Consider the following 65,117-nt stretch of genomic DNA (forward strand, 5'->3'; position numbering starts at 1 on the left):
GGATCCATCGTTAAAGGAATAGTTTGACATTTTGGGAAATATGCTCTTGGCCTTCAGCAACTGGTTTGCTTAGCTTAGCTGGAAACAGGGGGAAAGACTTTTACATTTTTTTTTGTACAAATTAAACAAAACGAACACATTTTATGAAACAAATGAGATACAATATACTGAAGTCAAAGTATATTGTGTTCATGTGTGAGCTTCAGAAGTGCTACTAGGTGGATTTTGTTGGCAAGAGCCCGGCTAGCTCTATTTCCCTCTGTTCCCAGCAAACCAGCAGCTTCTGGTAGCATCATATGAAAGTGGTAACAATCCTATCATCTTACTCTTGGCGGAAAAAAAAAAAAAAAAACATTAAATCATATATCCCAAAAATGCCGAACAATTCCTTTAACTATAGCATGATATAATGTGACCATCCTGCTTAAAATGCTGCATGATGAATCCCCGCATCCCTGCATTCATTTTCACCCTGCATGTTCTCATCTCCCTCTCCTTCTCCTTGCACTCTTCCTCCCTGCACCTCCCCACCTCGCCCTCCCTCTTCTTTCCCTCCTGCCCTTTTCCTCCGTTAACAGTGGCAGTAATGAGACTTCGATCTGACCTGTTAGGAAAACCCAGACCAGCCTGCCCTTGTGAGAGGAGGAGCCCAAAAACCTGAGTAGAAGAAGGAGAGCCGAGAGTAGAGGAATCCAATGAAAGGAAGTTGAAGATGGAGGGGCACTGAAGATCGGGCGAAGGGGAGGAAGAAGAAGTCTCTCTGCCGGATTTGTCCGTCCATCCCTCCTCTCATGTTTCCTCTCCCTGGAGAGCAGTATTAATTGCAGACTTTAGGACTGCCGGAGACAAGACAATAAGCAGAGACGATGGAAAGATATGAGGAAATAATAAAGGGAATGCTGTGTTGGACTGTACCAAGAAATGGCGCAGTGGAGCCATGTGTGCCAAAACCTCGAAAGGAAATGGGGGCCGAAGAGTCAGAAGATGAAGAATGCCCCCAGGAGTGATGCTCCTCTCTGGTGGTTGTGAGAAGCCTGAATCGGGTTCATTATGTCGACAAGAGAAAAACAGATGTTTAATCACTGTGCATGAACCAGCTGGTACAGTCACACGTGTAGTCCAAAAGGATTTCAAGGACTACAGGTCCCACAAGCATCAGACACAGACTGTTCTCAGTGACTTTTGAACACTTCAGACTTACTGGACGGCGCTATCACACACCGAGTGCTCTTTCTTTTTTCTTCTTCTTTTTTTTTTTTTTAAACTCAAAGAAAGGCTTCCACGGCTTCTCAGTGCAGTGTATTTAGAGTGTAATTAATGTGTAGATAATTTTAAAGCTGAAGAAGAAATGCTCTATTTTCTTGTAGCAAGGACGAGTTTTTAAACTTAAAATAATGTGCCTGCATTACGCTGGGAACGCAATTGTGAAAAATCACTTCCTGTGCTGGTTTAATAGACAGAGAACAAAAGTCTGTGTGCCTTCATCCTGGACCGAAGCCTTACACACACGCACACGCACACGCACACGCACACACACACATACCGTTTATTCTATGACTGTTGCTGTCGTGTGTGTGTGTGCGTGTGTGTGTGTGTGTGTGTGTGTGCATGTAGAACAGTAGAGCTTAAATGAACATTAATTATGTGGAACAGAGAGAATTTTCCTTTCTGCTGTAAACAATTCGAGCACTATGAACCTGAGGCCTTCTTTTCCAGTGTCCGTCCTGCCTGTCTGTCCGATGCAACACACCTGGTTACCAAAGTCGTGAGATCCAGTAAATGAGCAGATTAGGGTTGGGGTCAGTTCAGTTTTATTCCAAAATTGGTGGAGAAAAAGACATTTTTGTAATCTTTTTTTTTTTTTTAGCATAAAAGTAAGGCAAAGAATGACGCATCACTGATGGATCTCATGTTTTTTTCATGTATTTAGATTTTTAATGATTGCTCTTTTTTTTTTAAATTTCTGAATCCGAGTTCAAAGTCAAAATGACAGCAACTCTAATATTTTTGCAGCTAGTTTATGGCAACTGACAACGGACAGCACGTTTACCACTCACTAAATGCCTTTGTACGTTACATACTGTACACCCCCAGTGTTTTGCCCTCATGTAATCAATGCTGTTGATAAATGTCCTTGTTTTTTTTTTTTGTATGATCCGAGACACTGGAAATGTTTTGTAACATAATGTATATTTATTTTTTATGGTTTTAAGACACTGGAAAGAAGAGATGATTGCGACTGTAAAATAAAAAATGACATGATGAATTTTTAACCGTCCTGTGCCTTCACATGTCTGTCAGGTGGAAAGAAATAAGGCTGGTTGAAACTTGAACACTGCTCAAGGAAAATTTGGTAACTTCACCTTTTCGAGGTCCAAAAAAGGATGAACAGAAATTGACAGTCACTAAATTATAGTTTTACACTGTAGAGGGGAATATTTGCTCTTTAATCAACATTATCCAACAAAAGTACAAACATTAGGAAGGTCTTCCTTATATATATGGTGCAAATAGAGGGAGATTTCATATACAAGCAGCCACTTCAATTCAAAAATGTAGTTTAAAACCCATGGAAACCTACTTTTCTAATCAGCGTCACAAGAAATGGGATCAGACATTAATACGCAAAATGTTAAATAGGTATGGTTGTTTCAAATCAGGGATTTCAGGGTTATTGTTTTTTAGTTTTTTAAGTCCGTGCTCTTTTTACTGGTTTGAAATGGGCAGGGCTCAGCTGGAATAAGATGATGCCATGTACCTCCTGTGCACCAATCAGAATTCACCAATGACATTTAGATTATATATACATACATATTATAATATTATTTATTATTATTTTGGTAATTATTGACAATAATATCGGCAAAAATAATGTTATTACATCTTTAGTCATTTAATCTTAACATTTAAGTAAAACTTAATATTTGAAAGTTAAGCTTTTAGGAACTTTAATGATGTTAATTATACATGTGAATATAGTTTTATGTTTGCAGCAGATTAAGAATAACACTGTAAAGGGCAGATGGACAGAGGGATGGAATAATTCCAACAAACACCCTCAATTCAAACAGGGGTGCAGACTGTAGGTCTGTGTATGCTATAGAGACGATGTCCATACAAGGTAATGTCGTTGCAGTGCTAATGTCTCCATCTGCGTTATGCACAGTGGCCGACTATGAGTACGAAGTGCAGTTGTGCACCACCTCATTTTTTGGCTCCTTACATAACCATGTTTATTTTACAAGGTAGTATCTCATGACTTTTTCTGTATCTACTTCTCTGTCTTAAAGGGAAATGCAGAAGATGGATGAAACTTTTCATCTGCATTTTGGCTGTAAAGCAAAGAAGTGCTGTTCCCTTAAATTGTCATCATCAAAAGATTATTATTACTGAACCTAAATTTGCTTTCGCCATTAATGAGAAGTTACTTCTTACATGTAAATTATTTCTGCAGTGTGCTACACAAATCTTCTGCAAACTGTCTTCTGAAGCCACTTTGTTGTTCTTGATCAAAGATAAAAGACTGAAATCACTGCAAAGCCCTGCTCTAACCCCCTCCCCCCCTCCCACACACACACACACACACACATTATTAAAAACAAATTTCCACAGCTCAGTCCAGTTAAGGACCTGGCACTTTATTGCTCTGGTATTCCAAGGTAAGCCAGCTCTGTAAAGCCCCTCACTTTAATGTTTGCCTGCGGTAATTTTTCTATAATATGTACCAGATTAGGGGAGACAGACTTACTGTAGAAGGCGGTGGATCAAAGAAGTGGGTGAGATAGGACCATGAATGATCCTTTTGCTTAAACTTAGAGGAACAGTCGGTGAATTATAAAAACAAGGTGCGAAATCCCTTTTTTTTTTTCTTCCCACATTTTAGAACGGTTAACCTAAAGGTGGACTCAGGTCGCGGGTATAACAGGATTCTTCGGAGGGTCAGATGCATTGTTGGGGCCTGGAAAAGACAACTGTGCCAAATCCATTACGCTGACACATTCAGGTGCTGCCACTGGGTATTGCCAAGTAAATTATTGTGAGCAAGCAGAGTGAAAGGTTAGATGGCGGAATCAGGTTTCACAAGCCTATTGGGCAGTTAGTTGTTATGGCAACTGGAGCCCGCTCTACCCTCAGGACACTGAGATAAGCGAAGAAACAGAGGTAGCCTGTCAAAATATGACTTGTTGTGGGATTAGTTCTCTCAGTCATCGGGCCTGTATGTAGAACGTCTACGGTTGGTACACTTTGCCTGTATTTCTGTATCATCTTTATTAAATTACATGAACTTTCTTATCAGTGATAACTGTCAAAACATTTGTCAGGTGGCCTATATTTTGCCTTGGAATAAAACCTTCAATTTAAAACCCGAGGAGCTGAGTAGGCGCTGGTAACTAGTCTCAGAACTATATCAGTGACCATCTAACCTCTTCTTTATCTCTGTCCCATCACAGCGTAGGCACTCTAAATAATTCAGATCTATGAGAGCCACTGTTGGCATCCTGCAGGAGCCACTGTGCTGAACCCAACCAGGCAGGATGAGAGTGGATGACTGCTACAACTCTGCCATCTACTGGTGGACACATGTAAGGTCACATGTACAGGTTGAGTGGGTTCTGTACTTCTCTACTTGTGAGGACTATTTTTGAAAGGATCAAGGGCTGAGGGAAATCCCTTGAAGTGAGACTGTATAACTTTAAAAAAAAAGAAGAAAGACCTCGTTCCTATTTTAACAAAGAAAAAGTGAAATTCACAAGCGATAATACTTTCTCTTATTTAATTTAAAGCAACTAGGAATTAACCCACTATAACCTCACTCGGTCTGGTTATAACTAGTAGCTTATGTTGGCTAATGCCAGCCAATGTGAGCTAACTTAAGACAGACAGTGCTGTCTGATTGACATTACTGAGGGTTTTCTACTTGTACTACTTTAATAATACTGTATATTTTGTTATGTTGTACTTGCTACAAAATGTACATATTTCTGCTTAAAATGCACCAAAAAACTGGTCACAAAACTCAAGCAATTCTCCAAAACCTTAACTAGTAATGACTAAATTTGTTTATTACAAATTAAAAGTGCAGGAACAATATTATTATTGTGAACATTATCTGCTTAGAGTTGGACTCTCCAAAACTGAGCTATGCTTTGTGACAGTTGTGTAGAATATTCTTTAAAACGACTGAGAAAAGCAAAGACAGCAAACAGAAAATTGGAAAATAACCAAATGCGGCTTTAAAACACCACCTTTATTCATCCTCTAGCTGTGTGATTTAGAAAGAATTTTAGTGTAAAAACTCAGTTTACGTAGAAAAATCTGCAGAATAGCATAGTTGTTCAATGGTCATATGGTAATACATGGTGGAAGTTTAATAAATCACTTATTTAAAATAATAAAAACAAATTTATTGTTCATTAGATTGACTGAAGCCTGGATTAGCTCACTGTCACTCTCTGTTTGGGTTCAGCAGTGCTGTGCTTAGACACACCCTGCAGGTATTTTGACTTGCAAAGTGTCACCTGCAGCAGAAAATAATTACCACCACCAAGTTATTTCGGATGATCCTTTATTTTAGACACGTGTATTTAAAAAGAAAACAATGGCTTAAACGATATGTTCTCCATTTTTAACAACCGCCTTGTAAAATAGATTAGATTAGATTAGATTAGATTAGATTAGATTAGATTAGATTTTATTAATTCCACACTGGGGAAATTTGGTCATCACAGCAGCAAAGAAAACCAAAAAGTGCGCACAATATGAAAATTTTTTACAAATACGTTTAAGATATAAGAAATAAGATAGATAAAAAGTTATTATTGAAGAATAAATAAGGGTAATGGTAAGAGTTTCATTTCAAGTTTGCGGTTAAGGACAATTACAAATAACTTTAGGCAGCAAGAAGTTTTGGTTTTAGTTTAAATTAGGGGTTGAGTGTATTGAGTGGAAGGTCCTCAGAAATATAGTAACACAAACAGTACCAAAGCTCACCAAAAAAATAGGGATTAGACAAACAATTCTGTCAAATCAGCTGGGAATTTACTTCATATATCTTATTACGTTTACATTGAAAAAGACCTCCTTGTGAAATTGTTTCTTTTTATTTGTTGAGACAAGTCCAAAAGTAAAACATGTCAGTATTTGATCAACTGTCTTATCTAAATGTGCTTTGCATCAGCAGCCTCGTCATCCGTCCTCTCCTTTCTCCCAACTGTTCTATAATTGACTCGGAATGCTCCGACAGTTGCATAAGACGCGTGGTTGTGCAATCCTCCAGAAAATGCTGATTTGGGATTAAGAGGTTTATTACAGGGTTTCTAAATAAGGGCAGAGGGAGGATTTAGGAAATCTCAACAGCAGTACTTTTACTAGAAGACATCTGAAGAGGATCACAGGCCTCAAATCCATTGTGTGTGTGTGTGTGTGTGTGTGTGCGTAAAGGGGAATTCCATCTAAAAGCATTAGTCCCCTTGTTTGCTGCACAATATGTGATGACTACACAAAGTTGTGAGTGGTTTCCCCTTAAAGCTTACAGTATTTACAGATCAAGTTTTGGAAGGTCATTTTTAATGATACAGCAGCTGCAGCTTAAATAACCAGTGAGAGATAAGAGGACTAAAGCATAAATATAGACAATGGAAATAGACAGATTTCAGTTATGTTCAAGCAAACAGACATGTTGAATGATTGGTATTTATTATGCAATAGGGATTAATAGGGAGCTATTGATTGATTCCACAGTGAATTAAATATTCCTATGTTAAACTGGTTGCCTGTGAAAAAATATTCCCCATAATCTTAACCACGCTCGGGAAAAGGCAGTAGCATTGTGCTGTCTTAATATTTTATTGTAAACTTATCCAGTAAGAACAGGTAGTTTGATGGAAACATATACTTTGTGTAAGACTGTTCATGCTAACGTACAATTTTGACTTAGATTTATATATGACAGTTGTGATCACTGAAGTAGAGAGGCGTTTGTGGATTGACAAAAGATTAGAAACACCATTTAACTGAATGTAGTTTACCACAACATTACCACTTACTGCAGCCTAAAACGGTTGTCTTTGACACCATGTTACCGCAATATATTAATTATATTGCACATCTAATTTATTGAAGAGCTTTTCATTTTTCAAGTGCACCTCTTAAAAGAGTCTAAATCCCCATGCCACTCTCTGAAATCTGTAGTAACTGATTTTGTGCCACTTGGGGGTAGCAGAAACAAGCTCAAAAGACAACATGGAAGGTTCCTACCATTATCATAAAAGTGCATATTGTGATTGTTGGCAAGCAGTTGCTATTTTTCACACATCCAGCAGATATTCATTTGGAATGATGTGTCTGTCCCCCTGATAAAATTTTTGATCCAGTGTTTAAACTCCTTTTACCTCTGTTTTGGTCTCCACCATGCGTGTAGTGCTATTTGTTTAAGTACCAGAGCACATGGGTAAGTTGTGGTTTGCTTCTACGGTTGTTTAACCACCGATCCCATCCTATTGTCACTAGTCAATAATGTATATTTCTGTCGCATTGATTTCAATCAACAATATAATCCTGCTATTTACAACGTGTTGTTTTTTTTTCTGGATTACTCATCTGAAGTGACAGTTGACAGTGTTACTAGTGACTGTGTCCAATTTCAGTCACAACATTTTACAACAAATGTAACAAATGAAACCCCAGTGAAACCACAGAGAGCAGACTCAAGTAATAAAGTTGTGAATGTTTTTTTTTTTTTACAGATGACAGTATGATGTTGTCTGGGAAAAAAAATAGCACAGGACTTTGTATTTTTTTTAATTTTGTGATGAAATAAAAGCAATCCTCTGGAAAGGCTCTAAATATCCCTTTAAAGGAAGGTCTGCACAAAGTACTCATGGAGCAGGTAGGAAAAACATGCTTTCTTAGTGCCTCAAATTTGCCTATACAAATGTGAAGTTAATCTAAACTTGCACTCTCTCTGAATTGAAGCCACACACACATGTTTCGTCGTCGGACACTGCACCTGAAAGATGGTAAGACACAGCTAGGATTTTTTTTCTGCCTGTTTCAGTTTTAAAAGAAAGAAAAACAGTCTTGATTTGTGTGGAGAAAATGCTAAAAAAAAAAAAAAAGTGTGATCCACCTTCATGCTCGTGTGCTGAGTTCTTATGCACGCTTTGGATAGACAGCATGTTTGTGGTGTTAGAAGGTGGCAGCACAGCAGTGAGGTCGGTGAAGACAGCACTATAGTGATCCCAAGTGGCCTCATTGTTAGTCCGACAGCAGACGTAGAAAGTACTTGTGATTACTTCCCTGTAATCTATGGTCTCATCTCAGGGGTCAGGAGTCAGTTGACTCCCGTTTCTCTCTCACTTTCAACCCATTTCACTCTTCGCTCCTTCTAACTCCTCTTCTTCTTTGCTCATTTGAACGCAAACAGCGACAAGAGGATTGTCAGAGCAATCTGTCAGCTCAAGAGCACTTTGTTACTTACAAAAACCCCTGTCGGAACAGTGGGATAACTTCGACGAAGACGCCCAACCTGGATGCTGTTGCTTGCAGAAGACGAGGAGCATCTGACGCTCTGACATAACAAACATGCACAGGTTAGTGTTTGTTGTTTTGTGGGTCTAAATTTTATTTTTCAGATCTTTGAGCAGTACTTTATTTATTTACTTGAACACATCCTGAAGCTACCAAGGAGAGATGATAGAGGAGAGTACATTTATATTTGACAAATACATTTTGTATATTTAATATATATTTTCATTTTCATACGTTTTTTTCTTTTTGAGTTCGGCCAGGGTTATAGGTTGAAGGCAGGTCAGACATTGATGAAACTAAGGTAATTCAGGAAGCATTTTACACAGGACATTTTGGTGTGTGTGTGTGTGTGTGTGTGTGTGTGTGTGTGTGTGTGTGTGTGTGTGTGGCAATCTGCAGGCTGTTAATATTCAACAGTTAAAAACATTCAAACTTTTAGTGTTTTTGTGTCCATAATATGTGGCCAAACTGGAACAGTGGCCAGCCCTAAAATCAGGGATGTCTGTCACTGATGCAGTGATTCAGGGAGGAAGTCACATCATTGGTCAGCTGAATGTCACATGACTGAGTTACCAAATTAAAAGGCCTCGTTTCAAATTAAAAGCCATTTAGTACACAATTCTGTCTTGGTTTTCACCTCCTCTTGGCCCACTAAATTTCAGCAGCTAGCTTTCTTCATCAGAATTTTATTTCTGGCAGAGTGCCAGCATTTTGGCCTTGGAAAGCAGGGTCCGTAATATCCTTTGGATTTCCGAGTGAGTTTCCTTAAAGGAACTTTGCAATTTGGTGAAGAAAAGACAGATTTTAGTTAGTTATTTCTGTGAATATTAAGGAGAATATATGTAAAAGAAGTGCATTTGAATTTAACATGAAGTTAAAAAAAAAAAAAAAAAGATTAAAAGGGATTTTTCACATTCAAGCATTTTTTTTTTAAATTTTTTAAATATGCTTGAATTAAAAAAACAAAACAAAAAAACAACAACAACAACAACTGTGACCACAACACTGTAGGAATAGTTGGCTGCAGTAAATATCATGGCACATCCTCACGGTGATTTACTGTAACGTTCAATTCCATTGTAATGAGGTCATTGTTTACCCACCTGTTTCATAATTGATCGCTACACGGTCAGCGGCAGCCACGGGGCGGTGGTAAGGAGAAGGTGGCCGTGTTGGTTTCTCGCGTCCCCTTATCTATAGCACGACTCACCCACCGGCGGCCCCTTTAAGAAAGCTGCGCCGCACACTGACGACATTTCCTCGGCCCTTGCTCGCGCCCCCCTGCCCGTTTCTGCGAAATCAACAAGAGGCGAGCGGAGAGGGCAAGGCGACTCATCCAACCTCCTTATCTGACGGCGCTGGTCAAGTCAAGGCAGTTCTCTCCAGGGAGGAGGGGACGCAACTGGTATTTTTTTTTTTTTTTTTTTTTTTTTTTTTTTTGGGTCGAGGAGTGTGTGTGTGTGTGTGGGGGGGGGGGGTCGGTGTCTGCCTGCCTGCCTGCCTGCCTGCCTGCCTTGCCTAACCGCTAAACCCTCAGCACGAGACGGCGTCCAGTCGGCGGTTCAGAAACAAGCGGATATTGTCGGGACGGACGGATAAATGGAGAAGGTTTCGCCGCGAGACTTGCGCTAATTCGGCCGTCCCGAGCAGCAGCAGGTGTACCGACGGATAAAGCAGACTAAAGGCAATCTCAGTGTTCATGAAACTTTGCTACGATTTACGTGCTGGGTAAGAACCATTCTTATTTTTAATTTTTTTTTTTTTAATTTTTTTTTTTTTTTTTACCTCCCTTTAAAAACACCATTCAAATGTCTATTGTTAGAAAAAAAAAAAAAAGAAAAAAAAAAAAAGGGGTGTTGTTTTATGTCATCCATCCGTCCCGCCGTCTCTTCGGGGTCATTCAAAATGCGGATTATTTGTGTGATTTCTAATGTTGCAGATAAAATAAAAATGTCGGATCGTTTTTTTTTCTTTCTTTTTCTTTTCTTTTCTGAAACAGTTAAGTCGAGGCCTGACTTAAAAGTCTTAGCGTTTAAATTTCGTCTTCGCCTCAACAGATAAAGTAAAAACGGACAAATCTGTGGTCAACAATGTCGCCTGGTTTGACCGAGCTGGCTAACATCAAACCGTCCCGAGACTAAACGCTCGTCGGTACCAGTTCAAAAACCCAATAACGTCCATCGCTGCTCTTTTTAAAGGATCATTTCTGTGTGTATTTAATCCACAACCACCTTCAGTTTAGCCTGTCACTCAATAATGATGGCTCCTTTTGTGTTCAGATTTGTTTTCAGATTTGAAAATGCATGTTATGCTTCTATATTGTTGACATTAACTATCACAGGCACTGATGCCTGGTGGAAGAAGTATTGAGATCCTTTACTCGTGTAAAAGTAACTATACAGCAATATGATAAAAAAAAAAAGCCAACAAAAAAAAACAACCTCAATTACAAGTAAAAGTCCTGCTTGAAAAATCCTACTTGAAGAGATAAGTATTGGCAGCGAAAGTGAAAAGTTCTGGTTTGGTCTTTCTGACTGAAAAGGAAAAAAAAAAAAGGTCTGCTGCACAAATCTGATTTCAGTTTCTGCCCTTTTCTCTTCTTGATTTTGCTTAGATTTTGCATAATTTCAACATTTATTGCTGGAGGTAAAAGTCACTGTTTGGTGGAGCTGTTTAACAATTTCTAGACATTTGAAATGTGACCTCCAGCTGCAGACTGTTTTGTCAGATGTCGGAGGCCAAAAAGTTTGGAAACCGCTGGTTTTAATCTTTCACAATATATTGTATTTTAAAAGCTGGTTATATCATCCATTGTGTCAAAACTTCACCCTGCCGGTAACCAAAGCTGTCAAATGAGCGGTAGTGGGTTAGAAAATATAGCATTCGCCTCTAAAATGTAATTGATTGGAAGTATAAACTGCCATCAAATGGAAATACTCGAGTAAAGCACAGTACTTGAGTACTGTACTTAGTTACGTTCCACTACTGATAATTAACCATTAGCCCGCAGCTTGGTTGGTGCTTTATCACAGGGTACTTGAATGACTTGAAAAGTGCTGGTGAGGTGTGTTCACTTGCAGCAGGAACCTCTTGACATCTCAGATTCGAGGCTGATGCCCTAAACTCTTGTAAACAGGGCTGTTAACTCGAAATCAATTTATATCAGCGGGTACAAAAAGTTTCCCGCTGCCAGTTGACCCCCTCCCCCCCCCGCCCCACCCCCCCTCCACGCCTTGCTCACTCGACACAGAGTTCAGGTCGGATTTGCCTTTCGATGCGAGTCCCCATTGTGCAGCCAACTGTAGGAGCGAGAGGACGAATTGACAAATTGTTAAGGAAGTATTGATTGCTTATCCTCGTTTATGTAACTGCGCGTTGAAATGATGGCAGCCGAGCGGGACCGCCGCCGCAGGGATGGAAATGAGAGCAAGGACAGAGTTGGAGGATAACAAGAGTAAGCGTGTAATTGTCATGACGCTGTCTGCTGTGACAGTTTGTGAGGAACTCTCCCCGTAGCTATTCTGGTCCGACTACTCTCACCGACTTCATGGTATCCTTTTCAAAGAACGAATGTTTTGGTAGTATCCGTATTAATGAATAGCTTCTTTTTTTTTATTATTATTATTATTATTTTTTTTTATTGGTGATAGATGATACTAATATAAGCACATATTGGGTTTGTTCTTCACGAGTGTGTCATAACACATTAGACAGACGAGCACCCTCGTGCTGAGGACGCGGGGTCGAGCCTTTAGTGAAGCATTGAGCGTTTTGGAATGATTTAAAAGCGTCGTTTTTATCAGCCCGTCGTATCGGCACAAATGTTCATTTAGATGCCAGTATTTCATTCTAAAGGCTTCATCAGCTGACACCGATGATGTGCATCCCTAGTTTTTGTTGGCCTATATTTGCAAATCAGTGGTTTTATAACCACTTCAAGGCCAGTCACAGGATGCACATGATTTATCATGTCACAATCACAGACTGACGTGAAAACATTCAAAAACTGCACTTGGTTGAAAAAAAAAAAAAAGACCGGATCTGACGTTGGCTTTAAAAAAAAATTCATGCCATAACTGACTCTTATTTGATTTGTTCAGCCAGCTACACATTGCCCAGAGGATTGCATTAGCAGGATAGATAAAAGCTAGTGTATTCTTCTTGGTCCTATCGCTGTTCTTGTCAGATTTTGTTGACTGGAGCTCTACTTGTACATTTTTCTCCATGCTACACACTCTTGTTTAGCATCCAACTACAAACAGAGCGGAGTCTAAATAATTGAGTCTAATAGGTCTAATTAAAGTTCAAAGTATCTGCACTCTCCCTTCTTCCTGCTCCATCCCCAAGGCTGACATCAAATAAATAGATAGTCTTCGTGAAAACATTCGCAACAACAATGTGCATCGAGCTCGAGATCGTGTTTGGTTGGAAAGATGGCGCAATAGTTGCTTATAGGCCAATTAGAACATTTGAATATTTCTGTCCTCTTATGATACCTGGCAGCATACTTTGTATTATTCAGCATGGCAGTAGCTCGATGTTGTTGTTTTTTTTTTTGGTTTTTTTTTTTGCTCTGACCATCTGTCACCTCTCTCTGCCTGATAAATGCATGAAAGTGAACTAAACAAAAGTTGCAGCTTTCCGTTGGAACTTTCTGGCCAATGCCAGATATTTCGAGGTCAAGTTTATTCCCTCACTCTGTCTCCGAGTGTCTTTTGAAACTTGTAGAAGTTAGGATTAGTTTCACTGGGGAGCACCCAGCCTTGTTTCTACACGAACTAAGCACCATGGCGGGTGATGATGATGATGATGATGACAGGATGTCTGTATGGGTTTATGCTGCACATGCATGTGAGAGCACCAGTAACAGGAAACGAAAGTCTGCATCAGTCACCAAAGCGGAAACACTTTGCTGCTGCATTTCCACCTAAAAAGCAGTTAATACCAAACCTGACTGCCTAATGTCCCAGGAAATACACCTTCGCAGAAAGTGTTCTTCTTGTGTGAGTACTTGAGCTTTATTGGATTCAGTAAGTGGTTGTTTGTGTGCCTCGTCAGCTAAAACTTCACAGTTGTGAAGGTCCTACCTCTGCCTGCTTGATCTTTCACGCACGGTTGATAGGCAGCAGCGACAAGCTGTCCGATGAGCTACATGAAATATAGAAAAAAGGAAATCCTTATATTTAAGAAGCATAATGCTGTATGTTTGGCTATTTTACTTATAAGATACATTGCTCATTGAAATAGTTAAGAGCTATTTCTGTCAATCATCCACTAATAAATGGCAGAAACAGCATTTTAAAACCATTTATGTTGGCCAGGAGACATTAGGCTACCTTCCACAGCCTGATGTCAATGCATGACTGTGATTGGCTGGTTTAGTGAGTGTGACCTGTGTGACCAACAGTAACCTCCAGCTACTACAGGTCATTAGCAGAAGATTACTCGGAGAGACACAGACACTCGCATGCAGTGTTAGGCTCGTACAGGGGAGCTTGTAAAGCTACTCACCCTTGGCTAATGCATGCAGTAATAAACAAACACTTTTGTCTCGTGTGTGCTGGGACATTGTCATTTTGTTTTGTTTTGTTTTCTCTCTGTGTGTGTGTGTGCGTGCGTGCGTGTGCGTTCATAGCTTGCCGCTCTGTTGTTATATTGTATAACTGCATCAGCTTCTCTTGCTGGTGTTAGCAAGGACTTACAATCAGGCAGAGGTGGATGGAGTTCTCTTTGTGCAGAGCCAAGCAGATGACTCACGAGGGCTGTTGTGTGTGTGTGTGTGTGTGTGTGCTTGTGTGTGTGTGTGTGTGTGTGTGTGTGTGTGCTTCCGTGTCCCCACAGTAACATTCACAGTGATCAGACCTTGAGCTACCCCCCCCCCCCACCCCCACCCTGTCCTCTCTTTTCATCATTTCATCCTGCTGTTTAACATGTTGTGGATGAAACCTGCCTTTGGAAATGCCTAAAAAAGAAAATAAATTGAATGGAGGTGGGCTAAAGAGCACTGCAGTGAAAGGAGGCAGAGACTAGCATGGCAAAAGTAATGTACTCTTAAATAGGGGTTTGCTTTGTACAAATAAAGCGAATGTTTTGTGAATATTGATCCTCATTTGCAGACTGAACAGAGGATTGTTTATTTATTTATTTATTTTTTACGCTTCTGGGATTTTTCAATGGCGCTACGATTCAAAATGTCCATTTCCAGGGTTGTTTTCCGGTGTTGCATCAAATGTTTTCATCGGCCATCGTTGCTATGGCTAGATTTTTTATAGTAGGTGACCACAGGTAGTTTGAGCTCACTTGTGGCTGACTGGGCTGTTGACTCGTACATGCTTGTAGGCGGATTCAGCTGGTTACTGTGGGAACAGATTGGATTGTGACAGGTGTTTTGACAAGTGAAGGGAAGCGTGTATTAACCTGCCACTCACCATGCTTCCACTCACCCCTCAGGGAGGAAATGGAAACTCACCAGTGAGGTCTGTAATTTCCACTCACACGTGGCCATGTGGGTGTATTGTGTGGAAATGCAATATTTGCTGCAAAAATATTAGTTCATGCCCAAAAGACTCTCACTGCTTCTTACTTCAGTTAACCGCATCCATTTCCATGATCACGCCTCTTTGTTGTGTCTTAGCAATGGAGGCAACCTGAAGTTCAGCGTCTTCCCTGAGGACACTTAGACATGTGGATCCGGGGATTGAACCGTTGACCTTCTGATTAGTGGGCGACCCGCTCTACCATCCGAGCTACAGCCGCCTTTACACCAAAACAGGAACAGCCTCTCTCTCTCTCCCTCTACCACTGCCGCCGCTCCAGCTATGGAAATTCAATTAATAAGGTCAACGGAAGGTGAAAGGATGTGGTTGTCGCATCTCTGTGTGGAGGCCAAAGCGGAGAGCAAAAACACTGACCAGGTTAGAAAACCAAGAGCATCAAAGGGTAGAATTGGCATATGTTACATGATATGTCATCCTCGGGGACTTTCGGTTAAAGTGAAGAGGATGTCTGCAGCGCTCATAGTGCAAGCCTGAAGATGTCTTCCAAAATCACACATTTAACAGTTGGAGCCATCACTTTTTTTTTTTTTTTTTTGTACAGCTAAAAAAAAAAAATGGTTTAATGATTTATACTTAAAAACTTTTCTTAGTTTTATAAACGTTGCCAGTAAACATGAGTTTCTACATGATGACGTGTTTTGGACTGCAGCTATGAATTATTTCCATGACCAATAAATCTGCCAATTCTTTTCTCAATCAGAGATTATTTCTCTTATGTATACGGCTAAAACTTTTGAAGAAAGGCTATTACAATTACCTACAGCCCAATGCTACAAAACCCAAAGATTGTCAATTTAATATAATGTTGAGACACGGAATGCAGAAAAAAACCTCCCATTTAATAAACTGGTACCATGAAATATTTGTCATTTTTGCTTGTAAATGTACTAAAATGATTTATCCAATATCAAATTTACAGACATATCAACGGATCAATTATTTTTTTGTCAATTATTTGGATTTCTGCTCTTGGATTTCAAGAAGTCAGACACATAAAGTAACCCCCAATATACTGTACATCTCTTTCACAATGAATGAATAAACATAAGGAATACAGATCAGTTTCCACGTGTGATAACACGGCAAGGCGTACAAAACAAGTATTCATGTATGTTTTTGCAATTATTCATCTTATTCTTTACAAGTACAGCCACCATAAACAAAATATAAGGGTGATGCCTCTTCGTCAGCTCCTGTCTATTGTTTCGTCTACCACAGGGTTGCCGTCCGCCATGTTAAGGTAAAGCCCAGGTGCGCGGTGTTGACCATGCTAAAGCGCCTGGACAAGATCCGCTTCCGAGGCCCCAGGACGAGAGACGACTTCCCGGATCTGGCTGAGTCGCCACCCGCCTCTGACAACGAATGTAGCGACGACATGCAGCTGAAGCCCAGATCAGCTCTGCGAGACACAGAGGACATCTTGCGAGACCCTGTGAGTGCTCACTAAGCATTTTTTTTTTTCTTATCTTTCTCCTTGTGCTTCTCGTCACTACTGACTAAATGAATAGTTATCTTATTTTGTCCCATGTTAACCTTGACTGGCTTGGGCGAACACATATGGCAGCTTTCTTTTTTTCTTAATGTACTCGTGAATTATTCCTCTTAAAAAAAATAAAATAATAAAAAAAAAAAAAAGATGCACTGACCTCAGCATGATCAAGACGAAGGCAGAATGATGCGGGGGGGGAGGGGGGGGCTCGTCATGATAAAAATAACACGGAGGTGGTGACAAAGGTAAAGATTTTCCAACTGTGGACATGAGGTAAAGATGGCAATCAGCAGCACACAAGAGCGGAAAGAGTGAAAGCAGTGGTGAGATGGACTGATATTAGATAGCAGGAAGGGAATGAAAAATGGGAGGAGAGAAGACATTAAAGTGGAGAAAGTGATGACAGTGGCAAGTGGACAGGAATTTAGCCTCAGAAGATTGGACTCCGAGATGTCCAGAGCAGGAGACATGGACAAAATGCTGAGGAAATTGTGACGAAGGACAAACTCAAATCTGTGGCAGATATTCTGATATTTCTTCCTCCGCCCTCGACACCGTTCGTGTTTTATGATGTCTGACGTTTTCCCTCTTGTGACTAAACACACCAGCATTGTCATCGTCATCATGCACATGCACTGATTGAAAGATACCCGGATTACGTACACAGGATTGGGCACTGGATGGTGTCGCTTCCTGAATGAAGACCCAGAGAATCTCTGTCCTCCTTTCCTTTTTTTCTCTGTTTCCCTTCAAACAGGCAGCTGATTTAACTGTTACATGGGCGTCTTTTTGAGTATTGGATCCCACTGAAACCGCTTAACGCCTGCTAGCAGATGAGCAATCTTGAGCAAATGAGTGGTCTCGCTGACAGCCCCTTAAACATACTCTGTATGCACGTGCAACAATTTGTCAGTATATGAGCTTATGTTTTCGTGTGGGCTTCTGCGTGTGCGCGCGCGCGCGTGTGTGTGTGTGTGTGTGTGTGTGTGTGTTTGTTTGTTTGTGAGCAGTGGTGTTTGCCTGTGTGGGTACCAGCCCACTGGGAAGGCATCGCCCACATCACAGTACTGATGAGTCACACTCCGGAGCCCCAAAATAGACCAAGCTAGCTCTTATCCCTACTGGGACACACACACACACACACACACACACACACACACACACAGGAGGCAGGCACTTTTCTCCCACAAACGATGCCATCGCGTTCTTTATGTAGAAGCTGTCGCTACTTAGTGGAAATCTCATCTTCCCTGCGTAGTTCCCTTTGTAGATGTCCGCTGGCACACCGGAGCCCACCCTGACTGCGATGATGTCGGCCTCTTCACCCTCTAGGACCAGATCACATGACCTGGGTCTAGACCTCACCTTCATTACCTCATCTGTTCAGAAGAGAACAGAGTGTGCCCTCAGGCTTCAGAGTACATGCCCTGATACTTTTTGACAAACTAGCCTGTGTCATCCATATTAAATAGGCCTAATGTCATTGGGCAGATGGTGTTCAGTCACTGCACGACGAGTGCCTGAGACCTCACTGGCCTCTTCTTTTCCGACTAGATCAAGCGACTTCCTCAATTATGTGCCATAATTGATATATTTTACTTATTCATGTGTGCAGGAGGGTGATTGAAATTTAAATCTGCTGTGTAGCTGCAGGTGTGGCCATGTTTTCAAGCATCACATGTAGAAGAAGAAAAGCTCCAGTTTAATGGACAGTTGACTGTTTTTGACAATTTAAGACTTCAAATGTCACCGCTTGGAATTTCATAACCCTTAGCTGGTATCTTTACCTTGATTGGATCAATTGTTAATGCACATTAAAAAAAAAAAAAAAAAGAATGAGTACCCCTATGTAAAATGTTAATTTACTCCATATTTAAATATCTAAGTACTATTTTTTCCAGCAGGATATGTGTACATTTTAATACCATCAGATTAATTTTTTAATAAATGTAGTCTGTGAACGGTGCAGTGTCCTGTATTTGAAATATTAAAATGCCAAACAGCTCTTCAACCTCCCATTTGATGCAGAAATCTGCTCTGTAACTAGTTATGAATACTTGAGCCTGTAATCATACCCTTGGGATTTAAAATCAGGTCTCTTATCTCTCTCAGTTTCATTGTGAGGGATAAAGATCAATTCTATAATGGCAGAAAAATCCCAAAACAATTCCCCATTGTAATCGCTTGGGATTACACTTCTACGTTGTAATCTTTCCGCTTTGAAATGTTCCAAACGATTCACAAAGCCACAAGTTATCTTTCAAAGGTTTTGACTTGGTGTCCACTGCAGAAGGCAGAACACATAGGTTTCAATTTTCCGGCCGACTTAATGAAGAGCTTTTAGATTGCACCGTTGAAGCTGATGCTGTTTTCGTTGGTTTGCTTTACTGCTGTGGAAATCACTCCGGTGGTTTTGATTATTTTTCTGTGGTAAGAGATACTGTACTCACTTTTAAACCGTCTTTTCTTTTCTTTTCTCTTCTCTTCTTTTCTTTTCTTTTTTAGCTACCATCTTATTTCAGACAGTTTCCAGAATGACAGGTTAACAGGAAATCAAGCAGTAGAGTAGAAAACAGGATGTGTGGTTTCCCTTCCAGAGAAACAAAAGTGAAATATTGGTCGAGGAGAGTTTAACTGCATTATCTTCTTACACCATCAGCTTTCATCCCCCTTGTCTGCATTTGTATGTGGATTTCCCAGAAAATCTGCTTTTATGCGATGCCATAAGATGAACAAACTATAGTCACAAATTGCACTGACTTTTTTTTACGTTACGTTTTCTAGACGTCTTCACTGGCACACATTTACACAAATGTTCATCAACAAGTGCTGGTATACTTGTGTTGTCTGTCAGTGTCCATTGTCTAAGAGTGTTTTTGTAGCTGCCAGAAACCTCCGTTAATTGTCTTGTTTATTGGACGCGGCAGATCAAAAAAAAATCCCACCAGCAGCCTGCTTGATCAATAATCTGCCAAACATTAAGAAAGTGTCTGGTGACGTGTTTATGAGCCCAGATCCCACCCTCTGTCTTTTTCTCCTCCTGCCGTGAGGCTTTCGCTGAGCCTCGTGAGAGAGTTGCAGGCTTCAAATGCCCACAACAACCGAGACGGAGTAGTATGTAAAAAGCATGCGAGTTCCCAGGAGCTGTTCTCTGGGGTGGACTGGGATATTTTTGTGTTTGTTGTGGAGCGAGTCGACTGTGCAAATCATGACATGTTCTTCTAGAAGCATGACAGAATAGCACGAGGAGAAAAGTGACCAAAAGGAGATGTAAACCAGATAGACAGAGGAGCTCTATGGACATTTAGGGACAATTTAACATAGTTAAGTGTAGCTATGATATAGTTATGATCATAGTTATGATTGAAGTGTGAGGGGTTGGTGCAAAGCAAAGTTCAGGAGCTATTGATATTCCAATAATAATGATGCTTTGACATTAGGTGGGGATTTTGCATACATTTTATGGTCATTTCTGCTCTGCAGCATGCTTCGATAAAATATTCAGAGCATGTAAATCATGGAATCGGCACAATTTATTTTTTTTTACAGCAGGACACGGTGAGATTCCTCAGCTCACATCAGCCACACTCATGAAAGAGGGAGAGGGGGAACACTATAATTAATCAGCCGATAATCGTCCACGGTGACGTCAGGGTTTGACCTACTTTTGATAACCAAGAGGTTCTGACTGAGAGTACATGACTGCATAAGGCATCATTAATGTGTTTATCGTTGGATTGACACAATAAAGAAGCAAAGCTGATAAAATCCAAACCACGGAGAATTGCAGCTGAGCATTCATAATGCATCATAACCTCTTTTCACTGCTTCTTGCATCTCCTCCATGTCTTCCTCATCTTTTCTGCCTCTTTCGTGCTCTTTGTTTTGTTGTTATTCCCCCTTTTTTTTTTATCCTTTTAATTCCCATGCCCTCTTCCTGTTTCTGTTTTTTCTCTCTCAGTCAATGTTCTTTTCTGTCTTTTTCATGACACACTTCCAGAAGAGGCTCTCGTTTGTTTTCTTTGAAGTGCTTCTTTATTTAGGGATGCTGTCTCCATCTCTCTGTCTCGCCACCCTTCTGTCTTGTTCGACTGTGGCTCTCTCCCGAAGCTCATTTTTCTGCTGTCTCTCTCTCTCTCTCTCTCTCTCCCTCCCCTTCCCCTTCTCTCTCTGTGTCTCTTGCAGAGAGCACATCAGTAAGTGACAATGCAGTCTGTCTATGCAGGCACACACAAACGGTGCTGGTTGCTATCGGGGAGAAGCTGCTGCAGCCCTGTGTGTATGTGTGTGTGTGTGTGTGTGTGTGGGTGTGTGTGTGTGTCAGGAGTCTCTTAAAGAACCCTCGCTGTAGTCGAGCAGCGATGCTCAACCTGCAGTGCTCATCGTCCGCTAGCACAGCCGTCTCTCTCGTCCTCTCGCTCTTTCCTTTCCTCTCACCCCATTGTCCACTCACCCTTTTTCCTCACACTTTCTCCCTCACAGTCGTCATCCTTCAATCATTGCTATTCACTTCGCTCATCCACAGACAGGCGTTGCGTGTCAGGGTTGAAGCCCTTAGTCAGTGGTGTTTGAGTCATCAGTGCTGCTGTAGTCAGAAGAGGGGAATCTCCTCTTTTTCGCCTCCCTCCTCCTTTCTTGCTCCTGCTGGACTTAAACCGGGAGAGGACATATTAGTGAGTCATGGCACCATGTTAGATCATATGGGATATCCCGGCTCGTGTTTTTTTTGTATGTATTTTGTGTCACGTGCTTGGTATTCTAAAGCCACACCTGTTTTTCTTTTGTCTTTTTGTGAATGGAAATGTTTGCGTGTGTGTGCATGGAACCCTTATATGTACACCCATGTATGTGCTGTATGCATGAATGTGTGTGCACGCGTGCATAGGCTGGTTCGGGGTCGCCAACTATGGCTGCAGCCATCCAGGACTTCCAGAGATCGGAGTCAGACCGACTCAATGAAGTCAAAGGTCACTTGGAAATTGCCTTATTGGAGAAACATTTCCTACGTGAGTATGCACACACAACATTAGGTGTAGATCATCGAGTATCTTTCTGTCAGTCAATCGCATGGGTGAACACTCTAATCATGTTGTTGGGTATATGGCTAACCATGTGCTTGAAGGAAATCTCTGTTGTTTACTGGTATTTTGATGTCCTTCAAGGGGTAGCCTTGTCTTTCCTATACTGCCTGAAACACTCTGCCATAGTAAAGCCCTGCACATGCAGCACTCAGCTCATGGTTATACAATATATGTATTTGGCAAGATTGTTTGCAGCAGTAAGAGCACGAAAGCAACAGAGTGAGAGTCAAGTGTCTGTAGAAATGCACTGGTGACTTTGTGTTGTGGAGATATTGCCTCCTTCAACAATGTCTGATTGTGTACCAAATGTAGCGGGAAGCTGTCTCTATGTGACGAGACGATTTTCGTTGAACTCAGTTTTCGTTATAATGAAAATCTGTGCTCAACAACTCTTGCTGATGCTTACTGATGTCTCATTACTTCAGAAATAAAAAATGTTGTAGTGTCACAGTGAACACACTTTTAGATGCACAACATTCAGTAACTCTTGCTAAGGTTGAATGCACTTATTGTTGCTTCTAAGCATTTGCCAGATTGAATGTAATGTATTTTTGACACTACATCGTAATGTGTGTCAGCTTTAAACTAGAAGCATCTTGTGATATCTCTGTCATCTGATACAATCAAACCACAAACCACAGTCAGGTTGTTGTTTTTTTTTTCACTCTTCTGGTTGCTGTGTATAGATTGATTCCAACAGACCGGCAGTCCAATATAACCATGAAGTGATAATATGTTGCTCAACTCAACCTATAAACTGAAATATAACGATGCATCTGGAAGCAGTACTTGGTTCCACTGCTTGCTATAATGGTTGCTATCATTAATTTGAATGACTTGGCTAATTACTACTATTATTATTATTATTATTATTATTATGATTATGATTATCTAGTTTTTCTAAAGGGAAGTCAACTCCAAATGATGAAAGGAAAGCCAATTAGCATACAACATTGAACAAACTTGGTTAACTGTGCAATCTGATATTTAGAATAGGCAATAACTGACAGCGAGATCCTGTTTTGTTAGCTGTATGTTAGCAACCCTGAAATTACACTGGAAGCTTAATGGAAACAAGCAGCTGCAGCGCGAATGTTAATCAATTTACCATGCAACACCAGACAGGCACACTGTGAGGGGAAATTACCAAGCAGCAGTGATTATTAGTTCATTTTATTGTACCTTGTATAACCCTGCCATCCAGAGTGTTCAAAAAGGATTTTAATGGTATGGTCTAATTGCTGGCAAATGTTAAATCTGGTCACCCTACAGTTGAGGCTTAGTCATTTGACTATGAACTTTTTACAAAGCCTTCATTCACATTTCATGGTTTTCATCCGCACATATATTTTTCTCAGTTGCCATGGAGTTGGTTCCGTCACCCAGGGACCTTATTCTAACCCCCACTTACAGCACAACAGGTCAGTGTTAAGTTGTTTAATGTTGAGAAGATCATCTTGCACTTCCTCAGAATCCCTCTCCAATGTCAAACGAGGACAGACTATGCTGAATCAGCATCACATTTCCCTTACATGACTTGGCTGTTTCAAAACGTACCACAAACACTTTGAGATCTCTGTTAGTACAACCTGAAGACAGGACCCACACTTAAGAGGAAAACTGGATGGCATTGAGATTTAAAGAATTATTTGTCACATAGTAATATTTCTCAGTATGCAAGGACATGCTAGATGCTGTGCTAAGAGGTAAGTGACTAATAAGAGTATCAGTCCATGGTTTCTGGTTGGGACATGATGGGTTCGGAGGTCTGCTTTGTGTCAATGTTGTGTTGTTAGAAGTCCAACACATTTTTAGTTTCAGTTTCTTGACTGACTGCATAACCTTTTCATTCAGGACACTTCCTGACAACACAACCAACTCCATGAAACCTGAGCAAACTATCTCCAGGTCTGTGACATGTGATTGAAAGCTAAAAAAAGAGCAGTAAGTGGACCTTGTTGTGTTAAGCTATGAAGGTCAAAAATGAACGATCAGGCTTAAACTAAAGGAGTCCTTTGAAAATATTCACCAGATGTATGGCTCACACATATGATCCAGAATCATCTACCAAAATAATGGAACAACTGTAATGTTCTTTTATTGCATGTTTAGTGTATCTCAACGGTAGCATGAACATTTCTTTTGCAGAATCACTATTGACAAGAGTAATATCATTGTTCTACTAATGGCAGAAGTCATTGGAGGTTTTGGGATGTGTTAGATTTATCTGTAGAAATAATAATAATAATAATAATAATAAAAAATGGGACAAGGGGAGAAAAGATAGGGTTTTGTGCAGAGGCAGGAATAAAATAGGAAAACAGGCTAATCTGGAAAAAAAAAAAAAAGAAAGTGGATGAGGCCTATGCCGAGTCCACCCCCTCAACTCACTCACATTTTCAAGCTTGTCTAACCTGCTATCCAATAAAGGGGTAATGATTGTACTGTCCCGGTGCAGCTCATCCCGAGGTGTGCAACGGACTGTGAAGTCCCCGACACACTGTGTATGTCTATTGGAGAGAAAGTGAGAGACGGGGAGAGAGTGTGTGAAAGAGGATACCTCAGGCTATGTCCTCTCACAATGCCTGTGCCTGAGCTAAAAGGGCTGGATTCATTGTCACCCTGTCAGGATGCTAGCTAGATGAGCTTTCCTTTCATGGACCTCTTTTCCTTCCTGTCTGCCATTTCCTAGCTTCCTCATTCCCCCCCCCCCCTCCCTTCCTTATAAAAAAATGAACATCCTCTGGAGCTCTCTTTGCCTTTTTCTCTCCATCCCCGCTGAGCTGGTCTTTCAGATGCTGCCTGCCATTCCCTGCTCTCCTGTCTCTGGATCACTCTCGGCTCATTCATCCTCTCCTCCTCCTCCTCCTCCTCCTCCCCCTCCTCCTCCTCATGCTTGTGATTTCACTTTCCCTTTATGCTTCATGATTCTTGTAAATGTGACAAACACACAGTCAAGCAGGTGAACCAGCTGTGACGGCTTCATGAGCTCAAAGAGTTAAGAACAGAAATGTTGTTGTACCCAAGATGGCAGCCACTTGGGGATGAACCTTCCTACACGTGGCCTGTGTTTGATTAGGAAAGGGTACTAGTGCCTCCAGGTCATGTTTTGATTTCTAGTTTTACCCCAAGGGCTTCATGGTTTTACTGCTGCTGCTTTCTTCAGCGCTTCTTCCCCATTCCTCTCTCACTCTCTGGTTATCCATTTCTCTCATGCCTCTCGATCTCTCGGCCCATCTCTGGCCTGTGTAATTGTACTTCGGGAACACTGAAGCATGACAATCCATTTTGCACCTAATGGAGTCTTCAGCTCTCTGCCCTGTGCACGAGTTATTTTGTATTCTATTTCTACTTCTTTCTTTTGTACTCTCCTCTGCATTCCTGCCCTCGTATGTATTCACAGAACAATAAACAATGGACTGCTGAGTAGATGTGAGTCCTTGTACAGTTTAACCTGCTACACAAGTGCTTATTCATCATTTTGTCAGTTATGTGTCGAGAATGAACCAACACAGACTTATATGCTTATATACAGTTTGTTTGTTAGTTAAATCTAATGAGATTAGTGGGGTGAAACAAAAGAGTCCTTGTAGCAAGACATTATGGATTTATGTGTTGCGTAATGGCTTTTCTGGAGCATTGGTAATATAGAACACCTACATGCTATAGCGTGAGAGGGCTAGCCATAGTTTCCATATTGAAATGGTTTAGGAAAGCATGTTGTTTTTTAATATAGCCCTTAAGACTTCAGTCTTGGTTGATTTGATGACACCCCTGGTCACAGGAAGTGCAGTTTAATACGAAAGGCCCCAGAACTGTGGGCGTAGTCAACACCGTCCAGCCGCTTTCCTGTCGATCTTTCTTCATCAACTAACTGTTGCTACACCTTCTTGTTCCATTACACCCTGTAATATTTGTAACTGATCATCTGTTCGAAAAGTGAGCAGTGTCTCAGTTTTGAAGAACGACCGCCGTGAACGTTAACTATGGTGAGAAGTACTTTGAGTTCACTGTGACTGCTCCACAAGCCAGGTCACCGCTTACAGTATCACGAAGCAGCAATAGGAATTCTTCAGTTTGTATGAGCAGCAACCTAATACACAGGACATAGCATTTAGAGAGTGAGTATTAAACTGTGAGGCTGATATCAGTGAGACTAAATTAAATTTGCTTACACTTGATTACATGCACGCTTTATTTCCCATGAGTCTCTAATGTGTAGAGAGGCAATTTGGATCCAGCACAGAATGTACCACTCCTGCCCTAACTGTGAAAGCTATTATCTAGAGAGGTTGGATGGTTATTGTAGGAACAATGAGAATCTTCAGTTGAATAGAAATAAAAATGGAGGCAGGATTTCATTGAAAATCTTTTAAGCTTATAACTTGAAATATTGTAGGAAAAACGGGCATTGTTGTTCTTGCTAAAAGACATGTCATGTTTTCCAGTTTGGGACAGTTGATGAGATGAACCAGGACACGGATTGTGATGTTTATGAGCAAAACTTTTGTCAGAAATAGTTAAATTAAAATAATAGTTAATTTAAGTCCTAAATCACTTGCAGTTAAGAGGACAATTTCATTCTTTTAAGGTCAGTGTTTACTAACAGCCAGCACACCCTGCTTATTAATGTTAAGTTACGGCAGTTAAGACCATCAGTTAAACATATGAAATATGGATGAGATCCACTTTCTCCGCTGCTCGCTTTTTGCCTCTTCTCGTCTCCCGACTTTAATTTCAGGGTGCATTTTGTGGTGGAAATTAATGTATTCCCTTGTGAGAAATCAAAAGCATCTCAAGCTCACCGTCGTTTGAGTATTTATTACAAGATGAAATATGGAAAATTATAAGGGCGTACAAATCGTCAAACATGAGCCAAGCGAGTACCTCAGGTACAAACAGAGTCACAGGACACTTATTCAGCTGAATAGTTTTGGAGAGAGTTTCTACACTCGCGGAGAGTCCAGAAAGTCTGACCCCCCTCCTTGTGAGGTGAGCGGCCTTATATCCACGTCAGGAGGCGCCCTCTTCTTCACCCCTGAGGGCGCTCAGCATATACATCGATCATTGGTCATCTGCACATACGGACCGTGGATTCCAGTTGAGAAATGTCGTGCGTGTGCCCCGGGGTAGAAAAACACTGCTGGACACAAACACGGATTGATTACATAGAAGGGACACGTGGTTTGGATATACCTGTTTTCCCTTGAAGAACGCACTGTTGATACAGGGACCTAAGGTCAGCTACAGATCAGTTACATAGGGTGAATTTTCCTCTGACACATTTCACCTCTAAATTCGCTGTGTGGTTTCTGTCACTGGGAAGGAAAAAAAAAAATTCACATTTTTGGTCTTTACAGTTTAAAAAAAAACTGCAAGTGCAGTTTTAGTGTGTCTGTGTGAACTGTGTCAGTTTGGTGCTCATTATTCTAATAGTGCATCTGCATTTAACCCAAGAAATAATTTCTTGGATCTCTTTCATATTCAGAGTGAACTGAGCCGTGGGTGTATTTTCTCTCACTCTCTGACGTCTTTCTCTCCGCTGCCTAAAATAAAGCGGGGGCCCACGCTTTATGCTAAAACAAACACACTGCTGAAGTGTATTGTCTTTTGCCTTCACAGGAGGCACGAGTTTCCATTCCAGATGGTGTGTGTGTGTGTGTGTGGTTACAATGACCCATTGCGTCTTCCCTTGGCATTTGTTGTGATTGACCTGTGCTATTCCGAGGATGCTAAATTGGTTAATTTGTAACCATGTTTCCGGACGTGAGATCACATGGAAAATGGCTAACACGCACACACACACACACACACGCACACACACTCTCTCTCATATGCAGCGGGGGTCGTGATGGCCTTCTGCTGTATTACAGTTGTGTTTCCTCCAGTTTTCTTCTTCTTTTCTCTCGCCTCTTCAGGTTCTTATGTATTCCCTTCCTTTCATCTAGTCCCTTCTTATGTTTGTGTTTATGCACACACACCCCACAACACACTAATCAAACTATTTTAAAGGACCAGCGCTCTCTTTTTATGTTTTCATCATAGGATAAATGCATAAGTAGATACATTTACCTTATTCTTGGTGGTTAAGTGCCGCAGGCGACTCGGTGTGTGTGTGTGTGTGTGTGTGTGTGTGTGTGTGTGTGTGGGGGGGGGTGTAAGCTAAGCTTACGTTATTCAAGTAAGAGAAGCGGTTCACTTTTGGTAACTAGTTATGGTGATGGAATGGACTTTATTAGGCCACGTTTTGAGATGTCCCCACTGAGACTGCAATGTTACATTTTAAAACACGAGTTTGAGTATTTTGAAAACAGTAGGTCCTGATTATATATGTATATGAACTATCCGCATTAACAAGAGGTACTCCCTGTCGACTACTTTTTGGCCAAGTTCTACATGTGTGCATTATCATTGTTTCGAGGCAAGCTGTGAAAAACACTAATATTACAAAGGTTTAACTTCAAAATAAGATCAACGAGATTACGTTCAACCCAAAATGTATTTGTCAACTATCTGATGTTTTTTTAACACAGTGGTAGATATCCTTTTTGGAATTATTAGTATCAAGTCATTCTGCGCAATGTTGTAATTAAAAAGATCTGTCTAATGGAAATATTAGATAAAGATTAATTAATGAATTTGATGAAGAATTTGACAAATGGAAAAGCAAAGGCATACTTTCCTGTGATATATTTTTTTCAATACATTCTGTGTTATTTAAGAAAATGCATAGAATGACTATACATATTCATACTATTAAAAATGAACATTTAAATTTTTTTGCCATTTTGTCTACCCTAGATAATGACATTAATATATAATGTTGTCAAGTGTTACAATACTGTGGTTCCTGGTAGGTATAATAGTAAAACAAAAAAAACAAACAAAAAAAAATGGACTGGATGGACAATTTCAAATACTAACTATTAGGTTCCAAGTTATTAAATGATCAACTGGTTACACATTTGTTCACTCTGTGCACACTGGCCAGCTTCATCTACTATTCTGCAGAGCTATGTAAAGTTGGAGCTTTACAGCAGCAACCACAGAGGACACAAACAATGGTAGTGCAGATTATATGTGTTTTAGCATAGAACTGTATCTTTGTGTGCTTCTGTCTGCACATACCGTATGCCAGGATTAACGACGAGCACTCGGGGAACAGTTTCCTTGAGCGATAACCCTGTGATAGTTCTATGATTATTGTTGTAATGGATGTAAAAGCAGAACGATACATCAACTAGAGTCTGTCCTGTGGGTATCTGAGCTGTGCTGAACTGACCCTCCTCCTCGCAGTAAAATGGCAGAGGGTTGTGAAATCACCTCATGTCATTATATGAGCAGGCTTCAGCTGTATTTTCTCCCTTTCTCTCTCTGCCCTTGGTTCTCTCTCGCTGTAATTCGTCTTCTCTTTCCGTCCTATCACTATCGTTCTTTCCTTGTCCTTGTGCCCTATTATTTTTTTTTTTCTCAGGCCTTATTTTTTTTCTTTCTTGGCTTGCAGATACTTCTAGCTTTTTCTATCTCTGTTTTTTTTTTCCCTTTACAAAAGACCCAATATGTACTTGGAGCTGATAGAATACTGGCAAATAAAAAAAACACAAACACATGTAGCGATGTCATACACAAGCCAAATGGATAATCACTGTGAAGCACAGATGCACTGGATATTTTTTCTGTTGACATCCACCTAGTTCTGGCAGGCTAATGTGTGTACATGGTGTGGCGCGTCTATGTTCTCACATTGCACTGTGCAATAGACAGGCCCTCCCTTAATTGGGGTTTATTGGTTTTACCACTACTGGTTCCATAAAATTGGAAAGTACGAGATGCGTGTGTGTGTGTGTGTGTGTGTGTGTGTGTGTGTGTGTGTGTGTGTGTGTGTGTGTGTGTGTGTGTGTGTGTGAGGCTATCCTGCGTGAGGTCGTCTAATGAAGGTCACTGCAGGGGAACAGGCTATGCTTTGTACTCTACAGTGACCGGATGATCAATACAGTGTTCTAGCTGCTGCCCTACTTCACACTGGGCAGAGGAACACACACAGCAAGGGCTACACACAAACAGGCAGCAGCAGCAGCGTAACTGAAAGCTAATGCACCTAGAGATGAATTACATCAGTGATCCACGGCTTTCTCTAAAATACCAGTTAATACTTGATAATAATAATAATAATGATAAACTTTATCTGTATAGCACCTTTCATACAAGAAATCCAGCTGAAAGTGCTTTACAGCAAGAGAATTATACGGTGTTTGACATGCAAACTGATATAAAGGAACATTTAAAAATATAGAAAAGAAATGAGATGCATGACAACAGATACAATTAAATGCAAATAAGAGTTAAAATGTAAAATAAGCAACATCCATTTTAAAGGTGCATCACAGTAGTCCAGTTGGCTAGAGATGAAGGCATGAATCAATTTTTTGGCATCTGTTTGATTTATAAACGGCTGCACCGTGGCTATGTTTCCGTTTCTCGTCATCCTTGTTAATGTGGGCCTTGAAACTTCGATCCGAGGTCTAAGATTACACCAAGACTTGTTACCTCTGATATTACCCAAGGAGTTAGTTGCCCCAGATCATTTTCTGCGATTTCTCTTTTTGTTTTGGGGCCGACAAGGAGGATTTCTGTTTTATCCTCGTTTCATTTTAGGAAATTATTGCTCATCCATTTATTTATCGCTAAAAGACATTCAGCGATGGAGCGCATAGCTGCATCATCATTTGGTTCAGAAAACCAACCTGATAAACCTGGCGTTACTGAAGAACCACCTTTAATAACAAGTACATGCCAGCTGCATATGTCAAACAGGATAGTAGGAACCCAGAGACGTGCACACACCCATCGTCAACCCACACAGGTGTTGTCACTCACGTTGCCTGATGGGCGCCTCACTCCCCGGTAAGTTGGGTTGCACCTGAGAGGGCGGTTCATTGTTCAGTGATATCATGTATTTCTTTGTGTAACTCATTTCACGTTTGACTTGTCATAGTAGAAACTAGCTATTAACATTATCCATGCCTGAGTTCTTTTCACATCTCCCAGTGTAAACTAGGACAATATGACAGTGAGTTATTGTTCCTTTCATTGCGGTGAAAATTTTACAAAAACAGACCAAATAACCAAAGTATGATTAACTTATCATTAAATGCAGTATTCAATTTAATGTTTTGGTCTTTGAAGCTGATTAAAATCTGCTTATCTCTTCCCCTGAAGTTTCCCTTAACAAATGGCGTTTGCTCGGTTTGCTAAGCTTTTTCCTTGAAACAAGCAATTCAATCACCAGTTAATATGACCCTCTGTAACTATGTGAAGACGGGCAGTATTTTGCAATATAAATTGTATAAAACTTTTTTTTGGTAAAGAACATGATATTGGTCTTTAAAATATGATTGTTAGAATTGCAGAAAAACAGTCTTGCAGTTTATGCCCAAATCTGATATTTACCTTTTTGCTGTCAACCTGAATTGTAGCGGCCCAGAAAATAGCTTTGATATGATCCAAGATTTTCTGCAGTTTTTCTGTTGGCCACAATAAAACATGCCAGCCATCAAAAACAGCCTCCAAATTGCAAAAAGCTGTGTTTTTCAGTTGTGACAAAGCAGTGCCGTGCTATATTGCGCCTTTGAGATACACAAGTTTGCTTTGTCTGTTTTGTCTTCAAAAATTTTCACTTAGATAAATGTCAGTTAAGTTTCTATTCATTGCTGAACAAGGTAACACAGTGATTGAGCCCACTGATGAAAGCCTTTGCATTTATTGTATTAGGAACTGAACGAGCTGGGTGCCGGTGGCCACATTCCCGGGGGAAATCACAAGCAGCGCAGTTATTAGTGCCTTGTTTTCATCACCCAGCAGTGGTGGTTCCGTCAGAGGTTAGGCGGAGCTAAGACAAGAGGCTCGCTTAACAAAAAGTGGTGTGTTTTGTGTGTTTTGTGTACTGATGAACTTGCATTGTTACGTAGGGAAGACCAGGCTGCCAACTGGCTCACATATGCCACACTGTGATCTCTGGGAAGGGACGTCCAAAAACACAGCAGAGGAAAATGACAGTAAATGAAAAGTCTGCAGGCCTTTGCCTCATCACTCATTACTCATCCTGTGATAATGATTCATTCTCCTTCTATAGGCAGTTACAGTACACGCTGTAGGAGACACGATAATGGAGAGACACCTTTCACAGTGCCTGTAAATGTAGGCGAGCTCTGTTCTACAGGAAATAAAGTCACTGATGCAGAAGAGGTTCAAAAGCGGAGATTTCTATCATTGGGACATTTGAATTTGTGAAGAAGAGTGTTAAGTGGTTAATGGACTTGTAATTGATGTAACCTTTGTGTGCACGCAGTTGGTACAGATATATCATTTTACATTTGCTTCCTTTATTGTCATCTAGTCTGTGCTGCAGCTCTTCCATTTGAATTTTGTTGTACCCTCATAGTGTTCGATAACGTAGTGTTTAGTCATCATTCAGTGGCTGTATCAGAGTGAGAATGCAACAGGTGGCCATGTGGGTAGAAAGATGAAGTTCACCAAGTGGAAACTAACAGACTCACCAAGTACTGTATGTTTCCTGTCAGAGGGCTTCTAAGTGGGACATTGAATTGTGTATGGATGAAAGCAGTCGCTAAGTGACTGGCCGTGTCTGTTAACAGTGGCTTTAAGGTCTTCCTAAGTCCTCCAAGTCAACTGCAAGTTATTTCTCAAGAACCATTCATGTTGCCCTGAAAGTATTTGGTTCCTATTGCTGAGAGGAGGCGGCAGTCTTGACCAGATATCTGATGAAATAGAATCTGATGTGATTACTGTTCTCCAAACAAGCAGATGGTATCCTCCCTGCTGACAAAACATTGGATTATAGAACATTGTTTATCTCTATCGCTTGCATATATTTCCTTAAACACTCAGTATACATACAGAGAAGACAGGCGTACTGTAGCCCCCCCTCCCCCTCCCCGCCACCCACTCACTGCTTGTCAAGGAGTCTGGCTCCGTGCCATGTGAGCAAAGAGGTCAGTGAAGACAGCATGTCACAAGAAAGAAAGTGCTGTTTGTATGTTCCAGGGAGGAACTGTGAAGTCTGAGATTTAGTCATGAAGTCAAACTAATGTTGTCGAGGGGACTAAAGTAAAAGTAAGTGAGTGAAATCTAGGTCACCCTGAGGTATCAGGGCCAGAGTGGAAGGAGGCCACTGAGAGGATAGAGAACTCCAGATAAAATATTTGTTCTTCAGTCAGTCCAAGTACAAACTGAACTACAGCGCAATTAATGCTGAAACTGAAATGAAAAATTGGAGCGAGACCTTTGAAAAATTAATATAGTAAGTCTTTGAATAAATCATTAAATGTAGTCATTGATGATTTGGTGCTGTAATTAATGCAGAACCACTTGTTAAGTGTTCGGCCATTTTTGTGCAACAGGGCTTCATTTCTAACACAAAGCTGAAACTGAAAACATGAAGTCTCAATTGACTGTACTACACAGAAATAGGTGGTGGATTAATCATGTGTCCTTACTGACAATTTAATGTAGACTTTTCTCAAACTTTCCGCTTGCTGGTGGTGGGCTTATATTGTTTTCTACACCCCATCGTTCGCCTCTCTTGTTCCTTGGTCAGTGCCTCAAATGGTGTGTAAACATCTGCAGATCAGCTAGACGCCACAAAGCTCAACCTTTCTCCCTGTCCAAGTCAACTGCCTTGTGGCAAACACTGCAGTGAATGGGAACAATGAGAGGCCAATGTGAAGCAGCTGATTCTCTCCCTCTTTCTCTGTCTCTCTTTCTCTGAACCCCCCTCCTGCCCCCACCTTCCTTTTAATGAAAGGGGCCATTGTCTCTGGCCTGGATTGAAAAACTCGCACAGTACTTTTCCTTTCAGGTCTTAAAACACTTTGCCTGCTTAGATGAAAGTTCTTTGCGTGGTGCGTACAGTACTCGCCACACTCGATCACACGCACATGCTCCACCACACAAATGTGAACTTGCATGAACCAAAAACACAAACTAACACGTAACAAATCCTCACTGATATGTATCCACTCACACAAACCTGTAGTGATAAGTGTGTGTGTGTGTGTGTGTGTGTGGGTGTGTGGGTGTGTGGGCGTTTCTCTGACAACTCTAGTGTGCACAGAAATCTCAGATTCCAGGCCCTCTTAGTGTGCTGGCCACCCAGCAAAGCCCCACCTCTCTCCACCTCCGCTGCCCTCCTTCTCTTTTTACCCAGAGCAGCCTAACATGCTCAGAGCAGCTCCATCACTGACCATCACTACCTGGAGTGAGGCCTGTCACAGGAGTCTGTTGTGTTGCTAGTGATAAATTAGTACAGGGGAACCTGTCGCTGGTCGCTGCCTTTGCCTCCGCAGCGGACATGTAAACATGGAGCGTGCACCTGAGCTATGATGGGCTTGGAGGAGTTTTTAGGTCTTCACTCGGCAGAGGGGGCTGAATGATCTGGGCCGGACGAAAGCAACCTGCAGCCGTGGCGCGATTTCAAGAAACGACCAAGGCGGCCACCCTGCCGTCCCGTTCCTGCGGGAATGTCCCCGGGACTGGCCGAATGGAGAGACGTATGGCCATGTGCAAGATGGAGGACTGCACCTTTGACAGCTTTGAAATGCTTTACAGCGGAACTGTCAATAAGATCAAAAGCCATAAAAGTAACCTCAACCTCAGTAAGTTTGTCAGCTTCAAACTCACGAATTTAGGGGAAAGATCAGCTTAAGTATTTTGTAAACTGGAATACGACAACGAACACGTCTTTTTTTTTAAAAATCCATTTCATTTTCAGAATCTAATCAGCTGTTTTCAAAATATTTATTAGGATATAATCTAATGTGTGTAACTCTTATCAAATTGATTTTGTTTTATTGGGTTGAAAGTAGGGCTTCATATAAAGTCTGCACAGGAGCGAAGGTCTGTGCGATTAAAACTCTTGGCACGGCCAATCCCCTGTCTGTGTTACAGATACATGGTCCAGTTACCAGCCTTCATAATGGCCAAAGAGACCTTGTGATATGGTAACCCTGGATGAAGATTTATATACAGAAGACACCAATCCAATTTTAGAAGCAGAACCGGCGTGTTGACAGTATTATTAATATTCCTTCTGATATGGAGGGCCTCTGCGGAGCATGGAAACGATTGTACTCTATCTTTCTTGGTCTGACACACATAGTGTGTCATGCTGTGCTGTATCACACACTTGTGGCCCCACTTTTAAAACAGTGCTATGGACTCTTGGAGTGAGGCATCTCTCCTTCTGGTGTGAGAAAGGATATGGTCAATGGGCAAGGAAGGAAACTACTGAAAGGAAATTTGTATAGAGGATCCTATACACAGACAGTGGGAATGATAACATGAGTTAAAGTGAGGGAGTGGCTTTCAGTGTGGGGGCAGGAAGTCGGGGGGGGAGGTAGGGAGTGTATATCAGCATATCGGTGCAGTATAACCATAATGTGCTAATGGTAGTAAGAAAGTTGAGTCACCATATATGAACAATGACATGACTGAGATGACATTGTGTGGTTGAGACATCAGGTCACATGAATTTCAGATCCTGACATTTAAACTGGTCATCTATAGCTGCAATTCAAAACCAGGCACATTTATAATGAACCACCAATAAATCATAAAGAAAGATAAATCTTTGACATTGCTAATCATAATTTTGGTTTTAAAATAAGAGAATCAACCGTATTTAATGTGAAAGGGGTTACTAGTAGTGACAAACCTGCAGAAATGTCACCAGCAGTTGCAGTTTTGTGTAACTTTACAAACAGTTTTGGCATCTTTCAGCTCATTGTTTTGGATTTATGGCCCTTAAGTTTCATGGTCTTGTTAATAACTTGCGCAGTCGAGTGTTTGGCTGCTAAAATGCTAAAATTTCTGGAAGGAGTCGGTGGAAACCAAAACGGAGTGCGTCTTGGATTTCATTAAACCAAGTTGACAAAAACACAGGTCCAAAATAAAGCTTACATGGCTTCATGTCTGTTGGATGTGTACATAAGCTACTGTTTGCCAATATGTTTGTTATTTGTTTTCAACTTAATACAGTAGATATTCACTGATGTTGTTCACAGCTTGTTGCGCCCCTCAAGTAGCCTAATAACAATTAATGCAAGTTTAAATTTGTTGCATTATATTCCCGTCTGTCTTGTTACTTTCGTTTTTAATCAGGAATGGGTCTCTGATTGCTACAGAACATTCGTTTGACACGAAAAACGATGTATTTATAAGTCAATTTTCCATGTGAAGTGTTGATATTGAGCTTCGTGTGAACTGATCCCAGTCTGCCTACGTTAACCACGGTGCGCTGCCGCTGCCGGTAGCCATTTGTCTAATTTTCAGTTTCCAGTTGTTTGTGGGTCTGGAACGGGGCTACACAGAGAGCATTAAGCTGCTTAGCCCACTGCAACATTTGGCCTGCCCCTTGTTTACTCGTACGCACACGCCGTCATTCTTTCTATCTTGTTTACAAAAAAAAATCCCACTGTACCATAAACACATTCTTGTGTTATCAGACCGGGACGGGGTTACTGGAAAACTTTGCCCGTGGGGTTGAAAGTATGACAGGAGTCATATTACATAGATGGAGCAAGAGAGACAAGGATCACAGTTTATGTTATTCCTCTAATGCATCACAAAGATTTAAAAAACAAAAAACAGAACCTAACTGTCTTTAATGGCTCTTGCTAAAGCAGAAATTCCAGAGAAGAAGATCAGGGAGATACATTACACAAGACGTGGAGATACAGTATATGTCCTCTCTCAGGAAGCACACCCAGGGTGGCAGCCGATGCTTTAGCTGCAGGAGGTTTAGGCAATGAATGTTTTATTAGCGTTAATGGAAAGAGATAAAGGACAAGAGTGAGATATGAGATTGGGTGATGAGAAAAAGAAAGTGGCAGCTAAGTTCTTGTAATATGATTCCCCTTCAGCCTGTATGATGAAATGATTTCAGGAAGAAGGGGTGGCAGGCGATGTACATTTTAATTAATAAGGGGTGCTCACCTCTGCTTTTATCAGATCTTCACTGTCAGGACTGGAGGTGCCTTTTGATGAACGAGGTTACAATAGGATCCAAGATATTGATCTTGGAGCTCAGTGACACAGCGTGTACTTATCAAGGATTTTTTACAATTAGAGTGGTGCCACAGCAGAGTATAATGGAGCTTCACAAAGTTATCTTTTTAAGGAAAGCCTTGCTGTCAATCAGAAATATTTATCTTTGCGTTGACGGAGGATTCAATCCGTGCTTATGTCTGTTCTGGTTTTCGGCGTCTTTACGTGGACAGCTAATGCATGCAGGTATTGAACCGTTGGTGGCCGCGCACGTGTGCACACTTTTATTGCCTTCCCTCCTCCAATATTCATGTGTCCCTTTAGTCAGGGACAATAGCCTGAGAGGAAACACTGCTGATGTTGCACCCCGGGCTCAGAAAGCCCAGATACCTAAAACCACTTCATGCTAAGAGCTGATTGACGAGGAGGAAGGATGGGGGACAGTTATAGGTGAAGGATATAGACGGAGGGAGACGTGAAGCGAGAGATACTCAAATAAGATTATCCGAGTTGGAAATAAAAGGGCAGTGTCTGAAATGCTGGATGAAATGTTTCCCATGAAATAAGTTTAAAATGCTTCCATTGACACTTATGAGGTTCCTTTTTCATGACCCTGACCGTTTGTGTTGCACTCTTTGGATCTACAAAATAGGATTTCTACTGATCTCCCGTGTTTGTGCTGTGTTTTCCAGAGGAGGAGCTGAGGAAGCTGCGGGAAGAGACCAACGTGGACTCTCTGCGGCAGGAGCTGGAAAAAGAGCGGAGCAAGAGGATAGACCTGGAGCAGAAAATGAATGAAGTCCTCAAAACCAGGTGAGACAGGAAGACGGAGAACAGAGGCACGACTTGGACGACAGGAGATGAGGACTAAATGTGCGAGACGGGAAGTAATAACGTGGAAAAGACAGGAAACGATTTGCACCATTTCAGCTCTGCAGCGTTTATCATGGGCGAAGCCGGATCATACGTGCGCGTGCGCGTGTGTGTGTGTGTGTGTGCGCGTGTGTCAGTTACAGTGCTGCCCAAAGTTTCTGTTATAAATAGAAGCATCAGCTGGGTAGGCGGAGAATTCCACACGGAGGTGTGGTTGTGTGTGTTTTGAGGGACGTGGAAAGAGGGAGGGAAAACGGACGCTGTAGCAGAAGCTCTGCTGCTGTCAGGAAAATCCTGCGTCTCTCGGCACCTGCTGAGATCCCCCCCCCCCTATCCCTCCTCCCCCCTCCCCGCCCTTTAAACCCAGGGGGGAGCACGTATCTCTCCGTGTTTGTGTGCGATCAGATGATGCTTCTCTGTCTGCCAGTGGGAAATTCCACCGGTGATCTTCAAGTGGCTACCAGCAGAGAAGCACGGCCGCAGTAATGTCAGGTCATGGGACACTGCTTCACCTCTCACACGCTCCTGAACAGTCCCGAACGTTTTTCTCGGTTAATCCCGTCAGCAATATTAGACTGGAGAAATGCATGTGAGGGGAGCAGGCAGTAAACATTTCTTATAGCTCTCATACCCGAGTCCTCTTGAGCTGCTCCAGGAAAATTATCAGGGCATTACAAACCTGTAAAACAAAGCATTACCAACTTCTCTTGAAGCCCGAACTATTCGTGACATAGATTGACTTTGTTTGTCTTTAAAGGAAAAGGTCAACGTTTTTTTTTTTTTTTTTTTTTTTTTTTTTTTAAAGCTTATATTTCTCGGCCAGTACCAAGAAATATGATTGCCATTAAACCAATAAGAGACTAAAGGGCAACAACTGCTCCGAAGCCAATAAACTCAGAACACCACTGTTTCATCCTTTGATTTATTTTTCTGCGTTTATTACAATTCATTTATGTCAGTGGGGGTGATGGAGGTGCACTTCATTCATGGCCTATTTGTTGCTGTTGTTCACAGGTTTGCATGCAATTGGTGAGACAGCGAAACTAAAACATTGTATGAAGCTAACGTGTAAAGTCAGAAGAAAATTGATAAATAGTTTCGGTGTCGGCTTTCTCTCTTTGTTTTTGTTGATCGTTTTGTGAAGCCTCTGTGGTGATACTGTAACTGTGGCATTACTGACTCCACACAAGCAGATTAGGACTGAAATTGCTTTCAATAAATCTGACTTTGTATTTTTCTTTCTACGTCGTGTGACAGTTGTTGATTTATCCAGAGAAGCAGCTCTCCACATATTAACATGGGAACTTCCCGAGGTGTGCCTGTGGTGAAAACTGCAGCTCTGACAATAACAGAAGTTAGACTGACACATGACTGATCTTCCCCCTCTACCGTCTCTCTCTCTCTCTCTCTCTCTCTCTCTCTCTCTCTCTCTCTCCCCTCAGGCTGGAGGACTCTCCACCACAGCCTCCCCGAAAACAGCAGTCGCCCTCAAACAATGGAACAGGTAAGACCCCCCAGAGGATGAGCGAGATCAAGGGTTTTGGAGACGGAGTCTGAGGACCTGACAGGAAATGAGTTGGGAAGGAAGACTTTGACGTCTTCGGCGTGTGGGAGTAGATCAGGAGCACTGTGTGTGCAGGGGAGGCAGGAGAAGTGCTCGATGGGAACCGAGCCTGGAGGAAGTGTTTGTGGGTTATTGGAGGCCGAGTGTGCGTGTGCGCGTGCGTGCGTCAGCAGAAACACACACTCACGGGGTCACTTCCGGCAACGGCAGTTTGTTATCAAGAGCATCTAAGCAAAACAACAAACTGAGTCATCAAAAGCAATTCAAATGTGGAGGTTATTTAATGTCGTTACACCAGATTTCCGCTACTAATATCAGCACCGTGTGTGCGCGTATGTGTGTGTACATATAATGTGTCAGCGGGGCGAGAGGGGAACTCATTATTGCAACAATAGTCAGGTGGTATTTCTGATATGCGTGTGTGTGTGTGTGTGTGTGTGTGTGTGTGTGTGTGTGTGTGTGTGTTGGCTATTTTAGCACTGAATAGCAGTTTTTGACACAGTTTGACTTCCAGTGACCCAGTGACTTCTGTGTGTGCGCGCATGTGTGTGGTTTGAGAGAAAGGGAAAAAGGGAGGGAGAAACCGAGAGGCTAATTTTGGAAAATAGGTTATGATTGTAGATCACTTCATCTGGGGCAGACATGCCTGAGCTCTAGCTAGTATTGGAGGTCTGTGTGTGTGTGTGTGTGTGTGTGTGTGTGTGTGCGTGTGCGTGTGCGTCAACGTTTTTTCCAGGATGGATTAATAATATGTGTGTTTGGGCTTGATAAAGCGACAGAGAGAAAGCGAGTATATTTGTTGAGAGAAGAGACACTGAGCAGAGTAATTGGGGCTGATGGGACTGTGGTATCTGTGTAAACTACAAATTAAAGGAGCTTTTAACAGAATGTCATCATCTGCAGCAGAAAAAAAAATCAAAATAAAATCAACCCTACTTGAACGTTCACTTTGTCATAGATGCATCGTCTGAATTAGTCTGTGCACTCAGGCTGATAGTCACTTAGAGCAGCTGCTCAGTGCCGCCACAGTAAATTGGAGGTTACACCGCAGCAGCTGAGAGTTCTAGTCTTTGCTCAAGGGCACTTTAGCATTAGAAATGGACTGTTCATGCCTGCGTAGCACATTTTCTGTTTACAATGACATCAAGGCCACATTTACCTACTGAAATTGTTAGTAGTTTTCTAAACAACAGGAATTTGATTGCCTCAATTACTTTATACAGGATATGATTCTAAAACACTAAGGTTAGATTATTTCCTAATAAATGTCTTTATTCAGAAAACCTGGAAACTAACGAGAAGCATTGGACAAAGTGCAGAGTATTTTTAATTTATATTTTTGTTTATTTGGATCCCCAATAGCTACCACCAAGGTAGCAACACCTCCTCCTGTAGTTTTTGTTTATAGCACGACCTTCAATCCCACATAATAATATACTGAATAAGGCGCCCTGTTGGCCTTTGGAAATAACATTATTCGTCGCAAAGTACGAGGCAAACTAATGTTTTAATGTTATTTTATAAAAGGAAGCACAGTGCTGCCTTCACTTTTACTCTTGTGTTTTCGATCCTTTCTTTTTGGAGTGTAGCGATAAAAAAAACACGTTGTTATGGCGACAAACACAATCTAGCGTGCCCTGTCTGTTCTCTTTGGCAGATAAACAGCAGAAGGAGGTGTGGAGTTCACGGCTGCAGAAGTGGCTGCATGAGCGCTTTGGGGTTTACATCGAAGACTTCCGCTTCCAGCCGGAGGAAAGCACCGTGGAGGCCGAGGAACCGCTAAGTGCTAAACGGTGGGTGAGATCTGCTCTCGACCAGAACGTGAAGCGTCGGTCCTGCGGTACAGATTCTGCGGTTGTTCAAGAAGATGTGGAATCGGACATCAAGACAGCGGCAGCTTTTATTGAAAGAGAATCATTCCTCAGACCTTGAATGTGCGTTTTGATAATAATCAATATCCCATACTGTTTTATGTACTTTTATTAGACGTGTGCTACAAATGCACTCACTGTTTCCTTGAACTGTTGAGTGGTTGGACGATTTCGTCAGATGAGTTCTTACTTTGCACAGAGGATGTTTTTTTTTCTCATTTATTTTCTCTGCTCCTTCTGTGAAGGCGAGTGAGTCATGCCAGACCGATGAAGGCCAAAGTGCCATCACCTCCTCTCACACATAAAGCAGCATTTTCTTTGCGTGTGCTTTTACATGAGCATCTGCGTGTATTCTGACCTTCACTCTTTGTTTCCCATCCAGGTTGACAGAAAACATGAGGCGACTCAGTGAGTACTTAAACACCACACAAACACATAGAAAACAGAAGCACAGCCTGCTAGAATGTTGACTTTGCTTGTCAGCCACAGCAAAATCCTTTATTCTATATCAATATGTATTATAGATTTGACTTTAATTGTGCAGTACCTGATTTGGTATTTGACATTAAAGCATTTAATTCAAGTTGGAATGGAAGTCCTCCATAAATTGCACAGCAAAAAAAGATCTTTCCCTTCAGGAAACAAATTCTTATTATTAGAAGTAAACGTTACATTTGAATTAATTAAATAGATTAAATAGAGGTTTGATGAATTTGCCATAAACATCATTGAATGTATCAATCTGCTCTTGTTGTTCCAGAGCGAGGAGCCAGACCTGTCACCAACTTCTTAAGGAACCTCTCCGCCTTATCTAACTGGCACTCTGTCTACACCTCAGCTATTGCCTTCATTGTAAGTTACACTCTTTCCTCTGAAAACATACTCCTGTAATGTCAATTCACGTTTTAACTTTGTACTATCTAATAACTTATCAGTTATATCACTAAGGATAATTTTTTAATAGGACACATTTGTGATATATAGTTCCACTTTGACCCCATCTGGTCTTAGAGCTTTGGCACATGACCAGGAAATTAAATGAATGGCAAAGTCATTTCTGCTTCACATTGAAGGGTTGCCAAGGACCTCTAATCAGATCTTCATTAATGTCTACAGTCTGAGGTTATTTAAATCATCTGCAACCCACTGATCATGGCCATGTCATGAAAAGACCATCTCGGTGTCAAGAGCTGATCCTGCTTCAGTGTTGACAGGACACTCTTAATAACATATTGCACTGCCATTATATCAGCCAAATGTAATACTTCAAGTCAGGGTCAGAATAAGCCCTCTAATTCTTCTTTAGGTTCATCTTGTCATCAATTAGTCTTTGCCTCACACTTAAGGCCACGCAGTTTTCTCGAGCAGAGGTCTGTAAAATGAAGCCTGGTTAATGTTGGTTATACAAAGAAATGTAATGTAATACTTGTCATAAAACTTTGGTTTTAATGATTGTATTTATTATATATTGCTATTTATTGTATATTTATTATCATGTTTTGAAACTCTTCTGTTCTTTTTTCTGTCCTGGTGCAGACGTGTGTGAGTGTGGGGATTAATAAAGTAGTACGGACTGATTTAATTTGAACCTTCTGCAATAAGCTGCTGTTTTGATGAAACAAATGAGTCACTCCATCAACACTGAATACAAATTCTGACAGTTCTTCAACATTATTGACTGAAAGAATCTGTTCTCAGTTCAGTAAAATTTGAATTTAATGCATGTTGGTTGTCAACTGTACTCACTGCTAAACCAAATGTTAAACCGTGTTTCCTCTCGCCTGTAGATTTACATGAATGCTGCTTGGCATGGCTGGGCCATTCCCATGTTCCTCTTCCTGGCTATCCTGCGCTTGTCCTTAAATTACCTCATCGCCAGGTAAAAACATGTAGTATATATTCAGTGGACAGTCCATCATTATACGACTACATCGTGGCAGGTTTTACTGTGTTGTCCCGACACTGTTGGGCTGAATTGTTTGAATTCTTTCAGCTCTCAGATTCATCCTCCACTGTGCGTTTTGTATAGTAAAACCATATTAAATGTAACTACTGAGGTCACAGCTGTGTTACTGGTGAACAGATGCACACTGTGGACCCTGAGCCACACAGCAAATGTTGTGGTTATAACGGTCAGATTTTTAAAACATGCACACGTGGCCGTATTTATGATCTTTATAACTGTTGCTACAAAAGATCAATAAATGATAACAAACAATGTAATCACATGCTTTTACTCTCCAAGCTGGACAACAGGAAAATTCATAATGGGGATCATTATGAAATGAGGGCACATTAGTATTTGTCAGACATTTGCCTAGACGATCAAACTAGGACACTTAGTCACCTTTTAAAAGGGAAGTTGAGGTTGGGGATTGATTTGTTGGCCCAATTTCGTCAAAACACTTTAGAAAAATGTACATCATCATATTTTTCAGAGGTTGGAGGATCCAGTGGAGCATTGTGCCTGAGGTCTCTGAACCCATGGTAAGAACACTTCCCACTTCCTGTTTCGCTGCTTCCTGTTTGTGCGTGTCAGCATTCACCATTGGAGGTCTTACTAACTCGCGTCTTTGCTTTGTGCAGGAGCCTCCAAAGGAAGACTTGACTGTATCTGAGAAGTTCCAGCTTGTACTTGATGTTGCACAAAAAGCACAGGTACGACACAGATTCATATTCCTTATCATGACCGTGTATAAAACCAAGGAACTTAACTTTAACTCTTTTTACAGAACCTTTTCGGGAAGATGGCAGATGTTTTGGAGAAGATAAAGAAGTAGGTTTAAAAAAAAAAAAAAAAAAAAAATTTTTTTTTAAATAATCTTGTCCTTAACATTAAGGATCAACTAAGCTAGAAATGCTTATAACATAACTGAAATACTGACTTATATTGTGTTCTCTATTCCCCTCTGTGTGTGTGTGTGTGTGTGTGTGTGTGTGTGTGTCAGTCTGTTCATGTGGGTGCAGCCGGAGAGCACCCGGAAACTTTACATCTGTCTGTGGATGGCTTTCATTACCTCCTGTGTCCTGCCATACAAACTAATGGGCTTCATGATGGGTGAGAGTCTCACACAAAGCTTCTTTATCCATCTGATATTCTGTACATACTGCATTGAGGCATTGAATGAATGCAACAAAAAAAAAAAACTCAATCCAGTGCACACAAATGCATTCATACAGAACTTGCGTAAGTGTCGTCACTGTGCCTGCGAGGGGCGACTGCAGGCTGTTGGGCTTATCTGATTATACTACTTACTGCTTTTCTTGTCAACAAAGCGTCTCCATATTTCCTTGGAAGTCCCTTACAGCATAAATAACTGTTGACACAAAGCCTGTGCTCATTCGGCCATGAGTACGCTCGGCCCTGTGCGAGTCTTCAATACTTTTCAGCTGTAAATAAAGGAGCAAACAAACATCACGGTGTGTTTTAAAGCAACATTGGACAACTTTTTAATGTGACACGTGTATTCTTGGTGTTGCGCTTGTTTGTCAGATCAGATTTCGATCAAAACGGCTTTTTAAGTAAACACAACACTAATGGTGAGCCTGGATCCAGACCGCTTAACTCCAACCACATCTCAGATTTAATCATACAGGCTGGAGAAGCAATGGGCCAATCAGAGCCAGCGGGCAGGATTAAGAATATGTACTTCATTTTCTTATACAGCTAGTGAAGCACATAGCTGCGTTATTGATAAAAAATAAATAAATAACTAGAACAAAAAAATGGTAACAAGCATGGATTTGAGCTGTACAAGTTGTTGGAAGTCAATGGACGGAAATAAGTCATGAAATCTGCACATTTTTTTCCATCAGTGTAAATAAATTGAGCTCAAAGTGACATCACCAGGCTGGATGCACGCTGGCTACTGATTAGTCAGGGAAAAATACAAAATGACCTCCCTTTTTAACAACTAATTTGCTGACATGAACATAATGTCGGGGCCAAAATGTTATAGCCAAGGTATGTGTAGATACAAATATTTAAATAGGAATGGTATTGAAAAGCAAATCATGTGAAAGAACTTGAAGGTCATGAAGGATGCACCATGAATGGCACTGTACTCAGTTTTGAAATGCTTTGAACTGAAAATGAAAGGCCTTCAACAGTACGGTTATTTGAGGCCGGTGAAAGGAGGACGTGACAGTTGACTTCATCACATTTTCATAGCTGGTCATGATTTTGTTGACGTCCTCTTCTTCCGCAGCAGCCTTTTTCAATGTTTTAACATCTGCGTGTGTGTTGTTTTTTTTCCTCCCCTCTGCAGGCCTGTACGCCGGTATCAAGTTCTTCATCATAGACTTCCTGTTTAAGAGTTGTCCGAAGCTTCGGGACAAGTACGACACGCCCTTCATCGTGTGGAACAGCCTCCCCACCGACCCGCAGCTCAAAGAGAGGACCAACGCCACCGTGTCGCGGCGGGTAAGAGAGCAGAAACGCGCACCTCCTTCTCACCTCCTTCTTCGCCTCCTCTCAGATTCTTGCTTTCCTGAACTAATTCTTAGGTGACACATAAATACAGGTTATTCGACACAGCTTAGGCTGAAAGACAAAATATGTTCACAAGCATTATTCCTGCGTCCTCCTGTGATGAGACCATGTTGACACGTATAAGCACCACAGTACTTTTTGCAGCTACTGCGGTTCATTGGAGATTTAACAGTAGCTTAAGATAGCTAACCATGTTTGTGAATTCAAGTTATTTTCATATCGTTTTACAATTTGCTACTTCAGCAAGGAAGCTAATCTTAATAGCATGTTAAAAAAAAAAGAAAAAAAAAGAAAGTGTGTTTGTATCCATTCATCACAGGGTACCTATAGTGAACCTATAAATGTCATGTTGGCGTGTCAGACTCGTTAGAGAGACCATCCATCAGCTGCAGCTCAGCTTCAGTCTTTCATGTTGTCCACCCACAAGTGTCAGTCCACCTCCCTCTGACCCCCCCGAGGCAGAGCAAAGAGAAAACACGAGATCAATAAAGCATCAGAAATATCCCTCCCGTCAATAATAGATTACGCGTCAGCCTCACTGTCTGTTTTCGCTGCGTGGACAACAGGAAGTGTCTGTGTGTCTGTCTCACATGAATGTTTGCGAGCATGTGTGTCTTTGCTGTGGCCTGAGTCACAGGTGTCCTCTGTCGTTTCTCTCTCTCAGCTCTCTGGCAGTGAGAAGGTAGGGATTCTGGTGTGTTCCTCTCCTGTGCCTGGGTGTGCTCGCCAGCTCACCTCAAAGCGTGTGTGCGTGTGTGTGTGTGTGTGTGTGTGTGCGTGTGCGCGCGTGTGCGTGTGTGCGTGCGTGTGCGATGCGTGACACACCTTGGGACTGGCCTTCAGCCTTTTGTGAAAGGAAATGGATCAAAATGTCATGACATTGAGCAGCTTGCAATTTTATAATGAATTTCTAAATCATTACAGTGGATTGTTTAGTCTGTATGTGTGCTATTTAACATTTCCAACCTCACTGACATTTTTGATCCATTGACGTAGATGCTCTGTGAGAAAGAAGTAGCAGTGCGTTTCACTGAGTAGATTAGATGCAAATAGAAAAGATCCTTGACAAGTGTAATTTCATGTTAGCTCATTAAAGCCCTCCCATTCCCCGTTACACATAGTAATTAACCCTAAAGCGCAATTGCTGTAAGTTGGTATGTCAGCTGATTGCTTTCAACTGTTATATAATGTAAACATTGAGGCCTAAAGAAAAAAAAAAAAAAAAAAAAAAAAAACTACAATCATTTCTCCAGGGTAGAATAAACAGTTCTTTTCACATACTAACAAGTATTTTTGGCCTGTCTGCTGTCTGTACTGTTACGGATGCTGTTACGGATGCTGAGCGAATGATGGCCTCACTCTCTCGCTTTGCACGTCACACCTGAGCTGGCTGCAAACAAGCTCACTGCAGCGGTGCACAGAATGCAGTATGAAAAGTTGGGAAGCTGTTTTAAGTTTGGCCACGGAAACAGATGCGGACACATGTTTACAGCGATGTTAACTGTTTCTCTCCATTGTCCCCCTTTCCCTCATCATCACATCCTCTTCTAATCTTCCACACTGGCTTCCTTTTGTTTTTTTATTTTTTTATTCCCCCCCCCCCCCTCCATCTCTTCCATCTATCTGTCATTCTGTCTTTTATTTTTTTTTATTTTTTCCCTTCCTTTCTTTTCTTCTCATCTACACCCCTTTCCTCCCTCTCGTCTCCCTCCAGGTGCAGCCGGTGGTCTCTCGGAGCAGTCTCGCCACCATCCCATGCGGGTTGAGCAGAGAGGAGGACACAGGTCGCTCTCACGGCACCAAGAAGGGAGCCTTTCATGAGATTTTCAACCTGCCGGAGTCCGAGCGCCCTCTGGCGGGTGAGGGGACTCACTGCAGCTTAAAAAATTAAAATAAAATAAAGACTGCACCTGACTTTGAGAATTTTTGATGACTGCCAGCTGCAAATAAACAAGAATCTGTTCTCGAGGTGTATTTTACTTATTTTTTTTCTTACAGCGGTTTAAAACGGGGTGTTAAAAATAAACGATGTTCTCTGCCGTGTGTTCTCAGTGTGCGAGAACGGCTGGAGGTGTTGCTTAATAAACCGAGACAGGAAGATGCCCACAGACTACATCAGAAACGGAGTGCTTTTCGTCACCGAGAAGTAAGTGGAACATCCATCTCTCAGGAGAGCATATTGAATCCGTCAGATGTTTGACTTGCAGGGGAGGAGAGGAAGTTTCTCTGAAAGGGAAAGCAGAGAGAAGGAGCAGGGGATCATTTAGTCCCTCCCTGTATCTGTATCTGTATCTGTGTCAGTCAGTCAGTCAACAGGACGGCCCGACTCCTGAGAATATCTCTCGACTTTAAATCGCTTCCCCTCGTTGGATATCCGGCTGACGAGGAGTCCGCTCAGCTTGTTGTCCGTTTTGTTGCCCCTTGTTTATTTCACCAGGATCTCGTTCACTCAGCTCTCTCTCTCTCTCTCCAACTCTTCTCTCTCTGTGTGTCAGCTACTTGTGCTTCGAGAGCTCCAGCTCCAGGTCCAGCTCCTCCAAGAAGAATAAAGTCATCAAGCTGGTGGACATCACCGACATCCAAAAGGTAGCAATGCACTCTTTAATACATCTGCAGGATGCGTCTCTAGCAGCAGTAGACTTCTCTGAATGTATTATAAGGCAACGACGTGTGTGCATTAACCCACGGTAGTTATTGTGTGCTTTTGAATTCGTCTGTAAAATTGTTTTGGTTTTAAATGTAGTTATACGATATATATATATATATGTATATATAAAATTGTATGATAATGTGCAGTTCATCGAATAATCTCTCGTTTGCTCCTCCACAGTACAAAGTGTTGTCGGTCCTACCGGGAAGTGGGATGGGCATCTCTATAGCAACTCCCTCCACGCAAAAGGTACCGTTGTTCTAGTTTCCTGCACTTCTGTAGGTTAATGAAGAGTGTTTTAAATCAGGTACCGGAGACGGAAACACAGGCTACATCAAGTTTTTTTTTGTTTTTTTTTTACAACTTAAATTTCTTCTCGGTTATTTGTTGAGATAACAAGTGTTAAAATGACGTGTCGTTTTTCAGATTAAGTCTCCTCCCAGTACTATTTGATATAAACATACATTTCAAAATCTGTTGGGTTATCGGAAATACGTCATCTCCAAACTGAAAACAGGGCTGTTTTCTTAACTCGTGAAAGGCTGACATTTTGGAGATAGTTCGCTTCAGAAGAGACCAACAAGGGTGTCCTCTGACGCGCAACGACAGGGCAGCTGTAGCAAACCACGCTTTGACACCGCATTTGCTCCGGTCCCGTTTATTTTGTCCGGGTGCAGCCGTAACCGGAGCGACAAACATTGCGACGTGTGGATCTGTATCTATGAGTAATCGTCTCTTGTCTCCTCCAGCCCTTGGTGTTTGGTGCGATGATCCACAGGGACGAGGCTTTCGAGGCCATCTTCACCCAGTACATGAAGATCATGACCACCGCCAAACCACCGGCCAGCGCAGAGCTCTAGACAGCCCGTCTCCCAGCGAGCGCACGCACACGCACACGCACACGCACACACGCACACACGCACACACACGCCTCCACGCCGGGGCTGAAGTGTGAGGCCGAGAGCCTCCTGAGTTTCTCATGAACTGGAAGATCCTTTCAAACACCGCACTCCTCCTCCGCCGCGTGCCGGGCCCCCTCCGCCTCCTCATCGACGGCCGTCGCCCAGCTTTGGTGAATTTCCCTGTTTAGGTGGCGTCGGCGGCGACGTGTGGGCGTCGGCGATGTTTTAGTCACGCGGCACACTTTTCGTTGGATATTAACGGACAGGGTTTGCGGACCGAGTGTGGCTTTTATCAATCAGCAGAAGGCCGGTGAAGGGAGCTGGTTCTCCTCCCACCCGACTGACCGACTGACGAGCTGACTGCTTTCCCGACTTACTTGTTTCTGTGTTTGCTTGTGTGAGTGAGTGAGAGAGAGTGTGTGTGTGTGTGTGTGTGTGTGTGTGTGTGTGTGTGTGTGTGTGTGTGTGTGTGTTAAGGTCTTCAATCGCGTCCAGTGGCTCTTGTTTTTTCCTCTTTATTTCTCGGTCAGTGGAGTGACGTCTGCTGTGGTAGGAAGGTTTTAAGAAACCTTGGATGTAAAATCTAGCAGATAACAACAAAAAAAAAAAAAAAAAAGAAGAAGAAAAAAAAACACAAAAAAAAACAAAGTGTCTCTTTTGACTGCCAGACTTGTGTAGGAACAAATACGTAAGTTGTAGCTTTATAAATCGCCGCACAAACAAACATTAATGTTGCAATGATTCCGTGTGTGAAACAGGCTGATCGGTGCCTCTTGGCACCGCCCGACAAAACCGCCGGAGCGTACCCGTGTGAGTGGTCAGTGTGTTTATTTCAAATGTGTATTATTAGCTGTGAACACGTCAGATCTCCCGTTCGACCGACACAGAGCCTTCCTGTTGGTTTACATCGCTGCTGTTGTTTTTCTTTTCTCCGGAGGCCGACATTTCGGCAGCGGCGGCGCGCTCCACTCGTCGCCGTCAACCTAACCGATAGAAAACGTGCGTTCAGCAGCTGCTTCGGTGTTTGTAAGTGTGCGCATGTGAAACGTGCAGTGAAGTTGTTGTTGTTGTTGTTGGGTTTTTTTTGTGTGTTTTTTTTTTTTTTTTTTCTTCTGAAATGCCTTTGGTTTTTTTTGGGGCTTTTTTTTTTTTTTTTTTTTTTTTGTCACGTTTGTAACAAACAGCCTTTTTGGATGAGTAACTTGTTGGATCTGGAGCTGCTGATGGTGTCCAGGACGAGAGAGCACAACGCTGACTGCCAGTTAGAGATGTGGCACAGCGAGAGAACACAGCCTCCCACCCATCTTTTTAAAGGCACAATCTGTATATATATATATATATATATATATATATATATATATATATATATATATAAAGAGAGAGATTTTTCTTTGTTCAATCACTGGTATTCTCCCCGCACTTTATTTTGTTCTCACTCCTTCAGCTGGAGCACGGGTCACTCCGCTGGCCTCGGACCGGCACAAATACAGCCCGAGCGCGCCCCGTGGACGCCAGATCAACGCCCGCCTCGGCGAGCCACGCGGACTTCCGATTGACCGCGAAGGAGCCAGGTACTTCGGCTTCAAAACGAAAACCGTTTCCTTCGCGTCACGGAACCGTCGCACATTTTGAAGCCGTGCGTCGTTTCACATTTTTGGAAACACGAGTTGAAATCTGATCGTCCAAAACCAGAGCAGAAACATCCACCAAACAAGTCCTCGTCTGATAAGCAGCAATGTACGTTCAGGGTGTTTATTTTAAACTCCAAAAAAAAAACACAAAAAAAAACAACCAAAACAGAATTATGAACTCGGAGCCTCATTATTTTAGTTAGTATTTCATTTCTTTGCTTCTTTCTCCGACTTGTCCGTACCGCCACAGCGAGTGCTCTTCCGCTTGTTCCAGATCATCTAAATGTTGGCTTCTTCTTTTTTTTTTTTTTTTTTTTTTTTTCCCTTTTTTCTAACACTGGTCTGTGAAGGATCTGGACAAAAAGGGTCCAGACTGAAGAGAAGATTTCAGCGTCACTTTATTTTTAAAACGCCGTTCACAAGAGTTGAAGCTGGTCTTTGCTCCTGCAGAATGGCTCGATGTGCAGAAATACGATGCCAAACGACATCAGACACTTTACCGTGTTGTGCGAGACGAGTGGATATAAAGAGGCCTGGAGGTCAGAGGTCAGAGGTCAGAGTAGAGTAGCTTTTCCACACTCTTACTTACCGAATGTGCAGCAGCACAAGCTTCAGTTCCCCCTGTAAAATCTTCGGGTTAAAAGGGAGAAGCCCGGCATTTGAATATTTGCTCGTCATTTTTACTCACCGACCGCCGTTGGTGTCTTTTAACGAACCGTCATCGATCCTCAAGAAAAGCAGAGGGGGGGGGTGGTGGGAGGGGGGGGGGGGGTACTTTGTTAACCGTCCTCGCACTTAAAATGTCAAGGCCTCTTTTAAAGTCTACACAAGTCCTCTTATTCACTGTAAATTTAAATCGAGCGAGCTGGATATGAAGTTGCCAGAGACGCAACGGACCGGTTCGAGCAGTCACATTCTGGTTCTTTTTTTTTTTTTTTTAAAGGATGGACGTTTTTTTTTGTTGTTGTTTTTTTTTTTTTTCCTTTGACATCCATCCGTATGATTTGGCCTGTCATTTACAGGCTGCGTTCCCCAGACATGGATTTCTATTTTTGTCGAGGAATACACATTCTGATCCACGAACGGGTAAAACCTGATCGGATATTTGAGCAGGTGAACTCTCGTCGCGCTGCGTGATTTGTTGGGCTCGCCCGTAGTCTTATAAGCTTTTACCCGAAGCCTTTTTGTAATCTGTTAACTCTGAGAAGCAGCTCTCGGATAAAACACAGAATGTATCACCTACATGACTAGCATTTTGTTTTTTTATTTAATTTTTTTGTTGTTGTTTTTTTTTGCCAAATCTTAGATTTTCTGTCTGCCATATTCTGCCTACGCTCATGTTTACAGAAGGTTTTAAGAACTACTTTTTTTTTTTTTTTATTATTTTTTTTTTTTTATTATTTAAACGACCCAATTTGAATTCCTTTTCACTCTGGAGTTATGAAGACTGGACTTCTGTTCTTGAATGAACCTTTCTCTGCTCTCATCGGCTCCGCACCGCTCCTGTGACCGTCGTAACGGGGTGTAAATTGTCATATCCAACATCGCGGCACTTGGTTACGGTGCAGCGGCGGAAACTGCGGCTCACGCCAGATTCACCGGAGCAGAGACGGTCGTGGCGGACCGAATCGGCAACGTCGCTCTTTTTGACGTTCGGTGGGTCCGTTGTGACGTCGCAAGTCTTTTAAAGAGCGGTCGAAGAACAGCAAGAGTTGGATTCGCGGTTTTTTTTTTTTTAATGAAATGTGATGAGCAGCAATGAGTAAATATAGACATACGTCTGCTTGCTTTCTTACTGCGAGTTAGATGAGAAGATTGATGCCACTCCTCTAATTACACGGCGATTTTAGTTAGCCTCCTATTAAACGGAGCCAAGGCTGTCCCGTCTCCCCTGTTTTCAGCTAAGCTAAGCTAACCTGCTGCTGGCAATGGCTTCTCACTTCCCGTAATGGTGGAAATTAGGGATATATATATATATATATATATATTTATTTGTTTTTGCGGTTTAGTTGTGCATTTAACAAACCTGTTTTGTTCAGCACAATATTAGGACTGTGAACAGCTCGGTACACCTATACGACTAATTCATGTGTCCGTACGCCGCTCACACACGAACACGTTTCCATGCGGACTTTAGAGTGGACTTAATCCTCTCATCTAACTGGGTAAATTTTCCTGAAATTGTCCACAAAAAAACAAACAAAAAAACAAAAAAACAAAAATTCCTTTTTTGAGGTTTTGAATGAATGGTAAGCTGCACATAATGACCGGCAACAAATAGAGAAGATGTAACTGCTGTCGGGACCTCGTCGAAAACAGCGACGACCTTCGCGAGGTCACCGCGTCCTCTCCGTTGTATTTGAATATGTAGTTTCCTCTAACTGTGTACACGCATTAACGAACGGTTTTCCAAAAGCATTTCCGAGCGATCCACACGGGGAGTGTGCGGTCCTGAACTGCGTCCCGTCTGACTTGTGAATTGTCTCGAGGCTGCGGAACAGCTGAAATCGGACATTGTGACTGAGGTGTGAATCTAATAAAGAAATAACTCGAGGATTCATTCCTGTTTTATGGGCCGAGACTGCACTCATCATAGTTGGTCATTTATTTGCAAATTAAAAGCCGGAGTGTTGGCGGGAAACACGGCAGTCATTACAATGGGTAATTAATTTGTCATCTGTGACAGCTTCCTCTTTTTTTGTTTTCCTTTTTGTTTTGTTTTGTTGTTTTGTTTTGTTTTCGGTCAAAGAGGAGTTTGTATACAAATTATTGTACAGTGAAGAAAACAAACCACTGAGTTTTTAAAAGACATGTCTATTGTAAAGGATAATGTGATGTACATTTTTTTAATTTAAGTAAATGAATTTAAGGTACTCTCCTGCCATCTGTCGTCTTTTCTTACGACCGGCTCTCATCCGCAGTACCGCCCCGCGGCCACATGAGGTCACTGCGAGACTGCGTGGTGAAGACTGATCAGCTGGAGAGATTTCCTTTCCACTGAAAGGTCAGAGGTCGGGGTTGGCTGTCCGACCTTCTCATTCAAGGATGTCCCGGTACTTTTGCCTCCGTGCAGGAAGAAGACGGAAGACGAGTTGGACGAGCGCCACGTGCCCGACCAACCTCGCCTCGTTTCTACGGCGATCGGATGGCCAAGGAGTCAGTAAGGAGGTGCAGGGAGGTGTGTTTGCACTCTTATCTTGGTCTTGTGACAGCTGCAAAAATATTTATATTAATACATACAAATACATTTTTGCCCATTTCGTATGGCACATATCAGAATCAAAACATTTTGGGCCACAGCTTCATGTCTTAAAGGGCAAATACGGCACGAAAACACAAACGTTGGTGATTTATTTTTATTTTTTTGAAGGTCAGAACTCATAAAACCAAAACTTTTTTTTTTTTTTTGCTTGTTTACTTTTCCGAGGGGGCTGCAGACGTACGCACTCAACCGTCAACGCCTCTTAAACGACGAGCCCCGACTTGACGTGGACACGTGAAAAGCGTTTCCTTTTACACGTCAATCTTTTCCCAGAGTTCTCCACCCAACGCGGTTTGCCCGTTAATGGCTCCATTTCAGCGCTCCTTTCAGGCGGGAGGATGACACGTTCTCTTTGTGCCGCGGCAGAAATGAAGTCCACAGACCGGATTCAAGCTGTGAAAATGAGAAATCTGTCTGCGGGCCTCGATCGCGAGATGACGTGTGACGGATTACTGGAGAGAATACGACTGCGGTGAGGGAATCTGGGAAACGTTCCTCCCGGAGATTTCTTCTCGGACTAAAGAAGTTAAAATAGAAAGTAACCTTAAAATACTTTAAAAACACTGCGCGCGGAACGGCGATGACGTCATTAATTGTCGATAGAGAAGTTTGAATCGAGAGAATGAAAGATTTTAAAAAAGACAATTTGAAACTGAAAGGCTTTCAATCGTTACAGCCGAAGGTGACGAGTCAAATAGAAATGTAAATCTTTAAAATCCCTGTTTTCTCAAAACCTTTCATTTTGAATTACAGTTTGTGTGTAAATAAGTCACCATTCAGCGCCGTCCCACAGAACTATGGGAGGTGCAGACGCCCTTTAATCCAAATGACGTTGAGATCTTGGTGTGATTATTTTAGTGTTAAATTCACCTCGCGGAAGCACATTTCCCCCCCAAAAAAACCACGCACAGACACAGGAAAGTAAAAGCCGAAATGATCGAGATGCTTTACGTACCATTCACGCTGATATCTAAACCGGATGTATTTACTTGGATGGGAAGTAAAAGTTCTGTTCAACACAAATTAAGAAATATTGTTCGTCAAAGGGACAAACCATCAAACCTTTGCTCATTTTCCAGGAAATGTTCCACCGCTGATCGGATTTCTCCTCCTCCGTTTCTGAACCCGGAGCGATTCGCCGTCGTCGGCCTTTTGAGACGGCGCTTCGTGCGCCGACGGGTGAATCCGAACGTTTTTTTTCCCCCGTTCGTCGAGACGGACGACGCTCCCGCCGTCTCCTTTCGCTCGCAAACGCTCTCTTTCAACATCCGACGCGAGTCGAGGCGGTGTCGCGAACTCCGCGCGGTCTGAAGGCGGTTTGAAGCGGAAACGCTGCGAACGACACCTCGGAGTCGCTCGAGATGCTCGGCGTCTGGCCCCCGCCGCTCCGCTTTGATGGATTCGGTGTATTTTTAGTCTGCCCGAAAGAGACGTCGCCGAGCGCGGCGCCATTTACCATTTGTGCGCCGTGACAAAATGGTGACACGGTTTTGACAGCTCAGCTCAGTCTCCTTGTCCGCGTTGGAGGTGTGTGTGTGTGTGTGTGTGCGCGCGTGTGCGTGTGCGTGTGTGTGTGTGTGTGTGTGTACTCATTCAGGCCCTCAAAAACCCTTTCTGGTACAGCTGCAAACTGTGTCCTTTTTAGCCGTGACCCAAATATTAAACGGAGTAAACTACTACTGGAGCTACCAAGCCGATGAATAGCAGCACAAGGAATGAAGCCACCTCGCCCGAACCAAGCAAACCAGGGAACCCTCCCGGAGCCAGACCCCACTTTTAAATCTGCATTTTTGTGTTTTGAATGTTTTTGATGACGCACACACACACACACACACACACGCAGACACACACGCAGACACACACGCACACGTGTGTTCAGGGCTGTGTGGCTTGTTAAGTGGACAGTCACTAGCTGTGGTGGGTTGAGGTGACCTCTGTGTCTCTGTGTGCGGTAGTGTGTGTGTGTGTGTGTGTGTGTGTGTGTGTGTGTGTGTGTGTGTGTGTGTGTGTGTCTGTGTGTGTGGTGCGCGCGCTGGAGTGGAGAGGACAGGCATTTGGCTGCCCGGCCATCAGTCATTAGTTAAATGTTGAAATGATGCTTCCCCTAAAGGATAGCAGGCCGTTCTGGCTATAACTCTCCCCTCTAGCAGCTGTCAGCACCGAGCATAATGACTCTTACACACACACACACACACACACACACACACACACACACGAAGCGATACATGTGCTTGTCTTACCAAAGCACGTATTATTTTTGTTATCGGCAGGTATCGCAAAATGTACTCTGAAGAATATTTTTACCTTTGAATGACGGCAATCAAAAGAAAATCCAGGAAACGATAAGATACGACTCTACTTTTCTTTGGTCGGCAGAACGCACGGCGCGACTACGCAGCTGTGCACCGCGAGTTGCCCGGCCTTCGTGCAATTTCCCGTCTCTCTTCACGTCTTTTTACGCAACCAGACATCGGCCGTTAAATCTGACCCGGATCCGAACCACCAACGGTCGACGTTAAGCGAGCGCGCAGTTCAACAACGCTCTTGTAATTTTGGATTCTCACTTTTTCTTGGTGAAAAAGAAATGCCAAAATTCCCCACATTTTTTTTTAAATTGATCACAAATGACAAAAAAAAAAAAAAAATCCCCCCAAAAAATCGATAACTTGTAACGAAGTTAGTCGATAAAACGATGTTAAGGGGAAATGATCCTCGCTCCCTTCTGAAAAAAAAAATGAACAGTGGAGCCGTCCAATCACGGTGAAAGAGGGGCGGGACAAAATGCGCTGTGATGGAATCGAATCGGGATATATCGTCTCAGCCCATGTCGTCATCATCATCATCATCATCACCATCATTTTTTTAACCCCTTTTAACCCATTATTGCCACCTCATCACTAATCTGCAGTATAAAGTGCTTCTGATGTCTTTATTTTCATTTAGATCTTTTCCCGTTATCAAAATGTGAGGGGGGGGGGGGAACAAAAAAAACAAACAAAAAAAAAATCATCTCTCCATAACAATTTCTATAAACACAGACTGTATACATACTATTAGAAACGCCGGCACGCTTGTCGCAAAACATCCCCCAGAAAAAAAAAACGTGACATAAATATCTCTACATCCGCGTCAGCGCGTGCCATCGAATATTAAAACATGCGCGATAAATGAGGCGGGGGGGGGAAACGAGATAAACGAGAGACACTTGAGCTGCTTCCTGCCCCGCCGTATCCCTGCGATCTATTGAACACCAGCAGATATGTTAATGAGGTCATTATTTAAGCTAATTCGCATTCGTTAGCAAATAATCCCGCGTCGGCACACTTTGTCCCTCGCGCGGCGGCCGGTATCAACGGGAGCGCCGCGTCTCAAACTTCTTCAGGAGTTACAGCGGTTTCAAGAAAAATCGTTTAAATCAACTTGATTTCATATCTCCCTCCAGCCGAACTGCCCGCAGCGGTGGGATGCTTAAAGTCACCCGGCGGGGTGGGGGCGGGGGGGGGGGAGGAGGCGGGGGAGGTCGGCAGACTCGTATTCGCATTCATGCGCCGCTCCGTTTGTCGGGAACGGGGGAGTTTTTTCTTTTTTTTTTTTTTTGAGACGTACAGGGGGCGCCAGCTCGGTTCACGGGAACATTTGACACGCCCGGTGCCAATTAGGTCCAAAACCTTCCCTCGGGACCGGCGGCGCGCCCTCGCGCGTAAACACTCGGCGACCTTCCCCGAGGCCTCCAGCTGTTTGCCGGATAATGAAGTCTGAGAGAGAGAGAGAGAGCAGAGGGAGGGAGAAAGTCTGCGAGCTCAGCTGTCACCTCCCGCTACCTGAGCATTTTCTTTTTTTTTTTTAATCTAATTGTGGTACAGCTGCAGTTTGCAGCTACAAAAAAAAAAAAAAAAAACACTTTTTTAAACGTATCGGGGATCAAATAATTCAAGCTCGTGCTGACGGCGTCAAACAATAAACTCCTCACGTTTGAGGAAGTTTTGCTGTGAGCTCGATGGAACTTTTGGAATCCTCGCTGCGACCCCCCCGCCGCCTGAAATTTGCTTTAACGAGGCGTTTTCTGTTCGCTCTGCTCTGGGAAACTGTGTTTGGCTTTTGTCTGTTGAATCTTCTTCCATAATCATCGGGCCGGGGTATCCTGACGCAGTGTAAATATTTCTCTACACATATATATATATATTTTTTTATGATTTTATTTGATTTTTTTTTTTCCCCTTTCTCCTCCATACCGACCTTTTAAGAACATTTTCACTCCGCGCGGCGAGGCTTTTCTCACTGCTAACATTTACAGTTCAGTTCAGGGAACTTTTAAACAAAGAAGTCTTTTCCCTTAACGAATCAAAAACTTTTATTCGAAAAGCTATAAACGCGCAATTGGCCAGTTCAATATGCTCTGAGGTTTTACGGCTTCAGTTATATTCTGGTGAGACCGAACGGCTTAGGGAGGCTTACCCCTTTTTTTTTTTTTTTTTTTTTTTTTTTTTTTTTTTTTATCACAAAGGCAAATAATTCCAACTGGGAAAAATGGGCGCCCGTTCGCCTCGAGCGGATCTGTTGAAGGGAGAGCAGAGAGAGAAAAGAAACGGCACGCCTCCTTCGGGGACTTCAACTCCCCCCCCCCCCCCCCCCCCTCTCTCTGTAGGGAAAAAAGGGGGGAACCGACGTGTCCCGCTGCGGTCAACAGTTCCTCTTATACCAACGATGACAATTCTCTCTGACCAATCGGTGGCCAGCGGTGTTTTCACGTCGCCTTTTAGTTTTTCCTTACGGTTTGTAACCTTCGGCGAAGGTCACACCGGCTACCGTCCACAACTTTTGGCCGCCGTAAAAACTAAAAGGAAAGCGTGACGCAGTGCGATAACCACACGTGTCCGAGGGCTTTCGAGGCCTTTTGCGATGTTTTTCTAAATCGTCGGATGTTGTTATTTCAACCTTCGTGTCTCCTCTCTCCTGCAGAGGTTTCAAACCGCTGACCTCGACTGGCCGGCGTCCTCCGCAGCCTCACCTCCCATTTTAACTCGCTCCGCTGTTTAAATGAGCTCGACCTCCGTCAACCTGCTTGCGCCCCACTGAAGAGGCCGGTCGTGAATATTTTAACAGAAGTTTGCTTATTGCGCAATGAACTGTTCCCCCCTCCCCCACTGCTTGGAGCCACATACATGCAGGAACTCATGCATGAAGCCTGAGCGAGTACAGCCGCACGCACGCGCACACACACACACACACACACGCACACGCACACGCCACAGTGCGTCATCCCTCACACTGTACCGCCTCTCCTGCACTGTAAGTACAGATACACATGGGTACACACACAAACACACACACTTAAGTCATCACACCCTCGCTCACACACACACACACACACACACACACACCATATACCACACACACACACACACGCGCGCTGTAATTTGATGACTTTAGATGCTAATGAGTTGTTGTGGTGTTTACCCGACACGCATGGCGGGTGTCGCATGGGGGCAACGCCGCCTGCTTTTAATGATGTTTATTTGGCACACGTCTGAGGAGCGAACGGGGGGCGGGGGGGGGGGGGGATGAGGTGTGTGTGTGTGCGTGCGTGTGTGACACTGACTGGCAGATGTTTAAGATGAGGGAGGGAACGCATCAAGCAGACATCTCCCGCGGATAACCGAGAGGTGTCACGACCTGGCGCTCGAATCACGGGAACACGACTTCGTATCTGCGCGGTTTGAGCTTTTAGATGGCACGTTCTAATCGTTATTCTCTTGTCTTCCTGACTGCCGAAGCACGCGAGAAGCATTTGAACAACGACAGATTTGTCCGGTCATCAGAGGGGCTTCAGTTCGCATTCATGTTTCTGTGAACCGGGTGCTAAAAAGAGAGAACCAACCCTGAAGATAATTAACAGTGCAGCCTGGATTTTTTTTTAAATTTTTTTTAAAGGAATTATTTCAATCCTTTCAGTGAATAATAAAAATGTTGTGTTTGCAAGCTCAAGGTTGGCAGGTTGGTGAACGGACTGTCTAATGACGAGTGTGACCTTGACAGAAAGGAGGCATTTTGTTTAGAATGCAACAAATACTCAAAGGGCTCCTCAGGTCAAGAAAAGTTGCATTTTGAAGCTTTTCTGACTATAAACAACAGTGCAAGTTTTAATTTGATTGATAATGTGACAGACGTTATTTAGACACCGTATACTAATGCTTGGCAGAGCTTCCCTTTGCTCTCAAAGCCTCAGTTTCTTGTTTGTCTGGATTTTCACGAGACGTTGTAAATACATTCTTTTGAACGTTGACATGATTTGCATCCCGTAATTTCTGCAGATTTGCCCGCTGCACGTTCGCACATCCGATCTCTGGTTCTGTCGCATCCCAAAGACGTTCTGGTGGATTCGGGTGACCGTGAAGGCCGCTGGACTCGTTGTCATGTTCATGAAACCAGTTTTGCTTTGCAACATGGTGCATTATCCTGCTGGAAGTGACCGTCGGAGGTAAACAGTGGCTATAAAGTGGCGCACGTGGTCATCGGCAACACTGATTAACGGTGGCCTTCAGACCACGATTGACTGGTGCCGGTGGGTCCAAACAAAACACTCCCCACACTATTACACCACCAGCCTGGACTGTTGACGCAAGGCCAGGTCCATTGATTCATGCTGCTGGGGCCAAGTTTTGACGTGGCTGTTTTTGACTTGCCGTGGCCTTTCTGTAAGGCTCCAACCAGTCATACAATTCTCAGCAGGATGTTTTGTTAATTGCGCTATTCTGAGCAAACTCTGTGAGACAGTCGGAGAAGATCAGCAGCCCTACAACTCACTGAAATCACATTTCGTCTCCGTTCTGATTTTTTAATTTGAACATCAAGAGAACCTTCTGTTCTGCCACTTGATTGGCTGATGAATAAGCCGGTGTTCAGGCGTTCCTAATAAACTGCTTGATAACGGTGTTTTCCTGATGACCTGATAAAAGTCCAATTTGATTACTTTTATATGTTTCCAGTTACAAAGACACAGCAAATGCTTTGGAGAGAACAAGTGAGGAGAGCTGCATCTGTCAGCGCATTACATCTAAGGGCATGGCTATCTGGCAGGGACTCTGTGTGTGTGTGTGTGTGTGTGTGTGTGTGTGTGTGTGTGTGTGTGTGTGTGTGTGTGTGTGTGTGTGTGTGTGTGTGTGTGTGTAATACAGTGTGCCCCTCCTTGTCACCACAAAAACATTGGAGAGCCCGATGCAGGCTGCTGCTTGTTGGCACCTTAATTTCTGCTGTCCTCCAGAAGGACAACACGGGATTGATTGTGTGTGTGTGTGTGTGTGTGTGTGTGTGTGTGTGCATGCGTGTGTGTGTGTTTAGAAGTGCTGCCCTCTCTGTCTCAAATAATGGCTGGCTTCTCGTAACCCCTTAAAGCTGCACTAATTATTGTTATTATTTTAACAATGTCTCAATTGACTGTGAAAGTAAAAGGTGTCACTGTGGTGACAGACCAACAGATAATTATCACATGACTGCAGTTTCCCTCAGCTCCGTGGAGTAATTTACTATATTTGAACTCTTTGTTTTAGTTTTACTGCCTGCATATTCACCGTTTTAGTTCACACTCAAGTGTTTTTTCCTGACGTTTCAACCAACTGTTTTAAGTTTAAAAGCGCTGATAAATGTGCCTGGCTCCGCCCACTTTTTGCTCACGGATTTCATTTCCGTTGTGAATATGGTCAAGTTTGTTTTAAAATCTTGCTCCAACAAAGGCAGTGGCGGCAGAGCTCGATGAAGTGATACAAACAGTTGAAGCAAATATAGAATCAAATAATTGAAGCAGGATCAGGAAATGTTTTTCTTGTATCCTTAAATTGACCCAACAAAGTCAATTGTTATTTACCAACATGGCCTTACGCACAACAAACGGTCACGTCGGTAGTTTCAGATTTAACGATAGGTCAACGCCCATGAGAATACAATTACTGGAAACGATCCCCAGTTGGGCGTGGCCAGACCCATATATTCATGAAGTAACTTTGGGGTCTGGAAACACCAGGCTACTAATAAACCCACAAGAAAGTTACTAGCTTGTAAATTTTAAAAACTAATGAGTTTCTTTGGAGTTTATGGAGAACAAAAAGGAGCTAAAACAAGATTGAATCCATTTATCAGGTAGCCAAAAAAAATTTTTTAGAGCTTCTTCTAACTTGTTACCACTTTAAATGCAATACAGTAATGAAGTCAATAAGCAGGTCTAAAAGATTATTTATTGTTCCACTGACTGTAGAAATGTATATATTTTCACTTTTAGTGCCACAACTACCACTTTTTAATCTAGTTTAACCATAGTTGTTTTTTTTGGGTTTTTTTATATATATTATTACAATATTAATTTTAATGAATGTGTTACGTTTGGTCATCTCAGTTGGTGTGTTGGATCTTCTTGTCGCCCCTCACAGGTGTTTCTGTTTTGCTGCTGATTATCAGACAGCGAACTCCCAGCTGGTTCCGCATGCTTTGATGAGGGCTTTACACCGAAATGAAGATTTGTCAGGCCATTTCCTCTAAATACAACATAAAAATAATTTGTGAGATAACCTTTTTATTGTTACAATCGAGCCACCTTCTTTTCTAATTATCTTTCCGGAATCACAAACACGTGGCATTTGTTTGCAGGAGAGGCACCTGTTTCCTCTTGAGCTGATTGAGCGTCTTTCTTCCCATTGATCAGTTTGAACCGAGGAAGCCAGGTGACGGAGATAAAAGAGCACCTCAGCTGGCATCTCTGTTTCTTCTTTCTGTCACAATCAGTGAAGATGAGCTGAGAGTCAAGATTGTTTTTTTTTTTGACTGCTGTCGTCCAAAAAGTTGAGGCTTCCAAAGCTGTGAAACCTTCTTATTTCTTTGAGCTGATGAAAAGCAAAATAACTGATCTTAGTGTCTCTTAGTTTGTTTCAAGTTATTTAACCCTCGTGTTGTCCTCGGGTCAAAATGACCCGCAGCTGTGTTCAACCAAGTTCTATTTTATTTCTGTATTTTTTTTAAATATTTTTTGGGATCATTGGTCATCATTCTTTAAAGAAACCCTCACAGCCTCCTTGTCACCAATGATCCCCAAAAAAATATGAAAATAAAATAGAACTTGGTTGAACACAGCTGCGGGTCATTTTGACCCGAGGACAACACGAGGGTAAGGTTTCACTTATATTCATATATATAGCCCTTCATGTGTACTTTTTTTTTTTCCAATTTTGTCCACTCAACATCACATTAAACTCTTTCTGAAAATCCAGGCCGTTAACATATTTAAATCACAAGGTCCCCACAGAGCAACTAACTTCCTTTAGATTTTTTGCCTTAGTATAGTTGCTAATATTGGGATGGCCTCAGGCAAAAAAAATTTAAAAAAAATCCACTTTTTCAAGAGGAAAGTTCATGAGAAAGTTAAAAAGCAAATCTCAACACACTGAAATACGAAATATGTGAGGTAACTGGAGAAAACCGAATGTATGGACAGAGGATTTAAGGAAAATATAAACGAAATATCTTTCAGAAAATAATTTATTTTTAATGCATTAACCAGACAAGAGGAGCTCGTAAACACGAGACAGCTTTATGCGGTTTACAAACTCTATATTATGTGATTTGTACGTACTCAAGTGCCAAATTAAAGCTACTACCCACTGCTACTTGCCATCGTTGAAGTGAGAGAAACGCATCTTAAAGTTTCCATCACATACTGTCCATCTTGGTTTCCTCTCTCCCCTCTAACTGCAATCAAATCAGATAACGGAGGCTCCTCGCGCCCCGACTGCCTCCCTTCATCTTCTCCCGTCCGTCTCATTTTCTCTCTTCCGTCCTGACACTTCCAAGTTATTTCCCAAGCTTTTTGCTGTCTTGATTTTTAATTACACAAAGTCGGTTGAGTGGGGGGGGGGGGGGGGGTCGTGGCCCATCACAGAGCTGGAAGGTAATCATAGTGTGGTTATTCATGTCACATTCCAAAGGAAGGAAGGTGGAAGTAATTGAGTCCGCAGCAGACACGCGCACCTCTGCTGCCGCCAGAGGGTAATGAGCAGAGCTGTTTGTGTGGATGTTTATCAGACTGACTATCCACACGTTTCTGTATTTACTTGTCCATCACCGTGACTGGAGGAGGAGTTAAAGTTGCTGCAGTGTGTGCAGCGTTGTTGGAGTTTGTGAAGATCTAACTGAACGTGCCATGCAACATGAAACTTGAGATCTAGCGGAAGACAGAAATGGTACTGTCGCAGTGCTAATTAAATTACAACTGTTAATAGTAACAGGCTAATCCCACATCTCATTAACATCAGTCAGAGTTACTTCTATCTTCACCGGAGCCGCAGATGGTCATTATTATAACATTGTTAGGATGCATGCAGCCGCTAAGTATGAACTTGGCCACAGCTCTCACTTTCATAGGCGGAAGTGATTAATGCACACACAGCGTGTATTAAAACTGATGCTAATTGTCACCTTTGGACAAGTTGAAGTAACACCACCTCTAGCTTTTTAAATACTACAAAGTGTCCCAGAACCATAGACTTTATACAAAAGTGGACGTAGCTTCCGGGACTGAAAAATGAGGCAGAAATGTCTTAAACTGCAATACCACCGAGGGCCCCTAGGGGTTGGCTCCAAAAAGCCTTCATCTTCATAGACTCCCATTCAACTTCTCTCCTGAAATACGAAGTCAATACATTTTTTTCTGCAAATTTTGGTTTTGCTAGCTGAAGTCACTCTTATTCGTTTTCTGGTGGTCCATCTGGTAATAATCCCCTCATTAATTAGATATTAGGCCTCAAAAAGATGTGGGTTTTTTTTTTGGGGGGGGGGGGGTGTTTGATTGAAAGGCCTGCGTTGCAGTCAGGCGGGCGGGTCATGGTGTTCTCGGGTTTTCAATCAGAACGAGTCAGATCCCCCCGCTCGCTCCTCCCCAGGTTGTCCAAGTATGGTCACTTCTAGCTCCAAAATAAGATGGCGACGGCTGAACTTCTAACTCTAGGCCTCATAATGGCAGTTCACAAACCGATGGCTGACATCACTGTTGGTTGCTGCTTACCCTGAACACGACCTGCAGTCTGAGTTAGAAAATAAAAATGTAACCCTTTTAGACTTTTCAGTCCCACTTGTGATTTTTCACCTCCAAGGTTGTCTGCAACAGTTTAAAC

The 65,117-nt window shown here is 42.3% G+C and overlaps 2 protein-coding genes across 9 annotated transcripts in view; both read left to right on the forward strand.

The window, feature by feature from the left end:
* Nucleotides 1–2,273, forward strand: part of celsr1a (cadherin EGF LAG seven-pass G-type receptor 1a) — an 86,175-nt gene extending 83,902 nt beyond the window's left edge. For 3 of the 4 annotated variants that reach the window (XM_069164884.1, XM_069164885.1, XM_069164886.1), the window contains one exon: nucleotides 612–2,273. In XM_069164884.1, coding sequence (XP_069020985.1) covers nucleotides 612–639 — 28 coding nt within the window. In that variant the 3' untranslated portion in view covers nucleotides 640–2,273. Of the gene's footprint in view, nucleotides 1–578 lie in introns of all 4 variants that reach the window. The other variant, XM_069164887.1, reaches the window with a different exon arrangement.
* Nucleotides 2,274–9,828: 7,555 nt separating this feature from the next.
* Nucleotides 9,829–51,444, forward strand: gramd4a (GRAM domain containing 4a). Of its 5 annotated transcripts, XM_069164751.1 has the most exons (21): nucleotides 9,829–9,934; nucleotides 16,305–16,518; nucleotides 21,461–21,581; nucleotides 23,015–23,077; nucleotides 37,412–37,532; nucleotides 39,035–39,096; nucleotides 40,814–40,949; nucleotides 41,410–41,435; nucleotides 41,788–41,879; nucleotides 42,815–42,906; nucleotides 43,466–43,514; nucleotides 43,614–43,685; nucleotides 43,760–43,803; nucleotides 43,976–44,085; nucleotides 45,296–45,450; nucleotides 46,184–46,201; nucleotides 47,234–47,378; nucleotides 47,572–47,665; nucleotides 48,015–48,105; nucleotides 48,350–48,418; nucleotides 48,919–51,444. In XM_069164751.1, the coding sequence occupies exons 2-21, from the start codon at nucleotides 16,354–16,356 to the stop codon at nucleotides 49,027–49,029; spliced, it is 1,836 nt and encodes a 611-aa protein (XP_069020852.1). In that variant the 5' UTR covers nucleotides 9,829–9,934; nucleotides 16,305–16,353; the 3' UTR covers nucleotides 49,030–51,444. The 5 variants fall into 5 exon arrangements, with proteins under 5 accessions (XP_069020852.1, XP_069020849.1, XP_069020850.1 ...); XM_069164748.1 differs by lacking the exons at nucleotides 9,829–9,934; nucleotides 23,015–23,077 and adding an exon at nucleotides 9,984–10,257; XM_069164749.1 differs by lacking the exons at nucleotides 9,829–9,934; nucleotides 23,015–23,077; nucleotides 46,184–46,201 and adding an exon at nucleotides 9,985–10,257.
* The last annotated feature ends 13,673 nt before the right edge of the window (nucleotides 51,445–65,117 follow it).

Source organism: Embiotoca jacksoni, unplaced genomic scaffold, assembly GCF_022577435.1.
Source record: "Embiotoca jacksoni isolate LCO1_2020_lvr unplaced genomic scaffold, fEmbJac1.0.p SCAF_32, whole genome shotgun sequence".
Taxonomy (NCBI): Eukaryota; Metazoa; Chordata; class Actinopteri; family Embiotocidae; genus Embiotoca; species Embiotoca jacksoni.

What these genes read in the sequence shown, in the direction of transcription:
- gramd4a (XM_069164746.1), top strand. Translation starts at nt 20,937, where the DNA reads ATGCTCAACCTGCAGTGCTCATCGTCCGCTAGCACAGCCGTCTCTCTC. An exon ending in GAACCGCTAAGTGCTAAACG is followed by an intron (nt 40,950 to 41,409) that starts GTGGGTGAGATC and finishes TTTCCCATCCAG; the next exon opens with GTTGACAGAAAACATGAGGC. An exon ending in TTAAATTACCTCATCGCCAG is followed by an intron (nt 42,907 to 43,465) that starts GTAAAAACATGT and finishes CATATTTTTCAG; the next exon opens with AGGTTGGAGGATCCAGTGGA.